The sequence below is a fragment of the Cinclus cinclus genome, chromosome 8, assembly GCF_963662255.1.
Source record: "Cinclus cinclus chromosome 8, bCinCin1.1, whole genome shotgun sequence".
Taxonomy (NCBI): Eukaryota; Metazoa; Chordata; class Aves; order Passeriformes; family Cinclidae; genus Cinclus; species Cinclus cinclus.
This window is the reverse complement of record NC_085053.1, coordinates 22,193,488-22,261,260: the sequence shown is the minus strand read 5'-3', so window position 1 is coordinate 22,261,260 and position 67,773 is coordinate 22,193,488. Positions and strand designations below refer to the sequence as shown.

General features: G+C 48.2%; 6 protein-coding genes across 6 annotated transcripts; 3 read left to right on the top strand and 3 right to left on the bottom strand.

Annotated features, from left to right (window-relative positions):
• Positions 1–2,397: 2,397 nt before the first annotated feature.
• On the top strand, positions 2,398–13,070 carry LOC134046655 (vitamin D3 hydroxylase-associated protein). Its single transcript, XM_062497327.1, has 15 exons — positions 2,398–2,607; positions 3,553–3,666; positions 3,994–4,137; positions 4,481–4,614; positions 4,889–5,095; positions 5,601–5,641; positions 6,232–6,356; positions 6,729–6,854; positions 7,606–7,703; positions 8,178–8,277; positions 8,832–8,875; positions 9,489–9,528; positions 11,631–11,739; positions 12,559–12,704; positions 12,942–13,070. Exons 1-15 carry the CDS (start codon positions 2,398–2,400, stop codon positions 13,068–13,070), a joined length of 1,767 nt encoding a protein of 588 aa, XP_062353311.1.
• Positions 13,071–18,954: 5,884 nt separating this feature from the next.
• Positions 18,955–29,185, top strand: LOC134047016 (vitamin D3 hydroxylase-associated protein-like). Its single transcript, XM_062497941.1, has 16 exons — positions 18,955–19,188; positions 20,492–20,605; positions 20,908–21,051; positions 22,274–22,407; positions 22,773–22,979; positions 23,431–23,471; positions 23,698–23,822; positions 24,923–25,048; positions 25,428–25,525; positions 25,690–25,789; positions 25,891–25,934; positions 26,381–26,420; positions 26,850–26,958; positions 27,216–27,361; positions 28,033–28,149; positions 29,102–29,185. Exons 1-16 carry the CDS (start codon positions 18,979–18,981, stop codon positions 29,183–29,185), a joined length of 1,839 nt encoding a protein of 612 aa, XP_062353925.1. The 5' UTR covers positions 18,955–18,978.
• NSUN4 (NOP2/Sun RNA methyltransferase 4) lies at positions 29,123–32,863 on the bottom strand. Its single transcript, XM_062497939.1, has 6 exons — positions 32,762–32,863; positions 31,731–32,149; positions 31,437–31,591; positions 31,116–31,270; positions 30,331–30,455; positions 29,123–29,571 (listed from the first exon to the last, which is right to left on the bottom strand). Exons 1-6 carry the CDS (start codon positions 32,861–32,863, stop codon positions 29,298–29,300), a joined length of 1,230 nt encoding a protein of 409 aa, XP_062353923.1. The 3' UTR covers positions 29,123–29,297.
• A 973-nt stretch (positions 32,864–33,836) lies between these two features.
• On the bottom strand, positions 33,837–35,104 carry LOC134046751 (cytochrome b-c1 complex subunit 6, mitochondrial). Its single transcript, XM_062497484.1, has 4 exons — positions 35,032–35,104; positions 34,926–34,946; positions 34,528–34,689; positions 33,837–34,089 (listed from the first exon to the last, which is right to left on the bottom strand). The coding sequence occupies exons 1-4, from the start codon at positions 35,053–35,055 to the stop codon at positions 34,057–34,059; spliced, it is 240 nt and encodes a 79-aa protein (XP_062353468.1). The 5' UTR covers positions 35,056–35,104; the 3' UTR covers positions 33,837–34,056.
• A 266-nt stretch (positions 35,105–35,370) lies between these two features.
• Positions 35,371–42,901, top strand: LRRC41 (leucine rich repeat containing 41). The gene is made up of 10 exons (XM_062497434.1): positions 35,371–35,497; positions 35,583–35,669; positions 35,952–36,022; positions 36,792–37,917; positions 38,326–38,571; positions 39,413–39,577; positions 39,891–39,989; positions 40,461–40,583; positions 41,436–41,511; positions 42,667–42,901. Exons 1-10 carry the CDS (start codon positions 35,371–35,373, stop codon positions 42,899–42,901), a joined length of 2,355 nt encoding a protein of 784 aa, XP_062353418.1.
• Positions 42,902–44,090: 1,189 nt separating this feature from the next.
• RAD54L (RAD54 like) lies at positions 44,091–61,667 on the bottom strand. The gene is made up of 19 exons (XM_062497938.1): positions 61,612–61,667; positions 61,194–61,371; positions 61,010–61,096; positions 59,937–60,056; positions 59,141–59,201; positions 57,425–57,560; positions 56,611–56,680; positions 54,257–54,545; positions 53,698–53,822; positions 52,199–52,349; positions 50,932–51,058; positions 48,710–48,784; positions 48,172–48,302; positions 47,968–48,078; positions 47,699–47,822; positions 47,317–47,395; positions 47,032–47,211; positions 45,474–45,637; positions 44,091–44,334 (listed from the first exon to the last, which is right to left on the bottom strand). Exons 1-19 carry the CDS (start codon positions 61,665–61,667, stop codon positions 44,133–44,135), a joined length of 2,466 nt encoding a protein of 821 aa, XP_062353922.1. The 3' UTR covers positions 44,091–44,132.
• Positions 61,668–67,773: the final 6,106 nt, after the last annotated feature.

Here is a 67,773-nt window from a genome sequence, read left to right as displayed (position 1 = left end):
AGACCAGGTTGTTCAGAATCCCACCCCACCAGGTCTTGAGCACTGCCAGGAATGAGGCATCCACAGCTCCTCTGGGCACCCTGTGCCAGGGCCTCACCACCCACAAGGAAAGAATTTCTTGCCTCTTATCTAAATCCACCCCCTCTTTCAGTTTGAAGCCTGTATTGAGCAGCATGCCAGGGTCAGATGGACAGCAGACAGCCTGCCCTACACATCTCCCATTTGGCCCATACCAGGTTTTCCAGCAGGATTTTCTAGCCACTGGCACTGGGACTGGAAGCACTGGCTGCTCCTGGCAGATTTCCAGGGATGTTTCAGAAAGGAGTACCACAATGCAAAAGTGTTTTCGTAATGTGGGAATGTAAAAAGCAGATTTTGACAAAAAAAAAAAAAAAGAAAAAAAAAAAAGGTCTGGCAGAAATAATGTTTGAGTTTGTTTGGGTTTTTGATTCATTACTGTAGTTTAAGCCATGCAAAAGCATGGAGTGTTTTCACTCCATGGGCTTGAGATAGTGTTTATCACAGCCAAGGAGTAAAGCAGCCCCCAAGGACCCCCATTTTTTTATCAGCAGGCTTTGAAAACAGGAGGGAGGGAGCTCCAGGCATCCTATGACTGAATGCTATGTAGAGCCAAGCCCTGAAGAGCCTGGGTGTGGTTACAGGTGTTTTCTTCCCACACAGAAAATGCTGGATGGAGTTATATGTTTATTTTAGAATTCAAGCCTGGAGGACTTGTCCCAGGAAAAGCAGTGCCACGTGCAGCCCTGCTCCCAGACCCAAGCACATATCACTGTTAGTTTAACCACTCTCTCCCTGGCACAGAGGTGTGCAGGGTGTAGGAGTCCAAGCCATGGAGCCACCAGTGAACCTGAACCTCTAATTATTCCTCACTGGAAGCTCTGAGCAAAGACCACCAGCAAGCCATGTCCATGGGACAGTGCACCAGGCAGAGCTGGAGCTGCTGGGTGGCTCTGGGGACTTGAGGCTGCCACGAGGGCCAGCTGCAGGCTGCTCCCAGCCCAGCCTGGGCAGCAAGAGACTGCTGTGAGTGGCAGCACTGAAGCACTAAAGGTTGGGAACCGGCAATGAAGACCAGCCAGAGGGTAGAGGCTGGTGACATCCACACTGAGTTGTTTGGCTCATTTTGTTGATGTCCAAATAGGGAGGATCCTCCTCAGTTTTACAGTCAGCAGATTCGCTGCAAGGTCTCACATCTTCCTCAAGCTTCCTCCTTCCTGCTGCCACAGGAATAATCCCATGGACATGTCTGTAACAGGCAAGAAGGTAACATGATATAGCAGCACGATCGCTGGCTTCAGTCCCCAAACAAGACCACTCCACCAGAGAGCAATGGTTACTCTGGACCATTGCTCTCCCCTTACAAGCTGTGCTATCCTGCTGCCTGCAGCACAGCCACCATCTCTCCAGATGTAGGGGGGTTGCTTTGCCTCTTGGTAATAAGCTCTCAGAGGCATTCCCTGTCCCTTCCCTGTCAGCTTGCAGGTGCTTGAGAACTGAGAGAAGCTTAATATTTTCAGCCTCTCCTTTTCACACTAAGCCACAGAGCAGTCCTGGTCAGTGGGAGCACTTGTGGCAAGGGGCAGCTGGTAAGACGACATGGTTCAGTTCCTTTGCATTCTGCTGGCTGGAGGATGGGTTAGAAACAGGAGAGCGGACTCTGGATCTATCAGAGGGGATTTCCCAAAAGCGCTCGCCCTCTGGCTCAGGTTGCCAAAATGCTTTTCAGAGGGGCTTTTCTTGAAAAGGATACAGAGCAGTCACTCCTTGAAGGCACTTTCAGAGAGTTCCTTCCACCCTGCATTTCCAGAGTCACTGTTGCACCTTCCTGCTCTTGGCTCTCCTGAGCTCCCATCTCTCCACAGGCACATTTCTACTCCCTACACGAGGTTCCCCAGGACAAGCAGAACCACAAGCAAGCCCTGTTTTCCCAGGCCCACAGGGCTGCAGGTGATGCTGTCTGAGGGACAGGGATGATGGCTGAGCACTTCTTGTTACTGGGTTGAAGTAATTAATTATTACACGTGGGTCTAGCAGGGCCAGACCAGAGCTGGGCTTTGCTGGCATCCAGCTCTGTGTGTAGCCAGGTACAACCACAGCCACTGGCTTGGGGAGACAGCCCTGGGGACGCCCCTGCCTTGGGGAAACTCCCCAAGGCTGAGTAAGCTGAGCTCACTGCTTTGCAGCCTGACCCACAGTGCTGCTCCAGCAGCCAGACCCTTTCAAAGTCCACGGTCTGCAAAGTCCATTCCTGAACTCTGTTAAAGCAACTCTGCTTCAGAGCTGATCCTGCACAGCAGGTGAGTGCAGAGTCTGCATTCATCAGCCCTCCAAGGAGTAGTTGGGAGAGCCAGCAGCTGGACTTAAAAGACAGAAATCATGACCCAAGAGCGACTGTGGCAGGTCCTGGATCCATCCTGGGGAGATCTTCGTGTCCTCTCAGCTCTGCTCTGCAGCTCAGCTGCAGCTGTGGTGCTTCTGAAATGGCTGGGAAGGAGGCAGCTCCAGCAGAAGATGGATGAGGCAAGGAGGTCTCGGCATCTGGCCCTGGAGAGAATGGAGAAGGCAGCTCGCAGGCTTAAGCAAAAGGTAAATTTGGGGTATATGCAAGGAAGGGATTATAATTTGGATAACCAAAGAAATGGGGGAGTTTTGATCAATCCCTCTGTGAATGGTGGCTGGGGCACAGGCATGTTTAGTGAGGGTTATCACTCTCCATTGCCTCAAAAAGGCCCTTCCGCAAAAGACAGTGCAAATTAAGTATTTCTCAATACAGACCCATTCAGGAAATCCTAAGGATTAAAGAAAAATTTGAGTTTGGGACCTTCTCAATCAGGTCACCCCCCAGATGTCCCATGCCCATTCTCCTCATCCATCCCTGCTGCCAAGCCTTTCTTCTCCCATCCTGTGTCCTCTGCCTCTCCATAAGGATCTGTCTGCCCCATCATCCTCAAAGTACAAGGTGGTTCCACATCCTTCCAACATCTGCACATCAGTAACCAAAAGCCATTTCCTCGTGGCTATGCCCAGGTAAAGAAGCACATAGATTTTGGGAGGTCAGGCCTTTGGAATTGTCTTAAACCCAGAAGAAATACCTCCTGCTATCCTTTTCTTGGAAAGGAGATTGCAAACAGCCCACACATTTTTTTTTTCCCCTTGTTAATGATAAATTTTAGCTGGTTGGACTGGTATTCAGTGAGTTAGAGTTAGAAAGGGAACGAAGGCCTGTAAGAGAGTAAACACATACGGGTCAAACCACTTACAGGCTCATGCAGCTCTCCAGTCAAGGTGCAGTTTTCTGCCTGTTTTAGTTTTGGTTTTATGAACAAAGACTCAGCAAATTCCCCATCCGTAAATTCCCCACTCCAGCACACACCATGCTCTGTGGGAGGTCTGCATGTCTACAGGGCATATATCCTAAAATTTTCCACTCAAGGTGATTGCCGGGCAGATGTTAGAATAGGGTGTTTGCAGCCTTAAGGAACCTTTTCTGTCTTTTTCTTCCCTCTGTACCCAATTCTCCACCCTTTGCAGAACCCAGGCACCCAGACCTCACAGATCCTCTCACTGACAATGGTGGAGCTGGCAGAGAAGATGAAGGAGGGGTCCCTGTCCCCAGAAAGTGTCCTCTACTCCTACATGGACAAAGTGAGTGATACTTCCAGCATGCCAGAGATGCTACAGGGCTCTCCTACAGTGGGACTTTCAAATTAAAAATCACCTCATTTGCTGAGAGAACCAGCAATGCTGGGGATTACAGTTTTTGGTACTGTGATATCTGAAGGGTGGCTTACAGGCAAATAAGCAGAACAGAATCCAGGGCAGAAAAATATCTCAGAAAGAAACATATAAAGTTTATAGGCAAGATCTCAATAATGCTGAAGTTTTGAGAAGGTGGAAAATTCAGCTTGAAAACTCAACATGTAACATTTCCGCCCATTCATCTGTCTTGCTTCTCTTCTCTGTTCTGGAGAGGCTTTGGAGGTGAATCAGGAGCTGAACTGTGTGACAGATTTCATTCATGGGTGTGAGGATCAGCTCCAGAAACTGAAGAAGCAAAAGGCTAAAGGGCTTCTCTATGGCATTCCCATCAGCATCAAGGACCACATTAACTGCAAGGTACATCCCCAGTTCCTCTGCCTTTTGCCTTGGGCCTGGGAACAGGCCAGGATGTCACATCCTCATCAGGACTGGCTAAGAATTCTCTTAGAGAAGGATGTTCTGGATCCAATATTTTGGGATCAGCAAAACTGCCTTTCTTATTATAAAAATTTTGGTTTCTGCAGAAACTTCTAACCTGTTCTGATCTGGTTTTCCCTGGGATAGTCAGGTCCTGTTCTGCCTCTGAGAAAATTTAGGTGGGAACTTTGGCACAAGAGGCATCACAAATTAGGTCTGTTTTTGTCACAGCTCCAAACAGCATCTCTCCTGCACCTAAAGAGCTTTATTTCCCACCCCCAAGGGCCACATCTCCTCTGCAGGGATGGTGAAATTTCTGGGCCAAGTGAAGGAAGAAGACAGCGTCATTGTCCAGGTGCTAAAGCACCAGGGGGGGATCCCCTTTGTTAAAACCAACATCCCACAGACCATGATAAAGTAATGCCATCCTTGCCTTAATGGAAACACTCTGACACTTGCCTCTTACTATCCAAGCTAATCACGCATGTTAATTGCCTCTTTACTTCAATCTAAAATTATTTCTCTTGCATTTGATGCCTCTTTCTTCTTAAATTCAGCTGTCCCAACAAATCTATTTCATGCCAACTCTACCTTAATTCCACACCCATCCCTGTACAGCGCTCTATGCCCTGTATTTATGGTTTGCAGAGGCAGAAGCACCTCACTCACCTGCTGATCTTCCTCTCCCCAGCTACGACTGCAGCAACCCCATCTTTGGCCAGACACTGAACCCTCTGAATCCCCAGAAGAGCCCCGGGGGCTCCTCGGGAGGGGAGGGGGCTCTGATTGCAGGGGGAGGCTCTATCCTGGGCATTGGCTCGGATGTGGCTGGCAGCATCCGCCTACCCTCCAGCTTCTGCGGGCTCTGCGGCCTCAAACCCACGGGGAACAGGCTCAGGTACATCCCAACCTCTGTCCTCTTCTTCCACCCCCCTTGGAGGCTGCCACGTGTCCCCCACACTTGTAGTGCCCATAGTTTCCTCCAGGGTTAAGTTGGCATTGAACTTGCTTCGTTAATGATGCAAGATGACTTCAATCTGTATCACAACAAAGACTTACTCAGTTTTTAATAGCTCTGGCCAGGAAGCTGGAAGCAAATACTACAGGATTATCTTCTTTTCAGATGTTTTCCTTACAAGCTTTGCTTTTAAGAGTTTTCTGTTTTTCAGAGGTGGTTTGCCCATAAATAAAAAATTTGTTGTAGCAGGGAAAAGAGATGATAAATACTGTCCCTAGCAGTTTCCAGACCATGTAAGTCTTCTTCATAGTCTAGGAAGTGTAGAGTCTTTGCAGGAAATTTTGCCTTCCTAGATTTGGTTGGGGGCAAATGGGAAGTTTGCACCTCAGCATGGTGACCTGCCCTACAGCCTGCTGCTAATCTGCTTCTCCCTTTATGTTCCCAGCAAACAAGGAGTTGTTTCTCCTCTCATAGGAATGCAATCAGGTAAGTCCATGATCACGTGTTATTACATCAAACCTCTGCCTCTTACATCTCCTGCTACTAAAATGCCAGCTAGTGTGCTTGCTCTGCTCTGTACCTCATGGCCAGCCAAAGTAGTGACCTATTAAAATAGCCTCAAGTTATGACATTTTTCACCATTGTTCTGTTCTGTGTGGTGGCCGGTGTTGGCTGAACCTCAACAGGGTGAAATCAGTGCCATGATGGAATGGAATCAGGCAGTGCAATGCATAGCAGGAGAGGTGTGAGATGTGCATGTCAAAGGCTTGTGATGTCTCGCTGGAGATGGTGCCAGGAGACTCTGACAGCTTCAGCTGCTGCTGGGCAGCGTTGGCAGGAAGGCTGCAGCCCTCTGTCCTCAACTGCAGGAGCCTGGCCCAGGAGGTCATTAGGCTCCTTCGGCTGCCTCTGCTCTGAGGCTGACAGATCACTCCTGCTGGACCTCCTTGCTCATTACACTCATTCCCCACTTCTTTCCCCTGACCTGAAACTCCCCCGTGCTGGAGCCCCACCACTAATTCTGTGACAGCACCAGCCCACTTGGCTGCAGTGACAGAGGCCCTTTGTGCTCACAGTAACAGGGATGCTGGGGCCCATGGCCAGGGACGTGGACAGCCTGGCCCTGTGCATGAAGGCGCTGCTCTGCCAGGAGATGTTCCAGCTGGACCCCACCGTGCCCCCCATCCCCTTTGATGAGCAGGTAAGGCTCCGAGGCACTCCCATGTCTCCATCTGCCCAGCACCGAGCACAGTCTCTGGAGATTCTGATCCAGTTTCATGTCCGAGATAGCGAAGGACCCAGGGAAACACACATCCTTGTGGACAGAGGACACCCAGCATGAGTGACCCCAAGAAGCAGCCACACAGCAGGGCTGGCAGGCAGGAGGTGCTGTCATAAAGATCATACCAAGGACCACTGCTGCAGACCTGTGTTCTGGACAGCACTGCTTTCCACCAGCCCTGTTCCATCATTCCCCCAAGCCAGCAGACATCAGCTGGTGCCTCCCTGAGCCCTGGGAACCATCCAGCCTTGCTCTTCTCCTGGATACAAGTCGTGGCTCCTCTTCCCACAGGTTTACACCAGCTCCAAGCCTCTTCGCATCGGGTATTACGAAGGAGATGGTTACTTCCAGCCCTCACCTAGCATGAAACGGGCTGTCCAGCACACAAGGAAGCTCCTCCAGGATGCAGGGCATACAGTGAGTTCCCCTGCCTGAGGTTGCCTGGAGCTGTTACCCTGCTCCTACTGAAGTCTGGATAAATCACTTTCCATGCCCACCTTTGCTCCCCATTTAAAAAAAAAAAAAAAAAAAAAAAAAAAAGGAGGCAAATGCAACAGCTTGTTTTCTAAACTGGAGTGATCTTTCTAATATTTCTGGCCTAGCAGATGTGCTAATTATGTTCAGATATCTCCAAGTCACCCCAAGCACTGTTTTTTTCCATCATACTTGGTGTTCATATAAATATCAAACTCAAAACAGCTTCCATGATCCCTCAGCTGTTAAACACAGCTTATAGATCTCTTAGTGGGTAAGCAGAAAGGAGGCTGGAGCAGTTGACCCTCCAGAGACTTCTTCTAGCCTACATTTTTCTGTGGTTCCACCAGTGCAGATTTCTATATGGTAGCTGCTCCAATGATGCAAAATAATTCTAAAAAAAAAAAATAAAATTGGTGGTTAGAAGTTTTTAAGAATTGTTCTCTAAAAATGTGGAGGAGTAGAGCCTGTGCCAGGTCCCAGTATGTATTAGTGCTTGGGATAGGACTAATAGGAAAGGCCAGCAGGCAGATGAAAATGAGGCCTTGCTGTCCTAGAGCAGCATAGGTGGGTGTGAGTTTCCCACCACTTCCCACTGACCTCTGGTGACCACTGGTGGGGCAGGGAGGCTCACAGAGGGCTCTGGGAGTCATTCACCTTTGCCACCTCTTGGACAGGGATGGTTTTCTTGCAGCTTGTTCCCTTTGCCCCGCCGAAGATTGACTATGTGGTGGACGAGCTGTTCACCAGAGGGATTTTCTCAGATGGGGCTGCCCACCTGCTGGACTGCTTGTGAGTAAAACCCCATTGCTGTGTGGGCTGTGAAACCTGCAGTGGTGAGGCCAGGGCCTGCATCCAGGGCGTTTATGTTGTGCGTGTAAACTGAATGATGAGCTGCAGAGGAGCAGTTTCTGGCAGGGTGACTTCAGCACATACACACAGGTAACATAGGTGGTGCCCTCTCAGCCACTCTATCACATCAGCATGCCCAAGGCTGTGAGTGACCCACCACTGCAAAGCCCCCCAGAATTCTTATGGCCCTGATGACACAGGCAGTAAAGTACTGATTTATCTGTCACTTTTGCAATGAACATTTATACCTCAGCATCTATTGCTCAGTGTTTTCTATTGAAACAGGTAGATTTTGTCTTCTAGCAACTCCCCTCCAGGACAAACCCTGCCTTGGGAGCAGCACTGTTGCTACTATTGCTCTGTGACTTGTCTACAGGTGACTTGTCCTGACTGTTTCACTCTCTGCCCTTCCAGTAAAGGAGACATCGTGGATCCCAACCTGAAATCCCAGTACAATACTTACAGGCTTCCTGCTCTGGTGAAAAGAATTTTGGCTACAATTTTGAAACCCATAGTAAGTATGTGGATGTGTCTCACCTGTGTTATAGGAGATCTGCAGGGTGGGGAGGTTTCCTTTTGCAGGGAAGTAAATTTTACCACCCAGGAATGCTTGGCTGCTTCATGTTAAGTGCCTGATGGGCTTCATAATGAAATACATCTACTTTTCAAACCCAGGCTGAACTTATCAAGCGAGTCTGACAGCAATTTGTGGGAGTTTTGCGTAGTTTGAAATATGATCCTTTCTCAGGAAACTTGTGAGCATATAGCTCTTCCAGCAATGAGCTCCAGGAGAATGGATATCACTATCGAGGATCTAAACAGCAGTCCCACATCCAGAAGATGTTCTCCAGGAGTAGTGGTGTGGTCTAGAGCCTTGTTTGTATGAGTTGTAGTAATTAAATGTGCAAATTACTGTGAGAGTAAACCCACTTCACTGGAACTGGCCTGTCCTTCAGAGCCACTTCTGCTAGGACAAGACAGATTCCCAAATTGCAGTCACAGGGTAGCCAGCTATTCCAGCTGCATTTTTGTTGACTAATCCCAAGCTTTTTCTCTTTCCTCTGAAAGTACCCACGAATTGCTCGGGATCTCACCGCTCTCTGTGGAGTGGGGTAAGACACACTGAGATAGCTCTGGAGAAGGGGGATGTGCCTGGCTGTGCCTACCCCTTCATGCAGGTGGATGCCAGCTGGCTGTGCAAAGCCACGGGGCTGTGTGGCACAGGCTGAGCCAGATGAGTGTGTGCTGCTTCTGCACCACCTGGGCTCATCCAGAGCCTCTCAGCCACAGGTTGTTTTAAGAGCTTAAGGATGTTCAGAGTCACAGGGCTATGGTGACTCCACGGAGATCAGCACAGGGAGATAAGGGCTGCTTTCCCCATCAGGTGGTACCCAGAGCATCAGGGGCCAAGTTAATGCAGAGGTCTCTGCCTGCACGTGCAGTGTGGTGTGAGGTACCTGCGCATCCACAAGAGGCACAGGCACACCAAACTGGTAGCAAATGAATTCAGAAGATTGATTTTTATCTAAGTCTTCTGGCATGCTTTAACAAAATCTCTTTTGATGTACCTGTAAGCATGTGTGCTCCAGGAGTTCAGCTGGGTGGTACCATTGCTTGTTCCCAGAAGGGTCATGCAGTTACCTTAAAAATGGGCTGTCTGTGCATTTTCTTAATTGTTTTCTGTTACCACAGTCACAAAGCTCATTAATTCTGCCACTTTTCCAGATCTGCCAAAAACCTCTGGGACCAGCATGGAGCAGTGGCGGTAATGTTACTTTTACTTTATTTTTCTTACTATAGTGAGAGGTCTCCAAAGTTTCTAAGCAACTGCTTTGCACTCTGTGATGGACTTAGGGTTGGAAATTATTCACCATACTTTGCCCTGCATTGTCTAAGCAAAATCAGCTTAGGAGCAGCCACTAAAGATGAGGCTTCACTTTGTCTTTTCTGTCTCTTGCTGCAAATTTTTCATTTCAGGTATTAGGTGTTATTGTTCTGAGCTAAGGCCATGCTCAAGCTATCAAGCAGCGACAATAGAAGTAAAAAATTTTGTATATGAACCCTGTGACTTAGGTAGCTTCCTTATGAACTCATTTGAGACCAGGAACCTCAGACAGGAAGCTTTTTCCTGGACAGCTGCATCTAGTGCTGCCACAAGCTGTCCAGGTTCCTCTTTTAAACCAGCTGAGTTTTATGCTTCAATTTAGTTTTATTGACAGCCTCCTCTTGTCTCTCCTGGTGGTTGGAAACCTTCATGTTTCCTCTGTTCTTTACTCCCTTCTAGTTTATCCTTATTTTATTTTTGTCCTTGGATTTAAATAACACCTCTCCTCTCTGGTATTTTCCGCTCCCTCTATTTATAGAGAGTATCCTCTTTCAGCTGGTGTTTTGCAACGCTGAAGAGGCTGTTTTGGTGTCCTCCCACAAGGCAGGATCTGTGCTCCCTGGGACACCCTCACAATCCTCCTAGAGGAGAAACATCCCCCCAGCCTGCACCACCATCCTCTATCAGTGCCACTCACCCCATAGATGTGCACTGTGGTCTGACAAATTATAAGGCAGAGGAAAAACTCCTAAAAAGTTTCCTGGTCACTGGTGGGAGTGTTTGAAATGAAATGGGCATGGGGTTTTGTTGTTGTTGTTTTTTTTTTTTTTTAGGTGAAAGCAGATTCCTCTCCCACTCCTGAAAATACCCCACAGAAACCCAAACCAAACAAATAAACTTAAAAAAAAACAAGACAGACAAACCAGCAAAACACAAAAACAGAGCCACCACACACACACACACACACAAAAAAAAAGGCAGAAGGAAAACACTTGAGAAGATTTGAAGGCTTCAAAGATATTTTGAATTGTTGCAATTCAGTGAAACTGTATTCACATGTTTTTATCTACTGCAAACAAGAGCTGATTCAAAACTTTTGGCTAGTGACCAGCTTTTCTCTCAGAAAAAAAAAAAAAATCAGGTTAGCTGCAGTGACTGCATTTCCTGGAAACAGATCTCATTTGTTGAATTTTCAGCAGGAAGGATCTCAGACTGCAGGTGGAAATTGTGGTCTGACTTAAAAATAGGCCCAAGGCCAGGTCTTTTGTGAGAGAGCTGGAAGACACTTGAACAGAAAACTTGCTGTGAAAGGGTTGTACAGGACAGGGACTGAGCCATGGGACAGATGTGTCCCTGTATGCAGAAAATAGCTGCAGAAACAACTGTGCTGTGGTTCCATCTGTGTCCATCTACTGAGACAAAGTGGGACATCTCTTTGGGGATGGATTCATTCATTGCCTGATGTTCAGCAAAGCTGTGGCAAACCAGACTGCAAATCTGGATCTCTTTTGGAGCTGCAGTACAATCCTGAAGCTGTGCCTACTGTGGGGGATGTCCTGGGGCTTGCCCATATGTCTCTTGCTGCTTCCTTTCCTTACCAGTATTCTCAAGGAAAATGAAAGAAGGTTTTGTGGGAGTATTTTGGGTTCATGTTTTTCAATACTTCTACCAGAATAGCCTAAGCTTTTAGGAAATGTGACTTTTTAGTCATCCATTCAACTGCTGTTGATCTCCATTCAATATAATTCTAAAGCAAAGCTGTTTGTGGAAAGGATTGGGTTAATACTCAGATAAATCAGTTCTGAAACACACACCTAGCATTAATGTCTAGGTCTGGGCAGCACATGGTATTCTGACAAGAAACCTAAAAGTGGAAGCACAAACTCCCTTGACCTTTTCAAAGCACAGCCCAGATTTTATCTTATTTTTTTTGTTGTTGTTGTATCCAGGAAGGCTTTCTCCCTCCTTTTCCTCTGTGTCAGCATTGATCTGTCACTGCTGTCCAACAGACACATCTGTCATCTTCTCTGCATTTTTTCCAGGCTTACCGCACTGAATTCATCACCAAATGGAGGGAGCTGAGGCTGGATGTGATCCTTTGTCCTGCCCTGGGGCCAGCCTTCAATCATGGCTATGCTGGGAAGCTCTTTGGTAATGTTCCCTGAGGAGTCTCTGCACACACCCATCACGTCTGTGGGCAGAGCTGCAGCAGGATACTTGGGTCCCCTGCACATTCCCCAAACCATGCACGGTGCTTGCTCTTCCCCCTGGAAGAAAACAAAGGAGAGGCCTCTGGGTGGGTCTTCTCACACCGCTGCTTCATTTGAGCTGAAGATGTTTGGATAATTATGAGGCAGCAATTAGTGGTCCCTCTGTCCCAGGTGTTCATTGGTGAGTTTTCCCCGTTTTTCTGCTGCAGAAAGCCCCAGTTACTCATGCAGCAGAGTGGCAGTGAGGACAGCTGTGGTAGACTTTGGTACAGGACCAGGCTCTTTTGGATGCAGCTGTCTCACATTTCCCAAGACTCTGCAAACAGCAGGAAGGCTCACTGGGTGGGACTTGCAGAAAAAGGCCCTTTTTTATAGCTTCCAGCAAACAGTCAGGGTCTTCCATCCCTCTAACAATGACCTTTTGGGATCCAAAAAACCATGGTGACGTTACATAACTGGACGTCAGGAATATCTTGAAAAAATAGCTGGGATTTTTCCCCAGGGATACATGCAGACTCTGAACTGATCCCTCCCAGAGCACATCTAATCTCCACACAAATGACAGGTAAAGGCACAGGTCCCTCTCTGCTCTCTGGCACTCAAACCTCTCCATCAAAAGTCCCTTTGAGGCAGCACATTTTCAGGGTCTCCTCTGGACCAGCAACTCCAGTCTGCAATTCCTGCAGCTTGGGTTATCATCTGAAGATCATTGCTGGCCCAGCACATTAAATTTTGCTGTTCCGCATGCTCTGTGTTCCAGCTGCAACCTCCTACACCAATTTGTACAACGTGTTAAACTTCCCTGCCGGGGTGGTGCCGGTCAGCACGGTCACGAGAGCTGATGAAGAAGAACTGAAGCACTACCAAGGGCACTACAGGGACCCCTGGGACAAGAGGCTGAAAGAGGTCAGCAGGAGAAGTGCTCAAGTCTTAGCAAGCAGCAGTGACACCTCTGGGACATTGTCTTGTGCACATCTCCTAGTGGGAGCCGTTTTAGCAGCGCAGTTTGCATTCCCTGCTCCAGCAGGGCTGGTGTTTGTCAGCCTGGCAGCTGTGCCCTGGCTTGGCTTCCTCTGCCCTCCCTTCCTGCAGTGTCCCGTGCCTGCCCCGGTGCCCTGACTCAGCACTGTCCTTACTTCACAGGCTGTGGCAGGAGCCCTGGGGATGCCCGTGGCCGTGCAGTGCGTGGCTCTGCCGTGGCAGGAGGAGCTGTGCCTGCGCTTCATGAAGGAGGTGGAGGCTCTTGCCCGTGGCACGAAGAGAAATGTGTGATTTCTGGGATTTCCAATGTGATGGCTTTTCACTCCCTGCCCTTCACTCCAGCCACCTTCTGCCTGATATGAAGCAAAGTAGATACTGAGTGGAAAACTCTGAACTAATGTTTTAATAAAGTGGCATTAAATTTAGTTTAGAAATAGTCAGCAAGAATCTCTTCTCCGCCTAAACTGTCCTTCATTGTTAGAGTTAAACTGAGTAAAAAAAAAACAAAAGAAAGGAGTTAATGCTGGACCAAAGCGATTATTTGTTGTGTGGTGTGAGACCAAAGAGCTGTTTATTGCAATATTTTACTTCCAACAGTGGGCAGGAGCAGATGTTTGGGGGAAAGTATAACCTGGTAAGTGCAGAATTCCCTCTCTGGCTGTGCCAGTGTTTGGCCAAGAGACTTTTTGGCAAAGACTTGCAGTCAGCCCATGGGTTTAAATAGCTGCCAAGAGAGCTCTCCTCCACAAACTTGTCCCCTTCCTGAACTCATTTGCTGTCTAGATCTCCACACCATCCAGCAGTTTAGCTGTGCAGGGAGTACTGCAAAGCTTAATGTTCTCTGTTTAACCATAAACTGAGACAAATGTTAACTGGTCTGTCATCACTCCTATTCCTCATTGTTTCTTCCAGTTAAGCAATGGGAAAAGATGGGTGTTTATTGCCTACAACCACTTCAGGGAAAACTGAGAAAGCATTTCTATGGCTACACTTAGGCATTCCACTGCTTGGTGCTTCCAACTACACTGTGACAATCTTGGTGTGCTGTTTCTTGACTCTTCACTCTCGAAGTGGAAGAAGAGGCTGGAGGCCAAAGGGGGAGGGATGAAGGAGATGCTTTGAATAAGCGAGTGTGTGTTGAAATAAGGTACGTTCATTAGCAATGACGATTATGGTGATTCCTTCCCCAGGCGTGCCAGGACAGAGAGGGGGTGACACTGCCCTGGGTATTCATCTGCATCCCTCGGGCTGTGCAGGAATGCTGCAGTCATCCAGCTGCCTGCGGTGGCCACCAGCAGGTCTGAGTCACACAGGGAGCATGACAGTCACACAGCCTGACTCACCACCCTCTGACCCGTGTGTTCGGAGCAGGGAGAAGCTCCTGGCACACCCTGCTCAGAGGAGATGCCCTGCCTGTGCAGGATTACTGCTGGGGGCACCAGCCATGGAACCTCAGCCTGGGAGAAGCCTGTGGAGTGACCATGACCCTCTCAGGCCAGGAGCAAAAGGTCTTGAGCTGTCCTCTCAAAGGGAAGATGGGAGCTCCCGATTAAACGAGTAATCTGCCCAGGTAGCATTGCTGGCTAGACCTGAGTATGCACAGACCTTGTTTTGCAAGGAAAAGTCTGTGTCCTTCACTCCTGTATCCCTCCATATCTTTGCAAGGCTGAACCAAGTGAAAAAGTCCTGTTTCTGAAAGGAATTTCTCCAGGTATTCTTGTGCTCTGCTTTCCAACTGCTCCTTGTTGATGGCTCTAGAAGGGATTTGCTCATCCTCCTGCTCTCCTCTCTCCTGTCTCCAGCCAGTCACTGGATCTCAGGATCCTGCAGCACTTGCTCCCACACCCAGCAGCCAAAGGGAATTTCTCCCTGTGATCCAGCAGATGCTGAAGTAGAGAACAGGGATGCTTGGATAAAACTGGCACTGAAGTGGATGAGGTAGAGAAGATATCCAGAAGAACGATGAAAAGGTGTGAGGGAAATAAGATACATGTTTGGACCTCATTTAGGGGTTTGTTCAGGAATTTACAGATCAGGTAAATGCCTCAGCTGGGCAGACAGCAAAGCACCTTCCTGGGTAAAATTTAGGGCCCTTCTCCAGCCAGGTTGTCCATGACATCAGTTGCCATTGCTGCATAAACATAAGGAAATTGGGGAGGGTGATGCTGAGAGCATTCTGGTGAGGTCAGGTGCTGAAACACTAGCAGAGAAAAGCCCTTAGCAGGGCATAACATCAAGTTTTCAGGGGAGTTCTTCCTCCAGGCCTCCTCCAAGCTGGAGAAAGAGTGTCAGCCCCTTCCACAGCCACTTGCAGCCCTGCTGCAGCTCCTCCTCCAGGAGCTGCTGGCTCAGGCTGTGCAGCCCTTGCAGACCTGCATTGTGTGTTTGCACTGACCAAAGTCCAGGCTTTGCTCTCTCTCAGAGGATTATGTACAAATGCTGCTTGGGCCAAAAGGGCTCAGTTTTTACTGGTTTCTTTCATCCTCAGCACAATATCCTGGCTGTGGTCTTTGATCATTTTTCCTCCTCCCTCTTGATTTTGGTAATTTAAATCTGTCCTCCTTAATTCGCATTTCGCTCTGTGGCCAGATAAATAAACAACAAAGCTGAGAGATTGAGGCATCACAAAATCCAGGTTTTTAATTTGGTATTCCTTTATTTTGCACGAGTTTTCTTCAGTTTGCAGTTCACATTGTTGCATAATCACAAGACCAGGAGCAAATAAAACTCCCTAGAAGGACTAACACCGACAGAACATGCGTAGTTAAAATGGGTCAGGTGTCTCCTTGCAGTATCCAAAACACACAGAGCTCTCTAAGTAGCAGGCAGTGGCAGAAAAAATTAGGGACACAAACATTCCCAGGATCCCAGACATTCACTTCAAACAAGTTTCAAGGAAGGTGGTAGTCAAAGAAGCTTGAAGCAAATGTTAAAAAAAATGGGTGAAATGAAACACCTGAACATAACAAAGCTCACCCTTGAAACACAAAAAAAACCCAAGAATTAGGGTTGGTACATCTTTCACTCTGCAACAGCCAAGCTTGGTCTCAGTCTGTTCTTTATTTTTTTTTTCTTTCCTGTTACTGTTCTCCAGCTTCCTACATTCCCTGCTTGCCCACGGGAGACCAGTGAAAGCCCAGCTTCCTGCTCTAAGATTTGTGCCCAGTCATGGAGCAGCTGGGAACATCCCAGTCCCTCACCATCAGGGCACTGAAGTCACAGCTGTCACTCGGTGGGGACAGACCTGTGCAAGACACCAGACATGATGGGAGATATAGGAATGAATGCTCCTGGACTTCTGGTGAAGGACTAACAGCTCTCTGCAGCACCCTTTCTGATCATGCCTCTGCCTTGCTGGACAAGTTCTAAGTAGGATTCATAAGACTTGGCTATGGAAAATCTGAAGGAAAATAGTGCAATACCCATAAAAGTGGGAAAAATGAAGGGATGGTCAGGAGAAAAAGCAGCCCCTGCTGTCAGAGGTCTGAGGGCTGCTATGGGAGTTCTCTCTCCCATCCTATCACAGTTTATTCAGGAAAAGCCAACAGGGATGAGCAACATGAAAAAGGGTTGTTAGAGACAGGCCCTCACCTCTCAACTGATGTCCTTGGTGTTTGGAAAGTTGCAGCTTAGGTAGGGGAAAGTTTCTTAGCAGCTGTTATGTTCTGTGAGTACTGGTGGAGTTGGACTGGAACTGAGGAAAGAGTTATCCTTCCAATGGATATTCCAAGCTGAAATGAGTCAGAAACTGGATAATTCCCAGAAAACATTTATTCTGAGCCAAGTTGAACAAGTTCCCCAGAGCGGTCCAGCCCATTTCACTATGATTTTGGTATTTTGTAAAACATCTTTAAAATTCTTTCAGAGCAGCATAGTTAACATGCCTCATTTTGTAAATAGTTTTAAAAAGAGCATCAGAATGTTTGGTTACAAATACATGAACACAAGACACATCTGTCAGGATTTATTCTTTGTCATTTTAATCAAAATGGGGTCAAGGCTGACAAAAATGTTTCTTACCATTTTAGAGAGAAAACAGTTCAGTTATTAGAATTTCAGAAAAGACCCAGCCTGCTTGAGAGCTGAACCTGCTGAGAGTGAACCAGTGCAGTTTTGCTCTTGCAAACAAAGATGGTGCAGGTCTTGCTGGGGACAGGAGGGGACCCTTTGACTTGGTTTAACTTCCTTTTTCTGGGATGGTCAAACTGAAGGGCATGTTGTGGATGCCACAACAAAATCCCAAAACAGCTGTTACAGGATGACTCTCCTTGTGAAAAGGGTCATGGCTTTCATCTGAACTCCACTAGTGGGTTTGATCTTGGTCTTGGATCAATTCAGGTGACAAAATTGACATGGAGAAGTGAATATTGACCTGCGAGTCAGGCAGGTCTGTCTCCTCTGCTGTGGACTTGAGATTTGACTTGGGACATCCCTCTACATCCTTCCTTTATGTTCCCTTGGATTTGTGGCCTTGTGGTGGCAGGAGGAGCTATACCTCAGATTCACAAAGCATGTGGAGATGCTGGAACATTGATAGGAGAAGAGTTTTCCCCAGCAGCATCCGGGCATCTGGAAATGCAGCTGTGCCTGCTGAAAAACTTGCCCTTTGAAATGCCAAGTCAGTGCAGACACAGCTGTGTCTGTCTGTGTTAAATATTTACCAAATGTCTAAAGGGCAGGATCAGGGCACAGATCCCAGTGCACAGGCAGATGTAGGAGGCCAATATCCTGACATTTCCCAGCACAGGCAGAAAACTCTCCCACATCTTCTCTGCCCATCACAGAGGCTGTGGTGCTGTCATGCAGGCAAAGAACCCAACTCTGCCTCAGGAAGTGCTTGCATGGATTCCTGGAGGCTGGACGAGGATTGGGAGAGGGCTGGGCAGTGCTACATGCTGACTCTGCTCACGCGCATCACTCTGCACTTTCTGGAAGCTCCTGCTGCAGCCAGCACCATGGAGCAGGAGCAGGATGAGCTGCAGGCATGTCCCCAACCTGCAGCTCTTTCCACACCAGCAGTGCCATAGCTGAGGGGACATCCCACAAGGAAGGGTGTCATTGGAATGGACATGGGAAAAGGCCAGCTCAATTTGTTACCACATTGCTGCCAGCTCCAGAATGCTTCAAGGACACCAAAGCCAGATTTGTTCAGAGTCCATAAATTTCTCTTGTTAAGAACTAAGATAAGAACATTCCCAGCTGACACAAACTATGACACAAAACAGCAGTAAACTGTTACAACTGCTAAGAATGGATGTGACAATGGAAAACTGAGCACTAGAGGACCACTTAGCCCTGAAAGGAGAGGGCTCTTCAGCCTCCATTACATATCCAGTTCCACACTTGGCTGGAAGCTTGCAAATTTTTGTAATGCACAATCCATAGCTGTCCAAACACTTTTCCCAAGGACGGGACCCATGGGGAGGATCCACAATCCAAAAGCAACAGAGGAGACTGCAGACAGACCATGGCGGATGCTGGCTGGGCTGTTGCCTTCAGCTCAGTGTGCGGCTCTTGGTACTTGTAGTGTGAGGCCTCTGTGCTGGAAAAACGTCAGACACCAGTCATTCCAATATCTGGTGGAAATAGTTTGCTTTCTGGACTGCAAGCCTGTGGGATTTTCCACTCCTAAGGCCAAAGTGCTTTGTCACAGGGTGGAACAGCCTCTCCTTGCGGTGCATGAGGACACCACAGCACTGCCAAAACATCCTCTGGCCACCATGGCAGCAGCAGAAGGGACTTGGTGAGCCCAGGGTACCCCACAGCTACGCATTCCCTCAGCATACCACACCCCAGCCCTGTGCAGGGAAGCCTTGTTATTTCAAGCTGTTTTTCCTCTTCTCCCATTGTCCTCTCAGGCTACACAGGAAATAGGAAAGCAGCAATTTCCTTGCTTCATTTGTTCCTACAGTCCTCCCCAGCAAAGAAATTCCCACAGTCCAATAAACCCAATACCCCAGTGAACACAAAGTTCATTGGCCAAACTTTACATTCTCCATTTGGTGGTTAATCATTTTCACTGCACACTCCACCTACAGTAGCTTTTCAGGGGTCAGCTTTGGAATGGACTCTCTGAACTATTTGCTGACCCAGGATAGTGGTGCTGGGGGGTGGGAGGGCCTGGGGAGTTAGGGAAGGTCTCCTGCACCTGCCTGGCTTTTCTTTCTCACTGCATCTTTGGAGACCACAAATACACACAATGATCCAGCAGCAGCTGAGACAGCTCCTGCCAGAGGGTAAGGTGGACACTTCTGCTGTCCTCGCCCTGCTCGGTGGCTCTGTGGCAGTCCTGGGGGTCTGGAAATGGCTGGGCAAAAAGATGGTCCAGAAGAAAATGGAAGAGGCTCGGAGGACTCGGGACGAAGGGATGAAGAAAATGGCAAAGGCTGTCCAGCAGTTCAGGGAGCAGGTAACCCGTCCTCCTTGGGGGTCTGAGTCCCACTGGGGTGCCTGCTGATGCTGTCCTTCAGCTCTTCCTTCCAGCTCATGGCCCCATAGCTTTTATAAGGAGATGTGCCAGCAGCCCTCAACAAGAGGAAAAGCTGCCTTGGGAGCAAGGGAGATCACTGCCCTCCTCCAGCTGGATGAGATGTGGTGGGAGTCTACAACTTGGGGAATGTGAATTACTCACTGAGAAGAGGTTTTTGAACATCACAGGTGATGATGCCCTGGATCTTCATTGATCCGAACCCCAATTCTTTCATGATCTGGAAATGTCTCTTGCCAATAATGGGTAGAAGCAAGAAAGCTTTTCCCTCTATTTAACTCTAAGTTTGCACATCTCTTCACACCTTTGTCTCTAAAACTTGGCTTCTGGACAGCTTTGGGGGTGTCTCCAAAAGCAGCATTCTCCGTCAGTGGTACTTCCCATCAGGCTGCCCAGATTCCTGGTCCAACTTTGCATTAATGAAGTACAGGGTTTTCAGAGGCCCCTGGGAGCAGCCAGGACATGACCTGGGGGTGAATGAGCCAGGCACTCAGCCAGCATAGCCCTGAATTCCTACTGCAACATCATTTCTAACCACCTTTCCTTTCTGCTCCATCCACTTCTGAATACATACTGGGTAAACCAGCTCATGTTTATACAGGTAACACACCTGGAGACAAAGCATACCAGCTACAAGTGATACATATAGCTACAACCTTTTTTCCTTAAATATAGACCTATATAAATATAAATATATTATATAAAACCTCTAAAAACCTGGTGGCACTGAGAACTGTCACTTCTTTACCTGGTTAGACCACCTGTGAGTTCCTGCTGATTTCCTTGCAGTTTGATGGGCTTGAGCTGTTAAATGTTTGTTCTCAGACCAGGCTGTCCTGCACTGCCTGTATCTGTTCTGAGATAAGCCTGAGACTTGTGTGCAAGGACTTCGGTACCTTCTGCCCCAGGGAGTGTTTGTTCAGCTGAGGTTACGTCTTGGTCAGTGGGTAAGTCCCACCATGCCAGGAGGAAGGCATTGCCACCTCCTCTCCTGCAGTGGATGGATGAAGCCCTTCTACACCTGGGCTCCTATGTTTACATCCTGTTTGTGATATCCAAACTCAGGATAAAACACTTGGCTGGTCAAGGTCTGAACCCCCACATGCAGGATCTGCCTTTCCAGCAAGCTCTGTTGATAATGTTGACAAAACTTAACATCCTTATCCCCTGATCCAAAGGGTAACTGGAGCTGCTGCCCTGGATCCCCCTCACCTTCCCTTTGCAGGTCCCCAGTGTCCAGAGAGATGCCATTCTGTCCCTGCCCCTTCTGGAACTCGCTGGAAGGCTCCAGGAAGGGTCTCTGTCCCCCAGGACTGTCCTCTACACCTACTTAGAGAAGGTCAGTGCCCATCCACAGTGAATGGACAAGGCAAATTTTTACATTCTCCATGCCATGGTGTGTGGGCCATGATGAAAAGACTTGTTGGAGCTGGATTACAACCAGCCTTTAATATAGCAGATATTAAGAGAAAAACATGCTCTGTCTCCTGGGTCAGATCCACCACTGGACAGTCCTTTGAGATGGCTTGAGCTGGGATGTTCTGGGGAGGGGGTTATTTTGTAGATCAAGGTAGCTGCTGAATACAGCTGTGTAATGATGCTGCTCTTATCTAACACCTGCCCCTCCACAATCCAACAAAGGCCCTGGAAGTGACCCAGCAGACAAACTGCTTGAGACACTTTATCCCAGAGTGTGAGGAGCAGCTCCAGGAAATAGAACAGCGCAAGGAGAAAGGGCTGCTCTATGGCATCCCCGTCAGCATCAAGGATCACATCGGCCACAAGGTTCTTCCCTCTGTGTTTGTGAAGTGTCCTGTCGTGGGCTGGGCTGGGTGGAGAAGTGGTGAGAGTGGAGAATGGGGAGGGGGCCAAATCCCTCCCTGCTTGCACCACAGGAAACCTGGCTGGGTCTGAAGCAGCTGCAACCCTCACTCACTCCCCCCACACAGGGATGTGGGAGAGAGAATAGAAAGGGTAAAAGTGGGGAAAATTGTGGGTTGAGATAAAGACAATTTATAAGGTAAACTCTGCACACAAGCAAAGCAAAGCAAAACAAAACAAGTAACTTGTTCACCACATCCTGTGGGCAGGCAGGTGTTCAGCCACCCCCAGGAGAGCAGGGCTCCATCATGTGTGATGGTAACTGGGAAAGGCAAACACCATCACCCCAAACATCTCCCCTTCTTTCCTCTTCCCCCAGCTTTATATGCTGAGCAAGACTCATGAGCATGGGACATGAGAATGTCCCTCTGGTCACTTGGGGTCAGCTGTCCTGACTGTCCCCTCCCAACTTCTCATGCACCCCCAGGCTGCTCACTGCTGAGGCAGTATAAGAAGCTCTGTGCAAGCCCTCAGTGGTAATAATAACATCCCTATGTTTTATTATTATTAATTATTATTATTATCCCCACTGTTTACAGCACAAAATCCAAAACACAGCCCTGTAGGAGCTACTGTGAAGAAAATAAACTCTACCCCAGCCAAAAGCAGCACAAACCTCCATCAGCAGAGAAAAACCAGGGATGAATAGTTACAGACACAAATGATTTCTCCTCTGATACATGACACAGTACAGGCTGCACTAAAGTTGAGGGCTTGAAGCCCAAAGCAAGCCCCAAATACCGAGGCTAACTGAAAAAGGCTCAAACATTTTGTTTAAATGGGATTATTCCTTCCCTGAACATCAACTGGTGAATTTACTTGGGCAGCTGGGTTTGATCCTGAGCTAGTGCACCTGTGGAGTATGGAGTTGCATTTAGGTCAGGGGAGAAAAGAAGCCAGAAAAAGAGCAAGGAGAGCTTCAGGAGAAGATTTAACCCGATGAGTGCTTGGCAAGCACTCTTGGCAGCCCTCTGCCAGGGATGGAAGGAAAGGGAGTCCTCTGAGCAAGGGCTTGCAGGGGAGTGGGCTGGTGCCAAACACAAAACCCCTGAAGGAACACCAGATGATCCTTCCAAAAGAGCAAGAGAACTGCACTGACCATGTCCCTTGCCACTTCTCTCTGCAGGGCCACTTGGCAACCTGTGGGCTCGTGCAGTGCCTGGGCACTCTGATGGAGGAGGACAGTGTCCTGGTCAAGGTCCTGAAGAGACAAGGGGCCATCCCTTTTGCAATGACCAATGTGCCACAATCCCTCTTCAGGTGACACATCATTGAAAATCTTCCCTCTACTTGTGCTTCTGAAGGAAAATCCCAGCCTGTAGGTCCTTGGCTCCTAAGACATGGCCTGGAGAGTCCTTCTTCCATTACCTGGCAACTATCTCAACTGAAGGAGCTGTCAGATGAGATAAAGGGGGGGAAAACCTACCATAAATTAAGAGAAATGCAGTGCACTTGTGCATGGGTGGGAGAGCAGAGGTTTGTGGGAATGAGCTGTGTCCTAAGGGATTTACAGGATGAAAGGACGGGGTTGGCTATGCCACACAGGCTCTCTGCAAGGGACAGCAAACAAACCCAAGGCATTTGGCTGATCCTCACAGCCTATTTCCTGGCTTTCATCTCCCCAGCTATGACTGCAGCAACCCCATCTTTGGCAAAACCTTGAACCCCTTCAATGCCCAGAGGAGTCCGGGGGGCTCCTCAGGAGGGGAGGGGGCTCTAATTGCAGGGGGAGGCTCCATCCTGGGCATCGGCTCCGACATGGGTGGCAGCATCCGCCTGCCCTCCAGCTTCTGCGGGCTCTGCGGCCTCAAACCCACTGGGAACAGGCTCAGGTGGGTGCTGGCTCTGCCCTTCCAGCCCTGCCCATGGGTGAGCATGGCTGAAGGGGAAATGCACTGGGTGAGTGCTTGGAGGGAGGAGAGAGGGTGGCTCTTAAAGGGAGGCTTGCTTTGCTCAAAACCTCTCCCAGGAGATGGCATGGTTAGATTTTGTGGGAAATGGGTATATTTTCATTGTAAATTTAGCCTGGAGTTAAAGTGTTTAAATAATGCCAAAATGGAACAGTTTTGGTTAAACCAAAACTAAGATTTGTTAGGGTTTAGATTTGGGGGGTTTTTTTATTATTTTGGCCAAAATTTCCTGTTTTGCACTACTCAATTCAAATTTTTGAAATAATTTCCTTCTGTTTATGATCCTGAGCTGGAGACCCCACTATGCTTTTCAAACACATTGTGAATATTTCCCCATTAGTGAAATGACAATATACTCCTTCTTTTCCTGTAGCCTATCTGGAGTGACTGGCCCTGTCAATGGCATCCTGGCAGGTACATGTATTTTAAATTCCTTTTCTCTATATCCTGTGAAGACCCTGGTGTTCTTCTGCAGGCCAGAAGAAAACCTGAGACAACAAAGGCCTGTCTGGAGTCCATCTGAAACTTCCCTCATTGCCTGCTTACCCCAGTGTGGCTGTTCAGAGGGGTGGGCAGTGTTTGGCCCATCCATCCATCCATCCATCTGCTCAGTGTAGGTGTTTGTTCTTGTCCCATCCAGTCCCCTGTGCCCTGGGGCCCATGGCCAGGGACGTGGACAGCCTGGCCCTGTGCATGAAGGCGCTGCTCTGCCAGGAGATGTTCCAGCTGGACCCCACCGTGCCCCCCATCCCCTTCAATGAGGAGGTGAGGTCTTCATTCAGCAAGCCCTGGTTCCTTCCAGGGTGCCACACACCCTCTTGAAGGGTCCAGTTATCTTTACAGTAGTGGTTTACAGTAAAATAGCTCCCTTGAGGGCACAATTCACAATTCTAATTTAAAAAAAAAAATAAATAGGCAGATCAGTAATTATCCTGTCTTCTCAGCTGGAATGCAGCTTTTTGAATTGAGAAGATCCAGGAAAGAGCAGGGAAGATGACACTGGAAACAAATAACTGGAGATCTTCAGGGGAAGATGAGACAGGATTAGAGACTGCTGCAGCAAATCTCTTAACTGAGGGTGTTCTCTTTCTCTCTGCAGCAGACCAGCATCAGGAGGTTTCTCCACCTCCACACATTTTAGCAGTGGTTGAATCCACTTGTCTAGAGTGGCTTTGCTCCTGAAGGAGAGCCTGGAGAAAAAGGCAGGAGTAGACATTTGAAAAGGGGAATTATAGACAGCAAACCAGAATATTAGTCACTCCTTAGCATTTTGAAGTCTTGCCCCCTTCTTCAGTGAGTGTCAGCATGGGAGCAGACCTACCCCCAGCAGGATGGGTGTTATGAATGAGTGATTTAGATCACTTAAAGAATCACTGCCAAAGGCATTGGGAAAAGCAGGTTTTAATATAAATTTGCAAAAGGGTGACACAGTTCAATGGGAAGGTTTACTGTGTTACTTATTATGAAGATGGAGGATACAAAGAAAAATCATCTTAGTGTCACTTTGGAATGATTTGCATGGAGACTGGGGAAGAAAAGGACAAAGATGCAAAGGGCAAGGAAAATCCTCCCTGAGTCACAAGGTTCAGAAATTACCCCCTTGCTTTCCAAACTCCTGACAGAGCCTAGTCCCAGACTGGCCAACAGTCCATATATAAGAATTTAATAGGGAAATACAAGGAGTAGGGGAGACCCTTCCACTGCATCACAAGGCTCAGAGAGGACCCCCCTTGCTTTCTTGATGTAGTGTGGGTGTGGCTGGATCCAGTCTTAGTTCCAGAGCGGGTCAATGGTGTATGTCTAAAGGATTTTCACAGCAATCCCATTAGGAATAGGAATGCTAAACTGGTGTCTGTTTGCTCCAGGTGTACTCCAGCTCCACTCCCCTGCGGGTTGGCTACTATGACACTGATGGCTACTTCCCACTGCCCCCCTGCATGAGGAGGGCAGTGAAGGAAACCAGGAATGCTCTGCAGGCAGCTGGGCACCAGGTGAGCACCACCACCCCCTGCTCTTCTCCCCAGGGTGTCCCCAGCCTAGCTGCTTGCTGAGGAAATCACCTTTCAGAAACCAGACATAGTTCCCAAACACATCTGTGGGAAAAATTACCTGGCTGAAGTATGGGATTATGTTCATCACATAACACTAAGCAGAGATCCCTGTGCCTAAGAGGGCAGTGCATCTCTGGGCAAACAGCAGGAATAATCTCATGGGGAGATGCCTGGATGGAAAATGGCTGAACCAGGGCTTCCCTTGGCACATGGAGCCCAGGGAGGTGCTTCTCTGCCTGTGAGGAAGATCAATCCACATTTGGGTCTTGGAAACTATTCACATCCCCAGACTGCCACATAATCTTGTGTTTTGGTGCAGCTGGTGCTCTTCTCTCCTCCTCGGATCCCCTATGTCATGACTGAACTGTTTCTGAAGACGTTTTTTGCTGATGGAGGCCGTACCTGGCTGGATGTGTTGTAAGTAGGAGCCCCTCTGGCAGCAGTGCTGCCAACACCTCCATCCCCACACCGCGAGCACGGCACAGGCACAATGAGGCCAGCTCTCCCACCCCAAACACGCAACACTCAGGTCTCTGAGAAAGGGCAAACAGCTTCTCTGGCATCCTCTTGTCATCTCTCAGCACAGGAAATATTGTAGATCCAGGCTTGAAACCACAGGTGAATTCGTGCAAGATGCCGAGGCTGGTGAAGAAGCTGCTGGCTCTGCTTCTTAAACCTCTGGTGAGACCCTTGTCCCTCAGGACATGAACAAGGGCTTCCCAGGGTGACTCAAGTTTCTGCAGCCCCATGTCATGTCCCTAAGGAGCCTTGTGCCTTTCCAGTTTCCCCGCCTGGCTGACTACCTGAGTGCCTTGGCTGGAATGAGGTAAGATGGCATTGTCCCCAGGGATGTCCATGGAAATGGGTGATACCTTCTCCTCTAGGTGTCCATGGCTGGAGGGGACTAGATTCACAACAAGCTGTGATCTGCTGTCTGCAGGGGCTGCCCTTCATTCCTGAACATGGCTTCACTGCCCCCAGTGATATCCTGACAGGAATGAGGCACTTGAATGGATAAGGTCATTACAGAAAGCCTGTGGAAGAGATGAGTATTAAATCCAGGTCCATCAGGGAAACCTTCTCTCCAGCACTTCCAGACATTTGCTGCTTAATTGCTTGGCCAGATGCCAAATGAAACTGTAGGAGGACTGTGAAAGCTGTATTGTTTTAAGCAATTGCTAAAATCAGCAGGTCTTATCAACCCAGAGGACTATTTAAGCAATTCCTCCTCCTCTTAAAGCTTTAAGATGTTGCTATGATTTCCACTTGCAGGTCAGTGAAAGAGATGTGGAATCATCACCATCGAATACAGGTGTGTTTCCAGGATTTTTGTCTCGGCGTCATGTTACAAGTTCAGACTTTGTGGCAGGCACCATGTCAGAGTCATCGGTTTGGAAAGGAATTGGGCAGGGGAGAGGTTGCTGGAGAGGAGACAGGATGGAAGGAAAGGCACAAAGAAGGATAGGAATGGGGTGGATGGGCTTTTGAGTCAGCCCAGACAGAACTTCATTGGTTGCCTGCAGTGCTCGTGCCCAGGTACAGCAAAAGGCTGTCCTGGGAGTGAGGATGGCCAAAGTGAGACCTTTCGAATTCCTGGCCACGGTCTGGCCAAATGCTGTGGAGGCAAACACATGCTCCTCTGCCTCATCCTTTGAGCACCACTGCCTGCTGCTGCCTCCTCAGCTGTGCCTGGAGAGGCTGAGAGGCTCCAGGCATGGATGTGGACCCTCTCCTCCCCCAGGAGTACCGCTCCCAGTTCATCACCCAGTGGAAGGAACTCCAGCTGGACGTTGTGCTGTGCCCTGTCCTGGGCCCTGCCTTCACCACGGGATACCCTGGAAAACTCCTCAGTAAGTGAGTCTGGGGTCTTCCCAGGAGAGCAGAGAAGCACAGTGGCTGAGACTGGAGGGAAACAAACATCCACTACCCTGGAACTTCACTGCCCACCCAAACATTTCATGGGAATTGGGAAGGAAAAGTAACTACAGAGAGCTCTCTAAGCAGGTGGAGACAGGCACATAGTTCCTAGGGGTTTCAGTGAATATGGAACGTGTAAGTTTGAAGACAGGAAGCTGTGACTGCCTGCATCCTCTCCTGCTTCTCTCAGCTGCCATCTCCTCCACAATGCTGTACAATGTCTTGAACTTCCCCGCTGGGGTTGTTCCCGTCTGCACCGTGACAGAGGCTGATGAGGAAGAGCTAAAGCTTTACAAAGGATCCTGTGATGACCCCTGGGACCGGGCACTGAAACAGGTATGGGAAATGGTGGAGCAGAGGCTGCTGACGGGAGTTCAGGTAACAGTTTCAATCATGTCAGGGGCTCCTAAATATCTCAATTATATCAGGGGCTCCTAAATATCTCCATCACTATGGGCACAGTGCAAAAAAAAAAAAAAAAATTATCTTCTTTATACACCCCTTGCTAATCCCCAAATCCACCTTGAAGACACCCCTTGCTTTTCTCCCAAGCCCCAAAGGTAAGTCACTAATCTTTGGGGGGACTGAAGGATCTATGGCAGGCTGGGTAGACTGAAGCCAGCAAGGAGCCATGCAGCAAAGCTTCTGGGAGCAGGTCCTTTCAACAGCCACAGCCACACTGCACTTTCCTCCCGCCTACAGCCAGGCCCAGGCTGCCAGGGGAGCATGGATCATGAATGAGGATGCTGAAGGAAAAGGGATCTGCCTACAACACAGCTCAAAGCAGAGCTGTAGGGGGGAGAAGGTTTCTCAAACGTTACCCAATATTTGGGAGCCATTTCTATCAGAGAACAGCAAGAGCCTTCCCTCTGCTCAGCACACTAACAGGGCTCAAACTCCAACCTCCCCACTCTCTGAGATGAGCCACAGGCCTAAACCAAGTTCCCAAAATCTGGTGGAGGTCCGAGCCCCCGGGTGGCCCCTCAGTGCTTGTGCACCCGCTGCAGGCTGTGGCAGGAGCCCTGGGGATGCCCGTGGCCGTGCAGTGCGTGGCTCTGCCGTGGCAGGAGGAGCTGTGCCTGCGCTTCATGAAGGAGGTGGAGACCCTCAGCCGTGACAAGAGGGTGCCATAGTCACCGTGGTCCCCAAGGAGAAGAGACAGTGCTGCACGACTGCCACCAGCAAGTGCAGACTACACTGAGGAGGGGAGGAGGAAGGAAACGCCACCTCCTGACCCTTTCTTCTTGCCAATAAACACAGATCCTGTAAGGAACCAAGATGCCCTGCAGGACTGGCTTAAGATAGGTTCAAACAGTGCTAAATCGAGGAACTGCACTTCTGGCAAGGATGGCCATGGATGTGGGTTCACCCCCTTCACCCCTATTTCCACCAGTGCTGCCTCCTGCAAAAGCAGGGTGGTGCTGAGAGGAAAGGATTACAGAAGTTCAATAGTATTTTCTTGCTGGCACTGGAGTAACTTCATATGGATGTAACTGGGGGCTGCCCTGTGAGGAATACAGCTGTGTCCATTGCTTCCCACCACTGTATTTTGCTCACAAAAATGAAAATATAATTATTAGGCAACTCTTATCATAAATTCCAGTAATCCTTCACTGATTATGATGATTTTATAAATGAAGTTACTACTCAGAATCATACAAATACCCCCCACTGGACATTAAATGACATCTAGCATGGGAACATTCACACTTATCCACAGCCTTCCTAGCTATGAGGGATGGCAACAACCACTGGCCTCTCCACAGTACCAGATCTCCAGCATCCCAAACACATTTCCCATCCCACAGGAGGGACACTCTTATGAACCTCTGGTTTCAGGACCTCAGGCTGGTCTCTCTGAAGGCACAAGATAAGCATAGGCAGATGCAACTCATTTATGCAGAGGGTGAGATCTGGAACAGAAAGGCTGAGATTCCCCAGATGGTGTTTGTTAACCCAAACCTGCTCATGTAGGATCAAAGCAGTCAGACAGGAGGAAGAGAGCAGGGCCATTTATCCTGCCCCACACAGATGGATAGATCACTCCCTCTGATAAGACCTCTCTCTCTTTCCCAGATTAAACACCTCAGTCTCAAACAGATAAATATTCAGAAAACACCACAGCAGGTCTTTCTCATTTACTTCCTATGTCTGCAGTAAAAAAGCAGGCTTCTTTTGGGACATTTTAGAAAGAAAAATAAATATAAAGCAGTTCTGCCTCCCCTTAAATATTGGGCTATTTCCTGACAGCAAACAGGGTCTGTGGCCCCTTCTACATCCGACGTAATTTGCAGAAATACATTGGCCCAAAGTTGGCTGTGAGGTGAGGCAGGACAAGCTCCCCGAGCCGGCAGTCCGAGAAGAAGGAAAACGTGTCCTGGAAGAGTGTCCGGAAGTGGCTCAAATCCTCAACGTGGACAGTGATGTTGAACTGGGCTTCTGCAATGTTCAGAGCCCTCTCCACCACACACTCATTCTGTAGCGGGGACAGGGAGCACGTGGAATAAACCACATCCCCTCCTGGCTTGGCTGCCAGGATCCCAGCCCTGCAAGCGAGTGGAATACACACACACGTCACAGGAGGACTCCAGGGGAGGGACACGGCCATTCCCACCCACCAAAACTGGGAAGCCAACAGGAGCTCATAGAAGTGACAGACAAACCCCACTGAACCCCACAGGCTCGGAAGTCTGTGTCACTGCAACATGAGGAGTGTTTGGGCCAGGGCAAAGAATCAAGCAGATACTTATATGGATAAAGAATTTAACATGGGAGATGCTACTGGAGAGCAGCTGGAAGGTGTAATCCTGTAGTCGCATCCAAAGGAATGGGATATACGTACAGGGGAAGAGATTCTTGCAGTTCAAGTGCTGCCGTGGGACTCTCTAATCTGCTTCCTTCATGCCACAGCACACAGTGACAAGATGTGGCATTTTCCAGTGCCATATATCCTCCCTGGTGGGAGGACACCACCTGTCCTGTGCTGGGATAGGTGAGCACTCAGGAATACTCCAGGGCTGACTGCCAGGACCCAGGAAACCACCACCTGAAACAACTCAGACCCTTCTCCCTATATCCTACATCCTATATCCTACCTCCTGCTGGAGACAGAAGGACAGTGATCTGACCAAGAACATTTGCACTTTCTTACACTTACTGTGATTTGATTTGTGTTCCAACTACTGCCAGAAAACTACACATGTCCCAAATTTCCCAGCTGGGGACAGAGTAAGAAGAGGTTTCAGTGCTGGAGAGCTGCTCCCAGCACCTGGGGAACACAACACAACACAACTGAGCTCACTCACATCAGCAGCTGTAGCTGCAGCATGGGCAGCATCTGACGCTCTTTGGTTCGCCTCTTGTGGAAGATGTTGTTGTCCTCCTCCATGGCAGAGTGTCTGTCTGTCGTGCAGGGAACATCCACCAGCACCTGTAGCAGCAGAAGTCCCACCTCAGCCCCCTGCAAAGGTCAAGCTCAACGAGTCCCCTCCTGCAGCAGCCCCATGCTCACCTCCTCCACCCCTGTCAACAGTTCTCAGTGCCTAAACACAGGGTACACCACACTGTAATCATCTGGCTGCTTTGGCATTTGGGGAACATGCAAAAATGGTGGAAAACATCCTGCACTAACTGATGTCCTCATTTAATATCCCTGCTCTGTGTGTGTCCCTGGCAATATCCCTGCAGCACACACGGGCATTGCTGCTGCAGCGATGCTTCCCAGAGTACCCAACCCAGCCCCTGGAACACCAAACCCAGCCCTTGTGGCTGGACATGGCTGAGAAGCCAGAATTATCTAACCTTCACATTTAACCCCTTCCAGGTGATGGACCAGAACAGGATTTCTAAGGGGTATTACACAGGCAAATAAAGGTAAAACACTAGATGCACATATACACCAGATCCTGCAGGAATGGACAGGAGGAAATATTACTCCTTATGTGGCTTGGTCTTCTCTCTTTCTCTGCATTTATGAAATGCATTTACAGAAAACTACACAGTTATATGGAAGGATAAGCTGCTGTTCTCCTCAAAAAGAGGAGGGAAGTGAATTTGCTGGGTTTATCTTCACTGGTTCCCAAACACATACCTTATGGAAAGTGCCACCTTCCACCTGGTTCCAGTCCCTCCCATCGTAGGACGTGACACTCACATTATCCCTGACTTCTTTGGGGACATAGCTATGGAGAATTTGGTACAGCCTCTTTGTCCGGGAAACGGAGATGTCGTTGGCTGCCAGATGCCCTGACAAGACAGAACAGACTCACTGGGAATGTCACTTTTGCAAAAACACACCTGATTCCCAGCTCTTGCACACAGAAATTACTAATGGTCAGACACAAATAGGTGCAGTACACTCCTCCTGCCCTGTTCTACACATGGGAACAAGGCAACACCCATCCCCACTCACCACAAAACCCAGTCTGCAGCAGAGCCAGAGTCTTCCCACCCGGAGCAGCACAGAGGTCGAGGACAAAGTCATCTGGCCGCACGTTGAGTGCCAGGACAGGCAGGAGAGAGGCTGCATCCATCAGGTAATAGTCGAGGAGCCCCAGAGCATCCAGCCTGGAAATCATCAGTTTGCATAACAAAAGCAAATGTTGGAGGGGAAAAGAAAACAAAAGAGCAGTTGGAAGTGAGGACACATGGAAGCAGCCCCTGAGGCTGGTGAAGACTGAGCAGCAGTCTGTCAGGGATGTCTCACCGTGCAGGGCGGAAGCGCGTGATGTCACCCCTGGGGAAGGTGTAACACTTGATTTTGGAGCTGATGGAGGTGCAAAGTGGTGGGGACATCTTTGCCTGCGTCATCATTTGTGCCTGCATCACAGTCCTGCCCTCACCAGAGCCCTCCTGGCACCCTCTGGCTTCCCCCACAGCTGCACCCTGCTGCCAGTGCTGCGCCTTTTGGGGGGCCTCAGAAATGAAATCGGTGGCGTTGAGCAGCTCCAGCTCTTGGGGAACATGGTCAACAGCAGCAAAGTTGTTGAGGAGGGCCCCATACTTTTGCTCACAGAGCAGGCCAGCACGGACTGAGGGCCACAGGGCCCCCAGGTGCAAGCTGTAGCTGGTGTCGAAGTGATGCAGTGCCAGCCGTGTGGATGGGATGCGTGGGGCCGTGGCAGCCTTGTGGGGAAAAATAACACAAGTGTTAAAAGACAGAATACCTCAATATGCCCAAACCCAGCCCTCACACACACCCAGCCTTCAAGTTCTTCTGGGAGAATCCAGCACTAGGTTCTGTGCTGCCAGAAGTCCACGAGGCCTTTCTGGAGTGTGAGTGTGACAGGACCCCAGGGAATGGCGTGAAGCTGTGACAGGGGGCTTATGCTGGGTAACAGGAAAAGGCTTTTCACCCATGGGGTGGTTGGGCACCGAAGGAGCTCCCCAGGGAAGCGGTTACAGCACCAAGCCTGTCTGAGTTCAAGACAATGCTCTCAGGCACAGGATGGGATTGTTGGAAGCGTCCTGTGCTGAGCCTGGAGCTGCATCCTGATGCATCCCTTCGAACTCAGCATACTCAGTGATTCCACGATTCTGTGAATGGCCGAACGTGGCTGGGGTCCCGGGTGGGCACGGCCGCACACAGAGCGGCGGCAGGAGGGTGCAGCGAGAGCTGAAAGTGGGGGATGAGAAGGGGACGTGCAGCGGGGTGCAGAAGGGTTAGCGCGCACAAAAGCGGGGTGCAAGGAGAGCCCTGGGGTGAGAGTGCTCTGGTCCCACCCCGGCTCAGCTCACCCACTTCTCCTTGTGCCGGTGCCGGCGCGGTCCCGCTCCCGGTCCCGCTCCCCGGAGCAGCAGCGCCGCCGCCGCCCGCCCCCTCCCTCCCAGCGCCGCCATCGCCGCTCGCCTTCCGGGGCGGGACCGGGACGTGCTCGGGGCACGGCTGGGAAGGGCTGCGAGCTACCGGGGCTCGGGGAACCCGGCCGTGTCCAATGATCTTTAAAGGTCCCTTCCAACCTAAACGTCCGGTAATTACTGAGCTGGGTTTGGGCATCAGCCGCGGAACCTGCGAAGAAGGATCCGGCAACAAACGCACAGGCACAGCTGGACCCTGCCCTGTGCCACAGGGGGAAAAAAAAAAACCACACCGAAACCTACCGGAACTTACGTGGTACGCTTACCCTAGCAAAGGGACCATGAACATGGATACATTGATAAATAACAGCCAAATTTATAAGGTGGTGGCTTTCACTCCACTTTGAAGAATAGCCGAGGAATTTTCTATCCTGTGAGATACGCTAGCTTTCCTCCTACCAAACGTTCTGTCTCGCGAAAGCAGGCAGAGCACGGACAGGACAGTTCCAGGGTGGGCAGAACAGGCTGGTAACTCACTGAGAAAGGTTTTAGCTCCCCCCGGGTGACCCTGACCGGGGCTTGAGCAGGTGAACCACCCCATGCGCCTCCACAGCCACGTGGCTGATTTCGTGGGCAAGAAGGCAGAGCTGGCTGCTGCCAGGAAACTCTTCCGGCCGCTGGCAGAAGCAGACCAGTGAGGGACAGGTGACAGCTTTCCCCGAGAGTGGGGAGGAACTTCTCTCCTAGAAAAGGGTCACTGCCTTCAGTCTAACTTAGAAGATACTGTGTGAACAACACTGGTCTTGTGGGGCTTAGGAATAATCTTTGTGGCGCCAACAGACAAATTCTTCCCCATGGAATCAGGCTGCAGCAGCTGTCCATCCTGCCAGCACAAAAACGACATTCCCTTAAGTGAGGAAAACTCTTGCCCTTAACTGGGCTCTGACACCCACTGATCTCATCTTAACCCAGTACAAGTCAAAAGCAAGAGAACTAGGAAATAAACACAGGGCACTTCCACAGGAACTCTTAATGTTTAATATGGAAAATTACAGAACATCAACATATTTATTTTTTTTTGCACAGCTGCACATCTTCCAGGAGCACCAGTGACAGGCTGCCAGGAAGCTGCTTCATTCATGCTCAGCATGGAGGATGGACTGCAGGAAACAGAACTGTGATCCAGGAACTGCTGGCACGGGCTGTTGAAGCAGATGGACAACCATGCCCCCCCTTCACTTCAGCTTACTGAAAAGTTTGTGAGCAACCTGGAAAGAAAGAGAGCCCTCGGTAACTCATGGTCTAGGGATAGAAATCAGCAAGGTGTCACCACCCACCCTCACTGAGCCACCAATGCACACAGCTACACAGCCCTGGCTTTTGCTCTGCAACAAGTCAATCAAAAAAGCTTTTGAGATGCCTTACAAAGCTTTAGGTCAGATTCAAAAGGTTTAACTTTAAAATGGCAAATACAAGACAGAAATAGCCAAGTGCCATTTGCAGGGTACAAATAGGGAGTTTGAGTTATTTAATTGTTTAATAGCGTACCGAATCCCAGCTAGATCTGCTGTCAAAAGGAGGAAACAAACATTAAAAAGAAAACGGGACTGAACAGCCACCACAGCTCACACTCAACCTGGCAGCACTGTCAGCAGCGTGGCTAAAGGCAGCTCGGCTCAGAGTCGCAGCAGGGGCGCTGCACTTACACAGTGGTCCCTGGCGTGCAGGAAGTCAAAGAGCTCCTCTGTGCACTGCTCCTCCGTCTCGGAGCGGGAGGACACCCGCGCGTCACACAGCTCCAGCCGCTCCCGCGCCTTCACACACTTCTCCGTCTGCTCGCAGTGCTCCCGCACCGTGGTCAGGGGGTCCTGCGGACACGGGGCTGCGCTGAGCACGGGGACACCCCGCACGCCTCTTCCCCCCGAGCCCCAGCGCTTTAAGAAGGAGCCCCGTATCCACAGCGCAGCCCGGCCTCCCCACGGAGCTCTGCATCGCCGGCACAGCGCGGCCCCGCCCGAGCCCCCCGGGCCTGCTCGTCGGCGCTGACGGCCTCGGGCAGCCGCCCTTAGCAGCTGCGAGTCCCCATCGCGGCTCCCCGTCTTACCACGAGCTCTTCCTCTTCCTCCTGCGGAAAGAAAAGAGAGCACAGCGTTACCGCCCGCCTGCCCGTCCACGGGTGCCGTGCGGGCCCGGCACAGCCCCGCTCTCACCTCCGGCTCCCCGCGCTGCCCCATGGCGCTCCCGCCGCACAGAAGGACTCCACAGGGTCACCCGCCGGAAGCGCCGCCGCCCGCTCCGGAAGCGGAAGCGCTCCCTCCGCAGGGCGGTGCTTAGCCCCGGGGTGCAGACCTTCCAAACATGGCAGTCGGCAGGGGCAGCGCGTGTGGCGGCTCCAAGACGACTATTGCTGTGCTTCTGCCTTTCCTTTCCTTTCTTCCTCTGTGTCTCGGCCTATGAGACGACTCGGCCAGGTGCTACTGCCGGCCTGTTCGCCGTGCCGCTCGACACGACCTCCCCAACATGGCCGCCCGCTCTGGCCGCTTCCTAAGATGGCGGCGCGGTGCGGGCGGTCCGTGCCCGAGGCGGCGATGGCGGCCGAGCGGCCGCGCAGTCTGTTTGAGCTGAGCGCGGTGGCCGTGAGCCGCAGCATGGCCGCCCTGGAGCGGGACGTCTGGGGTAAGGCGCGGGCGGCGCGGGGCGGCGGGGCCCGCGGTCCGGGCCTGCCCGCACCCTGCCGCCCTCTCCCTCTGGCTCTCCGCAGCGCTGCCCGGGCACCTCCTGCGGGGCCTCCTGCCGCTCCTCACCGTCTTCCATCTCGAGCGGGCCGAGGACGCCGCGCGGAGAGCAGGTGACACCGGCGGGGACGGCGACGAACCCGTGGGGACACCCCGCGGGAGGGACGGGCCTCTCAAACTGATGGGGTGAGAGAGTGGATGTCCCCTAGCCTGGCGGGAGGAGCCCACACCGGGAGAGAGGAGCCCCGACCCAGAGGGGTCCCAGGGACGCCGCCCTGTATCCCACACCCGGACAGGCTCGGGCTGTGCCCCCGGTATCCCCATCAAGCTCCAGAGCAGCGTACTGGGAGAGGGAGAAGGGTGAAAGCGCGTGGTTGATGATTCTTTTCCCCCAGGCCTCTCAACACAGCCCATCTGGCGCAAGCTGTGGGACGATGTGATGAAAACCAGGCCACCCAACTCAGAGGTGAGGAAACGCTTTGGTGGGAGAAGGGGCTCAACACAGGTGCCCCGTTTCTGCGGTTTTCCATGAGGTTTTCTTTCTGGCTGCCTCCAGTCAATTCCTGACACCTGTTTATAGCATTTGTAGAGCTCTGGACCAAGTAATGGTAACAACCCTGGTAATACAAACATTTTGGGAAATGTGATTTATAAAGGAAGCATAGTGCACAGCCACACCCTTCATCTCCCAACAGTGAGTTTGCCAAAAGAGCAAAATGTTTGTCTTCAAAGAGTCTCACATAAACAGGATAAAAACAGTATCTTATATCATGTTTATACTTACACTGGCAAAAAAATATGCTGATGTGTTAGAAAGCATGAGAAAAATAGAGAAGACAGTGATTTTGAAGAATGGTTTCATGTAGAAAAACTGAAGCAGCTTCATTGCTTCATCATCATAAAAGAATAATTAACAGACAACTTAATGATAGCCAATAAATAGATGCTCTGGAAGAAAATTGCTGGTAACATGGTATTTATTAGGCAAAAAAAGGGGCCCATCTTCAAACCACCGAGTGTTTAAATTAGGCCAGAAGGAGGATGAAGAGAGCAATGGGATTCACTCAGGTTTTCAAGGAATCCACTGAGGAAGGATGCTGAGAACTAGAGAGGTAGTCTCAGTGGAGCTAGCTTTTTGGACACCAGGTTAGCAGACAGCAAAAATCTAACTTAGAAAAACCAAGAAAAATGGATGCTTGATTTTTTTGTTCCTACACCCTGTTGTTCAATTGCAGAGCATAACATGCTGGAGGAAGAAGTTCCTTGAAACATTCTTCTCCAACGTCCTCCATGGTGTCTTGGATGTTTCCTCTGACTGGCGCCTCAACGACCGTCACTTTTCGCCGCTGCTCCACAGCTCCCCGCACGTTTCCCAGCTCACCCTCTGCAACATGCTCCAGGGGGCCGTGGAACTCACTGCCGAGCACAACCACAAAGTGCTGGAAAACCTGGCTGGCTCCCTGCGGATCCTGAAGTTCCAGCACCTCCTCTCCTGTGACCAGTCCGTCAAGCGCTCGCTGATTTTGCTCCTTCACCGGCTGATCCACCACGGCTCTGTCAGCCAGGTGTCCATGTATTCCTGGCCTGTTCCTGACACGGTTCTTCTTGTTCTCATCCTGACCATGAGTGCTGGGTTTTGGCGCTCGGGAAATGCCCTTGCCTGTCACAGCAGCCTGTGCGGCCTTTGCAGAGAGGAGGACAAAGCCCAAAGCCAGGAATCAGTGCAGGAGGGAGCAGGGAGGGGCTGTAATGCTGAGCGGGAGGGGAGTGGTGGTGAGAGCCAGAAGAGATCCCCAGAAGAGGCTGATGCTCCCATGAACTCTGTCCTGTCTGGCCACAGAAGTCCTCCCCTGCAAAACCCAGTGTGTGAGGAGACAAGCAGTGAGGTGCCCTTTGGCCACACCAGCATTCAGGGGGGTTCTTCCCCTCATACCAGCTCAGAGCAGCTGTCCTGTCACCCCATTCCTCTAAAGACACGCAGACGGCTGAAACCTGCGGTGGGGAGGAAACGTCGCTGCCTCAGACGGAGCAGGGGACACTATGCTGACCCAGAAGATCTGTATGATTTTGTTTTTACTGTTGCTAGAGAGAATAATTCAGGGTTACTGGACAAAACCACAGAGGGAGAGAACACTGAGAACTGTATTAGTTCCTCCCCAGGATCTCCATGCACTGGCCATGCTGGCTGTAAGAAAAGAGGAGGACCTGCTGGAATCCTTTCTCTGAAAGCTGCTCACCATTTCCGAAGTGTCTCCACGCTGGAATTGTTCTCCATTCCTTTGACTGGGGAGACATGTCGGACTCTGAGTAACCTGCTGAGTTCCTGGGTGTCTTTAGAAAACCTGATTCTGTCCTACAATGGTCAGTGCTGTGAATAAGGCACTTCCTTCCAGCCCTGCTCTTATGGTCTGCGCTTACTGCTCGGGTTTACCCTGGGTTAATTTTCACTGGAAGGGTCATTTTAGGAGTATTGGTGCCCCATCTTGAGAAAGGTGTTCAGTTAGATGTTTGAGTTTGGGGACTTGAGGGAGTGAATGAGATTTCTCTGTCCCAAAACAGCTCCTGGCTTTGTGCTTAAACACCCTTCAGAGAGGGCAAAGGGAAGAGCCAGATCTCCATATCCCACGCACAGAGCGTAGCTTAAGGATGTGTGGGTAAAGTGGTCTGTGAGTTTAGCCCTTGAATTGGGCTGCCATTGCTGCAGCTCCTGCTTTGCATGTCAGTGCCAACACACATGGCTGACACTTCTCTGTACAAATGCTCTTCCAGGCCTGAATGCCAACATCTCCTGCATCCTCTCTGGGCTCCGGGCCCTGGCCCACCACCCAGAGTGCCGTTTCCGTGTGCTCCGCGTGAGCGACGTGTTCTCCCACGTGCCCTGCATGGAGCTCGTTCGCTGCATCCTGAGCGCCCTTCCCCAGCTCCACACGCTCTCGCTCAGCTTCGACCTCAAAAACCAGCTGGAGGGCAGCAGGCCAGAGGTGAATCCAAATTGCAGCAAAGCAGAAATTCCAGGTAGGAATCATCATTCTGAGTGATGGCCAGGACTTGGCAGGCTTGGTACAGGCTTCACTCAGTGCTGTTATGGTGGTTTGTTGTTAGGCACTTACAGCCTTTCCTTCCTGATTTAGTTGTTGCAGTTTGTCCCTTCCAGTTTCTGTGGAGCCAGAATCATGGAGAAAATCTTTTATTGCTGTATCCCAGCCTGCTGCAACATCAGCTTTGTACAGGGCAAGTCATAACCTCCTACCTGTGACTGTCCATGGGGAACCTATGCCTCCAGATGTGTAAATTGACTGGGGGCTTCTGTTTTGTCTATCCCATTAACTGTGAGGCTGTCAGCCTTAGACACACCCTTAAGCAGAGGGAAAGCATCCTTTGATGATCACAGTAGCACAGGAGATGGCAAAGCACTGCCCAAGCCTTTGGATTACTGCCTGGGAGCTACAGCAGTGTGTGCTCAGCTCACAGGTCTCCCATTACCCTTACCAGGCCTTGAACTGCCAAAAAAGCAGTGAGCAAAGCCTGAGTGAGTTTGGAGTGGGGTCAGGAAGGGCCTGTGCTCTGGGTGGACAGTGACTGGCTTGTCCATTAAAGGGTGACCTTTTCTCAAGCATTGGTGAGCACAGAAGTTGATTGCCCTGTGGTCTGGCAGGAATCCTGGAGTGAGCTGTAAATGATTGACATTACCCCAGGTCTGAGTTGCCAGAGCTCCTCAGGGCAGGGCACAGTGCATAGGCAATTTCTACCAACCTAAAGGATGGTGGTGGTGGATATGCAGGCTTCCTTCTTGCTGTAGCTACACTGAACACAGGCACAGCAGAGCAAACTCTTTCACTGTTTTTTCTTCCCTCAGAAAGCTGCCTGGAGGTGCTGGAGATCCGATTCCCCAGGGAACCTCTGCACACTGCGTTCCTGCTGCCAGTGCTCAAGGCATCCAAGTCCCTCCAGCAGCTGTCCTTTGACAGTGCCACACTGCCCTGCCCCCAGGAGCTTGGGCTCCTTCTGGAGGTGCTCAGAGGTACTCTGCTAACCCATAGACAGCATCACTGGAGCACACACAGTGTAGCTTCCATACTGTGGTCTTCCATTCTCCAGCATAAAGCCAGCTTAGGTGTGTCCCATCTCTTCAGTGTGGACATCCTTGCAGTCTCCTGAGAACAGGAAATGGGTGTCAGCCATCCCACATGCCATGCTGTGTGGATGATCCTGCACAACATAAGGGTTCCTTTTTGCGTATCCACAAACTACCCACAGTCTAAGCCAGTTCTGTGTGTTAGCTGGTAGCTGGGTCAAGCTCCAGTGCTTTACCTGAGAACTTGTTTTGCTTTCAGAGTGTACTCCAGATTTGAAGAAGCTGAGCTTTCATGATGTGAACCTGGCTGAGCACCAGAAAGAAGTTCTGCTTCTGCTTCAGGATCCTGGCCTACAGGGTACAGCCAGCTCCTGGGTGCTGTTGCTTGGAAAGGTGCTGTGGGTGGCTGCTTTTTGGCTGGCTGGCATTTAAGAGGGGATCTTTGGATGTGGAAGGTTTAGCCAAATGTCACAGACATTTGGAGCAGATCTGCAGGTACTGTCAGAGGGGACACATGCTCATGTTCCTTGTGCCAGTGGAGCAGAGGAGCTGCTGGCAAATCCTGCAGGGAAGTGTCTGCAGTCTCATCTATAAAACAAAGATTTTTAATCTGTAGAGCACATCAGCCTGGATGAGCTGACAGAGGCACTTGCTGGGTGTGATCTCTGCTCTCTTCCTGACACAGCAGAAGTGCTGTTATACACAACCTAATGCTGGGGGAGCTTTGTTCTTGCATGTGGATTAGGGGCTGGCTTGTCTGCAGAATGTAATTATGGAATAATGAAGCACAGGGAGTACTCATACATACTGTAAATCCATTTCTTCATAGAAATTACATTTTCCTTCTGCCGGCTGTTTGAAAGCTCTACTGCTGAGTTTTTGTCAGAAATAATCAATACAGTGAAAAGAAATTCATCACTGAAGAGCCTCAAACTACCTGGGAACCGCCTTGGTGTGTACTCTGGGGGAGGGGGGGGCCTTAGAGCAGCTCTCTGCAGGAAACTTTGGGGCTGGAGTCAGGACCATCGAGAGCTGCTGAGCACACTACATAGATGCAGGAACAGGGGGGGGATTTAGTTCACAAAATAAGGAGCACTGGATCCATTTTTAAAGGTAGAATTTCAGTTGCATTCAGCAGTGTACCAAGGTGCTATGTGGAAATTACGGCTGCTTTTCTCTGCAGCAAATGCAAATTCTACCAGATCACCAGATTTGACCGAACACTGATCTGCTTCAGACTTTAACAGGAACAGATCCAGCATCAGATGCACTGCCTCTGATTCAGAGGCACAGATTTTTCCCAAGTTTGGGCAGTTTGTGTCTTGACAACTGTTGGCAGCCACTGGAGGGATGAGAACAAGTAAAGGAGGAATTTATGGAGGAAAAGAAGTGGAACTGAATTTACAGAAGTGATAGGCTTTTTGAATGACAGGCCAAGTAGAAATGTTTGAGAAATTAATTGTTTTCTGTTCTTTTAATGAAATAAAACAGAAAGCTTGGGATAACTTGAGTATACATGATTTCTAAAACAAAGCTGCATCTAGACTTCTCAACCAAAACCATTATTTTTCTAGGGAAACAAACTACCCCATCAGCAAATGTTTTCATTGCCTCAAACACTGCTCAGGGGGATAAGTCACTTGATGTCACTGAGGGGGATACACTGAGGGTGCAGAGGTGGGCATATTGTGTTGCATTCATATGCTTGCAGACTCCTTTTCTGCACTACTATCCCAGCCCTAGGGCAGTTTAAATTTTAAGACAGTTTCCAATTTGCATCTAATACTGCCTTTTCCCCTTTTAGGGAATCACAGGCTGGTTGCCCTTGCAGACATTTTCTCTGAAGATTCCTCCTCTTCTCTCTGCCATCTGGATGTCAGGTATTCTGCTGCTCTAAACACTGAATTCCTGGTTTTGGGACGGAGAGAGCTGAACTGGGCACTGACAGCAGAAGCGGAGCATGGCTTTGTTCTTGAGAGAATGTGTGCCCAAGAAAAGCTCAGAGAATGCTGCAGTGGGTACATACACCCTCAGGGACCTCCAGGATCTCTCAGACATTTTACCTTTAGAAGGAGTCAAACTTCATCTTTAAAGCAGCTTTGGTTTACTGCTTTCTTGGGAGCCTCCTGCAGGCCCTCCCTGAGCTGTAGGTTAGGACCAAGATCTCTACCTACTTTTGATTCTTGGGCATCAGCATGAACAGCTCTGTTCCCACTGCTCCTTCATAGCAAGGGAATGCTGTTACTGTTCCTGGCACATGCTGAGAATGTATCTGCATTCCTTTCCTCAGCACTGGTCTTCAGTCAGAACTGCTACTCTCTTCTTGACCCCGAATGCCCTTACAGATAGGCAGTAACCTTCACGAAGCACACAGGAGTGACATTTCTGCAATACTAACAACTGCTTTGCTTGATTCTGCCCCCTTCTTTACATCCTTGTTGTTCAGGTTGCTCAGAGTACATAGGCTTGACAATTTATTTAACCATGGCCAAACTCCTGCAGCAGGCTTGAAGCCTGAGTACTGTGCTGCTGACAAGATTTAAATCTGGCATGCAACTTGATATTTATTTATACATCTCTGTATAGGGAATTGACCTTTTAATCTCCTAGAAATACCAGACTCTGACACATGCCCTTCAGATTTTCTCAGCAGGAAGAGATAAATGATCACTTACTGCTGAGTCTTGCACTGGGACCTGTAGGTTGGGCCAGGCATCTTGGTCCAGAGAGTTGACAGCTGCAACATTTTAAGGCCACAGCTAGGTGGCCTTAAAATGGCATAAGTCAGTTGTAAGAGGTCTGGATAATGAGTTTAACTTGGCAGTTGTTACCACCTTGGTTTAAAAAGGTTTCCAGCCCTTCATACTCAGTTTTGTTTTTCATGAGAAACAGATTTTGTACTGCTTAAAAAGGTGCACCTAGCCTTGAAACATGCTCAGGTACCTGCACAGGCAGTTACTATAAGGAACAGGAATTTAAAATGCTCTAATTATAGCTTAGACTCTTAATGTTTTTTTTCTTCTTTCCCTGGGAAGCTCAAATTGCATCAAACCTGATGGGCTCCTGGAGTTCACAAAGAAGCTGGAAGGCCACATCCAGCAGAGAGGGGGACAGCTTCCATTCACACACCTCCGCCTCTTCCAAAATTGGCTGGACCAGGATGCAGAAACTGCGCAAGAGGCGCTGCGGCGTCTCAAAGCCATGTGCAGCGTGGTCAATGATGCTTGGGACTCCTCCCAGGCCTTTGCTGACTACATCAGTGTCATGTGAGGGACACAGGAGCAGGGCCAACAGCTGTATTTCCAGGTGATCTGCCATCTTTTTGAGTATTATAAATGGGACATACATCAAATGAGCTTCTGAACAAACAGTTGTTTGCGTCAGTGGGTGTTGTGACAAACTTGGTCTTGTTTCAGCTAACGTTTCACCAATAACCATCTCCAGCATGGGAGATTCAAAAGCCATTGGGTTGTGGTCCTTGGCAAGGCCTAGCTGATCTCGTTTTTGAGGAGGAATACTGGATAATATTACCTGAGATCCCTTCCAACTTCATCATTTTGTGGTCTATGAAGTAAGAATTCCTTCCTCCACTAAAGGGAGTAGAAAACAAGCTAATGAAGCCCTCAGGCTTGACTTTTTCCATTTGGAAAGCTGTACTTTATACCACAGCATTCTTTGTGTAGCAAGTTAGGTGGGTGTTTATTTGCAATCACACTGCCCTTTTCCAGTGTCTGCAGTCATTTAACAGAGGTTTTGAATAATTTATTTTGTAATATTTTTATAATAAAATTATAATTAAGACCCATAATGTACCAAAGTGAATTTTATTACTGTCATGTAATGTGATCTTATTAAAAGACTGCAGATCAGGGGATCCTGCCCATAACAAAGCAAGTGGTTTTAGAAATGGAGTTACTGGAATAGAGCCTGATTTCCCACTGCATGCATGATCTTTCAGGCCAGATGTTCAACATACGAGCTAAAATTTTTTTCCCCCTATACAAAATCCTTTTGTTCCCAAATAATCAGCAAGGTTCATATTTCACAACAAAAATGGATCCTGCAAATTTTGATCAGCAGCTGTAAGCCAGAGCTGTCAAAAAAAACCAAAACCTGACTGCACACCAAGTGCTATAAAACTCCTGGCTCAACTTAAACCTGAAGACAAAACCTGTCTGCGTAGAAGGCACAGATACCAAAGGCAAGAGAACTAGTGCTAAATCTGATCAAGCATGCAAGGTCCCATTATTCCCAGTTCCCAAGGGGCTGTTTTTCAGGCACGCAATACAACAGCAGAGAAAAAGCCATGGACTCCTTGCTGCTGCAGCAGACTGAACACTGCCACGGGCCTTCCAGCCACTCCAGAGCCACGCTGTTCTATCCCACAGCCACATCACAGTCCAGCATGCACAGCTGCTCACTGCCCCTTTCTCTGAAAGGGATCAAAGTGGGGCAGGCTGCCACAGAGCCTGCCCTTGCCCCCACAGGGGACAGTAACCTGTTAGGGAATCCCTCGCTGCTCCTCGTGGGAGTGATGATGGAAAGTGAAGGTGACAGCAGCGTCCCAAGCAGCCTTGAGCACAGAGTCCTGCAGGCCCCGCTTGTCCGCGCAGTGGTGCCACTGGGACAGGTCCGAGGTGCAGTCGGAGCCGACGGGAGGGGGCCGCACCTGGTGCCCGTTCACACAGCGGCGACACTTGATCCTAGCACAAGGGCGGTGCAAGATCAGCACAAGGCTCTTCTGCTCTTTCTGCCTATGGGCCGCTTTAAAACTGCAGCCCAGTAACATCTGGATTAACTACCCTGGAGCTGAATTTTCAGTTTCTGAATTACTACTGCATTTCATTCAAACACACAACTACCTTCTGGTGTGTGTGACAGGTAAGGAGTGACCCACATTTCGAAAACTTGGGTTCTGTTTCCAATGGCAGTCCCTGTTCATGTATAACCATTTGGGAATGGTCCAGCAAGACCCAGAGGAAGGGCAGGAGGAGTTTCTCTTGAAAGGTGTGGGATGTTGATTAAGGCAGATCTCAAATGACTGCTGTTAACACCTTCTTAGTATTACATCAGGACTCCTAAATTCCATCGTAAACACTCCATCCTGGCTCCCACCACCGCAGGAGAGGTTATGCTCAGGCTGTTTTGGAGGTGCCCTACTGAGCTGTCACCTCAGGAGACAAAGAGCAGCAGCAGCCAGGCCAGCAAGGGCTGTTGCCATGCAGAATGGATACCTACACTGAGCTAAGCTTTGATACAGCTTAAAACTAATCCTCTTCACTTCCTGCCTGAATTAAGAGTCTTAATTTTCACAGCGAAGCATTTTTCCTGCACTCCCTGTCCTCCTGCTGGTGGCTTTAATACCACAGGTGTCTGGGCTGGGGGAGAAGAGCAGACAATGGAGAAGAGTATTCTTTTAGTTGCCAGAACAGCCCTTGGGCTGGCTTCATGAATTCTTAGCCAATGGAGAAGCCCTAGTATGGAAGGAGTTCAGCATTTCTTCACCAGTTCACCAGGAAGAGAGCAGTAAGGAAGGACCAAATTAGGGTCCACCAATCTGAACAGTTTTGATCCGTTTTTTTCTCTTTTCATTAGCTGCATTATTTCAGCCTCCAAAAAAGGCAGCTACAAGACAGTTTGCTCCCTTGTCCAGCCAGCATAGCTTTCTTAGACAACCAAAAGGCAGGATAGCAAGGAAGTGCTCATGTCTAATTGGTTAACAGCTTCAGAAGCAGAAACACTTGAGGCTCACTCTCTGGCTTTCCTCCTGCTGCCTGGGAGACCCCTGAATAACACAACCAAACCTTTGCTATCCCATCCATGAGTCATACAGAATACTTACTTGTCATGGGTGTCACTGGTGGTGGTCTCATTCAACGTGAAGAGCTCCTTCAGCTCCCCAAGTGAGAAATGCCTTTCTACATCCTGCTCTTCATCCACCACGCAGCTGCTCAGGGCTTTCTTGTGGGTCTGGCGCTGGAATATCTTCTCCTCTATGGTCCCTGTCTACAGGCAAGTCAGAGATGAAGCACAGTTGGAACACTGGTGTTAAAGGAGCTCTACACAGGGCAAGTGTCACAGATCAAATGGCACTAAGCTGTTGGGACCACTCAGTGCCTCACCAGTACAGGTGACAGGCAAGTTTTAGTACCTGCACTCCAACCACGTGTTTTGTTGCAGATCTAACCCAACTCTGCTTGTACTTTCCCTGTGGCTGCAGGAGTGGATCCAGTGGAGATATAGATGAGGAAGTGGAACTGTCATTCATGGCTAAAGCTCACACACTGCACCAGGTTGTGCTGACAGAAAGGAAGGGAAAGGAGCTGAGCAGCTACAGCTGCTCCCTGACAAAAAATCCCAGCAACAATCTCCCCAAGAAGCAGCAACAAGGTCTAGCCCTGGGTGACATGGGCACCAGCACTTTTTTCTGGTTCATCCACACACAGATCAATCACATCCTGCCTGAAGGGAGATGTCGGCTTTCAGATGTGCAGAAAGATCAGCATGGTGTATTTCTAAGGCAAAAATCTAAGAGCAAAATGTTTGTTTTACAAACAAATGTAATACCAAGGAGGGGGGTGATTAGTCATGATTTGCAGACTGATTTCCTATTTCTAAAAGCAAAGGAGCTCCCTGCTTCCAAGGGCAGCAAGGTCTGAGAAGTCCATTAAGAGAAGATGGGCAAAGAATGTCTGTTTCCTCAAAGTAAAAATAGTAATCGAGCAAGGAACATAAGCTTACACAAAAAAAACAAACAAAAAAAAAAACACACACAAAAAATCCTCCCAACAACTTCCCCCCACAACCAAAATAACCCCAAAGTCTAAACTAATGAGAGGTGAACAAGGGCAGAGGAGACACTGCTAAGCAGTAGTCACTACTGGCACTGCTGGACAAAGTGTTAGAGTAGGCTGAAAAGAGCAACCTCCTTCATGGTTTTCCTCTACAGAGCAGCTATCCCATCTGCTCACTGGCAGCTCCATCCCAAATGCTGCTGGTAATTCCAAGAACATACTTGCTGTTTTCTAAAGTACACATACACCCAACTAAAACAGACTGCAGCCTAACTGAAAAACAGCAACTTTTGCATCAGACACCCCATGAAATTAAAGAAGTCAGATGCCTAAATGACTTCAAAGGAACATCTTATCTGCAAAGCCACAGTTGTTTCTCAGAAGCCAGCCACTGCAGGAAACCAAGGGCTGCAGTAATGACCCTCCAGCAAGAACCTTCATGGTTTTCCATGGCAACGCATCTAAGGGTAGGAAGCAACTAAGTTCCAATCAATTCTGGTCACCAACACAGAAGAGTTCTTTCCCTTCTGGCCCCAATCAGAGCAGCCGCAGTCTGGGCTGGCACCCAGAGCTGCATGCTGAGGAGGGGAGAGGAGCTTGCCTCACCGAGAGCAGTCGGTAGATGTAGCACGTCTTCTTCTGGCCGTCACGCCACACACGAGCCATGGCCTGCTCATCGTTGGCTGGGTTCCAGTCGGGGTCAAACATCACCAGTCTGTTGGCCCCAATCAGGTTCAAACCACAGCCACCTGCTTTGCTGCTTAACATGAAGATGAACTCAGGGCTCTGGAAAAAGGCAGACTTGGATTAGATTACAGAGGCAGCCATGCTTTTACTCTCAGCACTCAGAGCTGGCAGGAGAGCTGCTCACGTCTGGCAGGTTCTACTCACCGAGGGGCTGTTGAATCGCTCCACGATCTTTGCTCTCTTTTTAATGGACATGGTGCCGTCCAGCCGGACATACAAATACCTGAAACATACAGCATTTACTGCAATCAAACTACTGCCATCTTTAGAGCATCCTACTTAAAAGAGAAAAATCTGTCACCATCAGCCTTGTAACAACAGAATAGGCTTTAGAAATGTTAGCAGAGGGCCAAAGATTTTCTACAGATAAAGCACAAGCTACATTAGTTCCAATTCAGGAACACCTGAGCTAAAAGACAGATCAGAAGTTCCTGCTGATAGAAAGTGTAGAAATAGCCAGTTCTTTTACAGCATAGGCAACAAGTACAGGCTAGCAGGATTAAACCAGTGAAACTCAAAAACAAACCTTCTGTTCCTGCAGAGCTTTTCAAATAGATCTAGTGTCTGAGTGTAGTTGGACACTAAAACCACCTTGTCATTACTGGTGCTTTTGGTAACAGCAAGGATGTAATCCAAAACCAGCATCTTTCCTGGGTAAAAAGTAAAGAAAGAAAAAGCTAGAGCAGAATTCCCAACTTCAGACCCTGGAGGGGCACTTGGTAAGATGCTAAATACAGTCTTGTGATTTCCTGTGTTAGTTAGGCAGCACATGTGTGCTGCTGAGTTCCACCATACCTGACAGCTGGGGTTCTACAGATTTGGTGCTGTAGCCAGAAGGGAACAAGCCCAGGGCTCCCATAAATCCTTCTTCCTCTTCCACACACTTATCATAAACAAGAGCAGGATCTGGAGAATAAACAGAGCTCAGAGACCATGGAGTGCACAAGGGAGACCCAAAGAAGCTCCACCAACAGTGCAAAACCCATGTGAGCAACTCACGATTACAGAGCTTCTTCAAGGATGTGATGGAAGAGAGAGATGACACACTGATTTTGCCCTCCTTCAGCTCCTCCACTGGCTTGGCTTGCTTCAGGAAGTTCTTGTACAGCTCAGTCTGCAGAGGTGTCAGTCTGAAACACAACAAGAGCTCTACAGTCCCAGCCTGCAGTCAAACAAAAGCCCTGCTCCATCTCCATCTACAGGATGTTCCTTTCAGTTCAGTTTTCCTAGCTACAGTACAGACAGCCTAGAACTGTCCCAGGGCTGACAGAGTATTGCCATCTTCCAGAGCTGGAAGAGAAGTTTGCAGAGACTGCACTGCCCAGGGCTCTGCTCTACACAGCTGCCAAGAGCTTACCAGCTGGCTGGCAGAACCACCAGTTGTGGTCTGTGGCTTCAGGAGGAAAAGCAACATATTGCCAATGGCTACAACATCATTCCTAGAGGGAAGCAGTCACAACAAGAATTGGAGGACTTATTGCAATTTTTCAGTCCTTGCTTCCACTATTTCCCAGACATAGCAGATGCTTTTTGGTACCTGCAGCAGACCACCTGTTCAATCTTCACTGGCAGGTATTTGGACAAGATGTCTGAAGTTCTCCGAATTAAACACCTGCAGGGAAAGAAATTAAGATCAGATGCTTGGATGACTCTTGGATCACTTCTATTGATAAAACTCTGTTTTATCACTATTATTCCTCATGTGGTCAACAGACAGTCCCTTTGATATTTTCTCTCCAAATGTCTGTGACAGTCCAACACATGGCTGAGGCCAGACACCCACAATCCACATGAAGCCATATTACAGAGCCTCATACAACCCATTGTTTTGCAAGGCTTCCATGTGGTTCATGAGATTTGGAGAGATCAGACATGATTCCACCTACACAGAGAGAGCTCAGTCACAAGAGAAACTCTGCTCTTCCTCAGACTACCAACAGCATTTGCAATTTGAGCTGCAACAGACCAGCAGCACGGACAGCAAACAAGTACAGGGATCAACCACCATAATCCAAAGTGCAGGCAGGCAACTCCCCATTTAATAACTCAGCAGCCATGCTCACCCAAGATGGGCTCATGGCCTGGCCCAAGATTCCAGTAAAGGACATATCCTTTGGCCTCTGGAAATGCCCCACTGAGCAGTTTTGCCACATTTCAGAAAAGGTGGAATAGACTAGAAAAAATGCTGAGCTGAGCAACCAGAGTAAGAGGTGCAGAAACCCAGTTCTGCCAGGAGGCATCAAAAGTATGTTACAAAACCTACAGAAGAAAGACAGCAGGGATATATGACAACTCCAAAATCAGTCAAAGGCTGGTAAATAAAGGAATAATCTGGTCTCCGAACCCATAAGCAGTAGGATGAAAAGTAATAGGCTTAAACTGCAGTAAGGAAGATTTATGTTACACATTAAGAGCATTTTCTAACTGCAAAGACAGCGGTGCCCTGGAAAAGGTGTCCTAGGAAAACTGCAAGATCTTCATTGCTGGGTGGGGGTTAAGAGATGGTTTAGGTCTAACACCTTCTACCTTAGGACAGCAAGACTGATTAGATGCCTTCTCCAGGGCCCTTCCAGCCTTACCTCTAGGATTCCATATGTCTGTGCATCATTGTCCCATTTGCAATTCCTACCAAATTCAACAGACTCATCTGTTACTACTTTTGTGCTTTGTATTCCCTATTTGTGTACCATGACTGCTGAACAATAAAGGAAAGGACACAGACCTCAACAGAGCCAGGCACAGGCACTCCTGAACACACTTTTACATCCATTTTTCATCAACTATAAACAGAAATAAATGCACCTCAAGAAGCAATAAGCTTTTCTCCTCACAACCTTTCCTTTTTCTTAGGCTTCTGCAAGCTGATCTGAGTCAAGGTCAGGACTGTCTCTATGGAGTGACTCTACTTAGTGTGCAATTTAATTCACCATGACTGAACTGCAGGATTGTATTTGTGACGGCTGCAAAAGATCAGACTAAAAAAAACAAAACAAACCAATCAACCAAAGCCACCAAAAAAACCCCACCGACAACAAACAGAAAATCAGAAAAAAAACCTGAAGACACCAGCAATGCTGAGAATTCAAGAGTCTTTTCTAGAAAGTTCTTAAAGAGAGCCAAGCAATTACCAGCAGATGTGGATAAATTGAATGTATTCACAAAGAAAAAAATGGTATAAACGAGTACCAAAAATCAGCCAAAGATAAATAAGATAGCACTTCACATCACAGAGGTGCTTCTTGGGGATCAGAAGTCCCATCTCTGACACTTATTGTCTATCCTACCTGCCCTACAGAGCCAACAAAACTGTGAAAGTGTGAGCTGGACTCTTCTGTGACTTGGGCAATCAACAGCAGAATTGAGTGGCATTCCTTATACTCCTGCTCCTCAACGCCTGGACCAGATGGATCTCAAGTCTGATCTAGCCCACATTTGTAGCTAACATAAATAAAAGGATGCTGCCTGATTATTCAGGTCCCAGGAGAAAACAGAAACATAAGAGTAAAATAATAATTCAGTACCTGAGAATACTGCTTGGGAGTGACTGCAGCTGACTATGCCATGTCAGTTCCATTTATCAGACTAAAGATCCATGCTATGTGGATCTCTTGGGCAATAAATACTCCCACAATCACTTGCTGAATAGATGTAACAGGCAAGAAAATTCATTACAGCTACAACTGTAATTCAGAAAGATAGCAGAGCTTATGCAAAGGGCTTATGAAAAAGCTCTGCAAAGAGAAGAGGGATGAAGTTCACCTGTTCACAATACTGATCAGCTCTTTAAGCCTCTCTTCTCCCTTGTGTCGCTCAGCTTCACTTGCATCTGCATCTCTTCCTTTCAAGATGGGCATTTCAAAATGCCTTTTAAATTCCTGTGCAGTTCCTGTATAAAAAAGAAGTGAAAAGGTGACAACTACTACCAAAGAACCTTTGATCAAGTTCCCACAGCCCCAGTTACCACACCCCAAACACTGAGCCCAGCAGATATAAGATCCATAAGACTGGTATTTTTTTCTAGCCAAGAAAGACTCACACAAGGCAGACAAATCAGTACAACAGATAATCATTTTGTATTCCAACAACAGCGCAAAGCCAAAGGTCATAGAATTTTACTTGAACAGTCATGCACATACTGCTTTTGCTCACATTCCAGTTATACTTTTATTCCCAGATTTTTTCCCTGCAAACAACAGCATGGGCATTATCTGTGCCTACTCCAAAATTATCTGTAATCAGTTGCTTATTACTGGCTACAGGCTGAAAGTGGGAAAAATGCCTACTGAGTGCATGCAGCTTTGCTGCAGTAGTTAGACCATTAACCTCATCTCAGTGAGAACGAACTGCAAGTACAGAGAGAGTAATCTTGCCCAAAGTACAGGTCAAGGGGGGCAGGTGAAATCCCATCAGCTCCCTGTAATAACTACCCAAAATTGAAGCACACAGAAAAAATAGATGTAGAACATCTACCATCCCATTCCATCTTCTCCTTGGGAACTCCTGGGGGCAAAACAGCAGAACAGAAAAAGACACAGCCCAAATTCTGCTTGTAAGATTAAGAACCTGATGAACTGTGTTTAACTAGAGTTGTGTGTGCACTAGAATTAATGAGAAGTCTCTTGGACTGGATGCCCAGCAACCGAGACTATCACGGGTGATGAAAAAAAATCATTTACAGTAGCACTCGGTTTCACAGATTCATTTTACCCGAATTGATTCCCCTTCCAAAATACCTGTCAGAATGGTGTACTTTGTATTAGAATCTTATTTAACTAGAGCTCAGATGATACACAGCCTCTAGAACAGGGCAACCTGACCTAGGCTTTCTGGATACAAACTGAAAGAGACTAAAGTCTCATAGAATCACAGACTGGTTTGGCATGAAAAATACTTTAAGGGATCATCTAGTTAAAAGCCCCTGGCATGATTTTGCACCAACTTCTCAGTTGTTGCCTTTTGCTGGCATTGAGGGAAGCCTGGCCAGCACCTTCCCCTCCCTCCCATCTCCCACACATTCATCTCTTACCCAGAATGCCTGAATTGACAAAGTGTACCAGGCTGAAATACTCCAGCAGGTCATTCTGAATAGGGGTGCCCGAGATAAGGACTCGTCGAGGTGTGTTTAAGCTGTTGAGAGCCTGATAAGTTTGGTTTTCAGAGTTCTTCAATCTATGGCCCTGTAAAAAAAAAAAAACCAGAGAAAAGGAATAAGGCTGATAAATCCAGTGGCCCTGTTAAGAAGCAACTTGGAGATCATCATATCAGCACTGATAAAAGGCATCTCACCACTCTTCCCATTCCTGGTAGTGGAATAAGTGTTGCAACAGATTTGTTTCAAAGACAAGGATCCAGTAAAAAACCTGAAGCCATTATGTGAGGAAACAACACATTACAAACTTCCCAGACCACAAATATCTGAACTCCACCCAGGCAAGAAACTCTACCATGAAAATAACAACCACCACACAATATAACTCTTAAGAACTGCTTCCTGTTCTAAGATGGCAATGTTTTCAGCTATCGACACAAGTGCTGAACTCTGGACCAGTAAATATGCTTCACCCAAGGTCAAGAACACAAGCTACTCGGACCACATATACAGAGGATTGCTTTGTACCCTAATAAAAAGTGAATCTTCACCCCTTACAGGGGTAATCTGAATACAGGCCCTATTTCTCATGCCTGGAAGAAGCAACTTTATTACCATCTGAGTGCTGGGTAGAACAAAGCACAAGATAAGATGCTTTTCACAAGTGCCAGACTGCAGCAGAGGTGAATATTTATTTGGAACATATAGAAGCCACAAGGCCAAGGATGTGGGTTCCCAGACTCCCTAGGTGCTAGTCCCCTTCAAGGGGTACAGAGAGGTGTGGACTCAAAGATAAAAAGTTTATGGGAGCTAGACACCTGAGGACACTCACTCTCTTTAAGCCACTCTCAGCACTGTTCTGGCAAATACAAAGCCACACCACTGGGTGGCACCCCTATTTAATAAATTCCTTCTACCCAGAAACAGAGGACACCTCAACCCCTGCCAGGCCCCAGCCTGACCCTCTCAAGGAGGCTGAGGAAGGACACTTGTTTTAGCATCTCTGGCTCTCACTACCTATAACCACAAATAGGGAATGACAAGTGAAAAAACAACTCCATTTCAACCATGTGAAAGCAGAGCTTGACTCACACCAATGCATGAAAACCAGTAAGCCACCTGACACTACCCACAGAGACAGGCATGCACCTCCCCTCTGGTACATATTTCACATGGAAAGAGCCTTAGAAGGGACAGATCAGGGACCTATAAGTGGATGCAGTTACCACCAACTGGATTTTCTTCATATCTTGGCTCACGAACACACCTCTCCCACTCAAGCTCACACTTAGAGCCTCTGAAACACCAGAATGGGTGATGTCCACAGCTAAGTCTTGTATCCCATTGTCCACTCTCCTTTTAAGAAAGCAGACCCAGTTTCACCCACATGTTGAGGAAACAACAGGAATAAATTCCCTTTAAAGGTGCCCCCGTACCTCATCACATATGACCAGCCCAACACTGCCCTTCTGCAGCACCTCAGCATGCAGTCGGAAGGTCTCATAGGAGATAATCAGAATGGGTGAAGGCACTCGCAGGCCACGCTGGTTCATAAAGCCAACTGCAGATGGGAAGAGGGAAAAGGAAAAGAAAGGAAAAAGGCATGAGGTAATCTAATAGAAAACAGGTCAAATAGTCAAAACATTTTCCTTAAAAAAATTATGAAAACCCTTCCACCCATATATACCCATTCTTCTTTCCCCACAACTGTTCCCATTTCCATGTCCCTTCTGCCTCCCTTCCTGCCTTCTGGCTGGAGCAAAACAAGAGCATTGGGACTACCCTAACACCTGACTAGACTTGGATTATGGCAAAAGATCAACTATTACCAAACATGCAAGGGTCAGAGCTAAACACGTTAGTGGAGAGACAGCCACCAGTCTGCAGAGATCCAGTGACTGCTCAGAGATGTTCACATGAGCTGCTGCAGCCTTCTCCCCATGCAAGACTTTGACCCCAACCAGCAGAATGCCAAGACTGCAAACATTTCTGTACCTAGTTTACGGTCAATGTCTTCCTTGGAGCCTCCATCAATGGCCAGTGGCTGGATCCTTCCCCCCAGCCATTTCTCTACTTCATTGTACCAGTTTCTCACTAGGCTGGAGGGAGACACCACCACGGCTTTCTCGATTTCAGGCTTGCAGTCTGGGCTTTGCCGGAGAAGCGTCCACATGAGGGTGATGCACTGGAGAGTTTTGCCCAGCCCCATTTCATCTGCCATGATACAGCCATGGCTCCCAGGGATCCGCCGGCTCGTCACACAGTCCCAGAGGAATTTCACCCCCTGTCAAAAAATTGTTCTCTCAGAGCATGATGAGGACATCAGCAGAGTGACAACTTCATTACCACAATGCGCAGGAATGATAGCACAACAAACAGCAGATCTGTGTAGCACACACATCCCTGGGGACATGCAGTGTTCTAATGAGACAGAGGGAAATCATCTGAGGCACAGCTAAAACGCTGTCACATCTGGAGTGAAACAGCACTACTGATGCCAACATGCACCTCACAACATGCACAAAATCTTGCTACATTTCACTTGTACAATTCTAACCAGCTTCCTAATATGAATTCCCAGAAATTTCTACCCTCGGGTGCATTAGGATCTGGCCATGAACTAACATGCATCAACCGTTTCAAAGAGGTTTATCATCTTAACACCACCAAATCAGGTAATTTTAAAGAATCAGACTGAGTAGAGGAGTTTCTGCTGCTCGAATAATTCCCAGAACACCATCATCAGCCCTCATAATTTCTGCCTAGAAGCAGTGACTCACCTGGGAGCTCAAGGTCCAAAGCAGATTTAGCTTTAGAGAAGACACAGGGCTGAGGTTATAACCCACGTCACATGGTGGAAGAAGAGCTCAGCCCTGCATTAGGCTCTGACACATCAGTGAGACAGATAAAAAAAAGGTGGGGGGGGAGGGGGAAAGTAAAGAAACAAACTTCAAAAATGTTCCTGTACCATGTGATGATAAGAGAGTGAAAGAAAACCATGGCACTGTGCTGGGAACGTACAGGCTAAACATACCTGCAAGGATTCATCCTCCCTACTCCACTACTTAGGACTTGAAGACTGAGCACCTTGACCTGTACTTTCAAGTCCTTTTCTTTGTTTCTTAGGCTTTTAAGTAACAGGCTAATGGAATTTATTTAAGCCAATTGTACAATTATGAAGTACATTACTGGCTATAAGACTGCATTTTGCTGCAGAACCAGCACCTAGACAAAAGTCACAACAAAGCTGGAGCAGAGCTGCACAACTATGTAGGAGCATCAGCTGAATAAAGCAGCATAGGAATCTTAGCAGGTAGACTCATTAGTCAGCCTAGAGCAGAAAATGCTTTATCATCAACATTTACCTGCCAAAAGACAGTGTGCCTAGGATACCAACATAACTTTGATTACTTGACAAAAGCACCAGCAGGCAGCACCCTACCCAAAACCAGAGTGCCTCCAGCTATGTAGGCACTATGTAGCCAGAGATGCACACTACACTGGGTCACAGGTTCATTACCAGATCTGAGATAAAACTATGAGCCATGAGCAGCCTACAATGCTTCCAGAGCTATCTGAACATCTCCCATGCAGGGACACATCTAGCTTGACCTGCTTAGCCTGCAAGATGAGCAATCACAGCTTCCATCTGTGCTCCCTCTGGGTTTAAATTATAATATACTGCATCTGGGATGAACTTCGAGCTGTCCAGAAACCTACATCAGGTATTTGGAGAGTTGTACCCACTGTTGCCATACTATGATGTTACACAAATTTACAATATAAAATGTTTTTGGCAGTCTCCACAGTCAAATTTCATGTTTGCATAGGTCAGGCACAGCTCACACCTACCAAGGCAGCCTCCAAAGAACATTGAAGCAGGAACCTACTCTACACTTCGATGGGGACCATGGTACCAGAAATTGGAGCCTTAGTGTTTCCTGGCTCAGGGACTGCAGATCCAATCAATTCTGCTGAGCAGTTAAACAGTGGTGGAGAGCCTGCCCTGCCTGACTCAAAACTGGGCTGCAATATAGATTATTGCAACTATATCCTATCATGTTCCACACTGAATTCCACCCAGCAGAGCCATATGTCCAGACTTCAAGGTAAGTAAAAGCAGGACTTTCAGCCCTGACTCTTTTCTTGAAAAGCGACAGGGAATATCACCAGCATTCAGGCCTCTGAGAGGATGCTTAAAACAAATGTGTCACTTGGTATTTGCATCAGACTAAAGTCTGTTAGACTATAAGTCTGTGAGGTCGATGTAGACCTGTAACAACTCCAGCAGCTTTTTGAAATGGAGCAAATTCTCCAGCCACACCCTCAGGTCCCAATGGAAAACTTACTTCTCTCTGATGGGGTCGTAAAACACGACTGAGGACAGGATCCACCACAACATGGACAGGTACCTTGTCCCTGCAGGAGACAGACAAAGAAGAGAGTGTGATAAGGAATTTGGCACATGTTTAGGTGTAAATCTCACTGCTATATTGAGGACTCCCCTGTAACACAGGGGAAGCAACTTCAAACAAGAAAGTGAAAAATTATTAATTCAGCTTTGAGAATGAAGTTAGAGACCTAGCCACAGCCTGACACATCAGTGAAACCATGTATGTGGGCTGTCCTTAAATAAAACAAGGGCAGAATGAGGTTCAGAGACAGTTAAAAAGTCAGTATTGTTTTTCTTGTTTCTGTAACAATATTGTAACTAAATTTCTGGAGAGAGAAACCCCTCCCTCTGTCCATGAAGATCCAATTGACAGCTGTTTAAAATTATAATAGCACAAAACAAACTACTACATCAGAATAAAAACCAGTAGGCACCCTTACATTTGAGAGTCATCTCCCTTTGCTTGTCCTTAGATCCTGGTGCTTCCTGACTAACAACTAAGCCATGAGATTTCTCTAAGCAATTTCTCCATGTGTATATGCTCACTCCCTGCAACAGGTTTAAATTTTTGATGCAGGAGAGATGGAAAAAGTCAGTGAAAGAACTCAAACAATCCGGCATGGTTACATGTGATTGTAACCATACCTGAACCAATCCACGCAGAATACTCGGAAGACCCCAGCTAAAACACATTTGGGAGAAAAGCGCATAAATCTACACCCAGAAAGAGGTCAGAGCTGCAGCATTCACACCAGGTGATGATGACTCACTTGTCTATTTTCAGCTGGTCATGAGCACTCAGCACCGGGGGCTCGTACAGAACCAGAGCTCCTTCCTCAAACGGGTCATGGAGAGGACCCCTCAGTCCTGCTCGTTTGACACCCAGCGAGCGCAAGCCCAGGGGCCCTGAAAGCAAACCAAGGAACAGCTCAAACAACAACATCTTCCTGGAAGCAAGCAGAGCCTTGCAGCCGAGTCTGATTACATCTAGGAACAGTGAATTAATTGGGTGCTGGAGTGGAGGTGCACGCACAGCTGGTGCAGACAGCAAACCAAGTGGGGCCGTTGTTTGGCAGTGCTCTGGCAGCACACAGTGGGAAGCTCTGTGGCAGGAAAAAACAGAACGAAGGAACAGAGACAAAGATGGAGCAATGGTACTGCTCACCCAAGGCAGTTGTTCCAGTTTTTTAAAAGCCAAAGAGGGCTCCAGAATTGTAGATCTCAACAGCTCAACAAATACGCACCTACATATAGAATATGCTGGGTGAAATTCTCTTTCGGGGTCACCTAACCCAGATTAAGCCAGAGTTGTATCTTTGATGCAAGGTCAGGAACTGATCTTTAACAGTGACAAAATTCTACAGCACCGCAGCCAGCATCATATTGTCACTACCTGCTCTGGGGTATTATTTTCTCTCTGCTGAGCAATAGTAGATGTTTGGCCTTGGAGCCAATTTCTGTGAAAAGCAGAAACCAAGCATGAGGCCCTTTTCCTAGTACTGGATTTTGATGTCACAGTTTTGAAATGGAGATGAACAGAAGAACACACATAAAAATCCCTTTTCCCATCAAAATTCAGGCAACTGTGCTCCCAGGATTGATTTTGCTTAAAAAACATGTATCAGTCCATTTCTCCACTGTTTACTAAAGCTCCTTGCAAAACAGGAGTGTATCACAAGCTGAGGAAGCAATGCACACACAACAAGAAAGAAAGAGCACAAAAAACAGCACTTTTCCCAATTAAGAGAGCAAGGTAACAGCCACAGAAAGCAGCTTTCCCAGTTACAGTTCTGTTTGAGTCTCCTGACAAATCCACTTCTCCAGAAGTGAGCTTTGCCAAACTCTTTTGGGGCTTGTCATTCCATATTCAGTGGCTGCTTACAGACATTTTTATAACTAAAATTTGAGTGAAACTGGTTATTCTGTATTCGAGTTTTGCAGCTGGAGGGTGAAGGGGAAGCAGGGGACATGAACAGGCCCATTTGTTTCTGAGATCTTATGTTTCACTGATTCAAACCAGCCGAGGCTTTGAACTTCAAAACAATCTCATTTTGAAGATCACCTTGAGGCTCAACACACCAAGCCAAGTAGAAATAAAACTGGCACATACAAATCTTTTTCACCTCAGCCTTCTGTCTGTTAGCATCATTATTTAAATGATAAACCTTAGTGGCTTGGAATTCATTTTGCTTTTGTATTTGTGATATGGTGTAAAATCTCCTGGCACTACATCAAATACATAGCAGTAAGACTATAAAATCCAATTCTGAAATGTAGGATTATCCAAACTAAACACTAGTAAGAAATATGAAGACTTTGCTAATATGCCAGTATTTTTCTTTCAAAATTAAGTCAGGATTTCTGGAACATATGCAACAGTGCAAAAAAATAACAATAATCCCTACTGATACATTTGACAGGCCTAAGCATCATCTGTTTTACCCGAGTCAGCCAACACAGACAATCCTTAAACCTCCTCATCTTACCTTTATAATTTGGAATGGGGACTTTGAAGGGTTTGGACAAAATACTGCGGATAAAAGCCTCCTAGGAATTCAGAAAGAAAACACATTTCAGAAGTCTGAAATCAGAGATTGCTCAAGAAAGCAAGTCCAGGACATTTTTTAAGAACTCAGTTTTGCCAAGAACTCAGAGTCCCTCTATTTAATCTACTCAAGCTTCAACTCCAACTACTTTCAAGACTATCCAAGAGGAAGAAAGTAACAATTCAGCACAATTTCCTCCACCACTTCTGCTTTTCTAAACTATTTTCCTTTGGGTTTTCTAATACATTAAATTGATTTTTCATAGCTCCCATCTTCCTAAATCCACTGGCTTTATTCACTTTAAAGGCTATTGCTTCCCCCTGCCTTGGTAATTCAGTCAGGAAACTAATTTCCTGTAAAGAAGCTTGGTTACCACTGCAGGAACATCCATGCTGGATCAGCAAGCACCCAGCTAGTCCAGCATCTGGTGTCCAGCAGTGGAAGCCCAGAGAGAACTGGGCAGGCAAGCAGCATTTGACCCACCTGGGTGGAAAGCAACTCACATCTCTGGGTACTGTCCTTCACCTGTGTCTCACAGAACTCCTTCATTCAGGATTTCCACTACAGCAAGTTCCCCCACCACAGCTCCTTCAACATTAAATGGCTGGAGCTGGCAAAAAGCCTCTCCAAAAGACTTTGTGTCTGCATGGAACTTCCGTAACACCTCAGTTTAAATGGAGGCACTGGGACTTCTTGCTGAGTGAGCTGTGTGTGTCCCAGCAGCAAGCCCACTCACGTGCTGACTGCTGTCCAGGCAGTGGGGTCTGTTGGTCAGCTGAGCCAAGGGTTTGCGGAAAGGTGACCTGTAGCATTCTCCACTCTCCGCCTCACCCGCTGCCTTCTGCCTCTTCCGGCTCTGGAAAACAGAAGAACCAGAACCAAACAACTCAGGGGCAGCTGGGGAGAGCAGGAGATGCCCTGCAGTCACACTCAGTAAGCACCAAAGCACACAGACCATTGCCCAAGCAGCTCTGAGCACACACAGCCATCACTCAACCCCCCTGCCAAAGGATTCACACAGCAAGGTCACTGCACACTAAAGTTTAATTTACATGAAGCTTAAAACCTTCTCCTAGTTAAGAAAGTAACTACCACTTTCTAGCCTACAAAAGCTAAGATTTTAGCCTGTAAGAGCTAAGCCAACCACTCAAAAAGAAAAGCAGAATTAAGAAAAGGAAGGGTCAGTAGCATGGAACAAACATCAAAGTCCCCAGAGGCTCCACGGCACCTGGTGTTATGCAGGTGAAAGGCCTCGCACTGAACCCTACATTTCAAACACTTAGAAAAGCATGAAAATAAAGAGGTTATTGATCTGTTTCCTGATTTAACACAGTCCTCTTCAGCGAGAGGCACGGTTTCAACCATCCACTGGCACAGAAAAATGGATTTGACACAGAAAACTTTACGTGTGACTCTTCAACCTGCATGACATAGAACATAACTGTAAATTAGAATTAGGGCTGGGACTCGTGTCATTATGAATGGCTAAAGGAGGTCTTTGCAGATAATCGGCGATACTGATCCTACGGGGTCCCGTTACAAAAATATGTAACATTCTGCCTTAAAGAGCCTATTCCTTTCACACACCACTCGAAGCTCTCACAGGGATCACTTTTTCCATAACCATCTGTGCACGGGAGGTCTCCCACCAGCCACATGCCGAGACACGAAGTTTTACGGCAGCACAAACCGGGGGCGCGGTGCCCAGAGGATGGAGAGGCTCAGGCACCGGCGAGTGACTCGGATGGGGGTCACACGAGGCCGAGAACACGCACACACGGGGGTCACGTCCCGGGGCCTCTCCCTCACCGTCGGGGGCTGCCAGTCCTCCTCCTCTTCCTCATCTTCATCGCCCGCCTTCCTCTTGGCCAGCTGGCTGGGGGCGAGGCTCCTCCTCTGGAAGAGAGGCACAACATACACAGTGAGAGGCCGGGAGGTTGCTGTTGCTGGCACAGACACAGACCCCGGCCCGGCGCCCCCACCCCGCACCCACCATCGCCTCACGGGAGCGCGCGGACGCGGTAACGGCCGCCGCGCGCGCCGCCGGGGCGGGAAAAGCGCCGGGCCCGGCCCCGCCCCGGGGCCGCAGGCCAGACCGAGAGAGCGCCGAGCGGCAGCGGGCCGCATCGACCCGATCGGGGCTCCGCGGGGGGAAAACCGAGAATGGGATTCTGTGTCAAGTACGGGTGTTCAAAGAGGGACTGGGAAAGAAAGATGGGAAATAAATAAATAAATAAATAAGGTGAATTTTCTTGCTGTCCAAACAAAGATCCTGCCCGGTCAGTTCCCTTCAAGGAAGAGTGATGCTGGCCTACAGAAGCTGCGCCGCAAAAGAGTCGAGGTGTAAGACTGTAGAAGGGAAATCGGTACAAGGGAATAAGCAGTGAAGCCATTTCTTTTGGCAATGAAGCCGTTCCCTTTGGCTCTTCAGCAGCTTGGGCGCTGGCAGTGAGGTGAAGGCCGCCATCTCCACACAAAGGTGTGATGGCGAGAGCGGGGACGTGGCTGCAGTGAATCCCGGCAGCAGCAGGCACAGCCACGGGTGTTGTGATGTGACCCTTGGCACCCAGGAAAGGGCAGTACCGAGGGGAAAGCTGTCCCTTCACAATTTTATCTCAGTTTGACGCAATCCTAGGTTCTTTTGTGAGCTTACCCGTTCTGACAGGTTTGATGTTGCCTATATTGTGTATGACATTGTGGCTGACCCAAAATCTCTCATTATGGGCCAGCATCACTTTCTGCACCCATGGAACAAAGAGAAAATCCCTTTGGAGCATCCTAAAGGGTATTTGTGAGGGTTCAGGACGAAAAAGCACACTCAGGGCAGCAGCAATTTTAGCATAGATTTGTTTTCCTTCCAAGAGAAGGGTGGGCTAGTCCTCGGAAAGAGCGAGGCTGTTGCTGTTCCATGGATCACAGCTGACATGATAAATGAGGGCTGGTGTTCACCAAGCAATTTAAAGGACAGACGTCTTGCAGGGTGTGAAACTGCAGCATTTTGAAGACACACAGCTGAATTATCCTTCTGGCTACACAGGGAAAGCCCCAAACAACTCGGTGAAATGAGCCAAGTCCTCTGACACCTGCAGTTAACCCTTCTATCGACAGATAGGAAAGGCATCCTCCTCTGGATGAGATTCCCACACAGCTTGTGGGGAAGAGGTGCTGCTCACAGGCCTTGGAGCACATCCCCCAGAGCCTGTGGGTTCTTGGAGGCTTTAGCAGCTGACTGCATTTAATAGATCTTGTGAAACCTGACAAATCTGCAGACATTGTCCACGGATCACCTTGGGGACAGGCAGGGAGTGAAACGTGGCCTTTAGTGCAGTCCAGCAGAGCAAATACATTCAACTCCCTGCAGCTCTTGAAAGGATTTTGTCTTTTCTTCCTCCTCCAATGAAGAAAGGAAGAAAGGGGAAGATGGATTTCCCCTTCGTTGTTGTTTCACTGGTAAATTTGGGAAATAAATGCAAGAATTTCCTTGTGTCACAGTTGCCCAGCTGACTTTCATAAACAACAAGAAAGCACCTTTGGCAGTGCCCCCACCTCAGTTACATCCTATTTCACTATTCAGTTTATTAAACATCTACATTAATACAGTTACATACCTGTAAAACATAAAATACAATGGATACAAGACAAAGCCAAATTCTTAGATCTTTAGGACTTGAGGTGTAAGTGGGCATAAATTCCCTGCAAGAATTTTACACCCCCTGAATATCTCATGCCTTAACTTTATTCCCCTGTCTTTTTCAAGTCCATCCATTTGCCAGTATTTTATTCCCAAAGCACTTTCAGAGCTCTGTGATGAATGTTAGATGTTGCAATTACTGGCTCACTGGGCAGAGAGTGCTTCTATAGGAAGGTAATTGGCTATTTTTCCTGGCACGAATAATATTAACAATAATAGCCTCCCTCTCCATGGCTCTGAGAGCAGTTCTGCTGTGTGATTTTTTTTCCCTGCAATGGGAACAGATACACTTTATGGCCCAGGCCAGGCTGGGTCAATAATAAAGGGAAGGGGAGGCAACATTCCTGCTCCATGTAGAGCAGCAGGAAAGATCTTAGTCATCTTACACCCAACACAGAACTGCTGTGGGTTCCATCCTGCAATGGCTTTTCTCTTCTAACCATTCATGACAAGTCCCAGAGGGAAATTTGGGGTGATGCCAATGTCTTGAGAGCAGCCAGTCCCCTTGTAAGGCAGCCTAAGGCAAGGTGGACATGCAAGAGGGACTTTCTTCACAAAGAAATTGGCAAGAGTTCCAGCAGAAAGAAATATTTTGTTCTTTCTCCAGAAGGGAAGATCAAAGGGCTTGCACAAAGCAACAGGAGCAGCCAGGGACCAGGTCAGCACTTTCCAGGGCTGTGGGTCCCAGAAGAGACACTACTCAGCGTTCTCTTTTCCACTCTCTTCTCTAAAACAGCACCTTCAGGCAGAGGTTAAGTACTGCCCTCTTCCCACCCCCTCTAATTACACAATTTACTCCTTTTCTACTGTAATCAGCTCCCATTTATACAGCCCTGAGAGATCACAGGATAATCACCATGGGGAATAATCCTGTCATTTCCCTTGCTGTCTCTGCAGGATACTGAGTCCCTCCATTACAAGCAAGGAGAGGGGAGGATGCCAAACATCTTCCTCAGGGACTCTAGGATTAGGCAAAAAAGCAGTCCAATTTTTTTTCTTGTTTTGTTTATATTGTTTGTCCACATCAAGCAGAGCCTGTCTTCCAGTCACCACCATGGTATGAGCTCGTGGCACACCCTGGGTATCAACCACCACCACATTTCCCTGGGACCAGTGTTGCACTCAGACCCTGTGGCACTCCTCTGACCTCCCTGACTCGTGGGATTGCCCTCTTTTACACCCTCCCCCTTTTTTTATTTTACTTTTAAGGCTCCTTCCTTTTCTGTGGAACACAGGCCTTCCCCAGTTCCCTGCAGAAACTTTTAAGAAATGTTGTGGAAGAACTGGGGCCTCTTACCCAGCTCTTCACAGGCAAGAGAACTTGTGACCTTTGTAGCAGGCAGAAAACAGCATGAGAGAGATAATGTAAGAAAATATCTCCTAATGGAAGGACACCTCAGACCTTGCCTAACAGCTCCAGCCATTCTGCAATGGAAAGGAGAGGCAAAAATCTGTAGTCATGACCAGAAGGACAGAGCTACAGATTTAACAAAATTCAGCAGTGCCACCTGGATCTTCTCAGGTGAAGGAAGCTATGAAGGGGCCAGGACTGCAAGATGCTCCAGCATAGCTTGACCATATTCACCTGAGAAAGTTATTAATATCCTTCCAGTTAATTCCTTTGCAAACCACGAGAGGGAAACTATGATCATACCAAGTTACAGCCAGCTGGAGTTGTGATCCCATCTCATCACCACCAGAGACAGCTCATCTGTCCTTGCAACAGAGCCACTTACTGAGACAGAAAACACTGAGTGCTTTGAAAATATTAACTTCAGGGAGAAAAAGTCCTTTTCCTTTCTGGAGGCCAGGTGCCATTCTACATGAAGCCAAGTCACAGGCTGGAAGGAGATGGGCAGCAAAGATCCCAGCTCTGCTGCTGCTCTTGGCACGTTTGCATGATTACCACCCAAAAGAACACAGTCACAAGCCCAGAGAGATGTGAATCAGGCTGCTGATCCACATCCCACCCCTGTTTGTCTGGATGCTGAGCTGGCACAGCCTCCAGATCTTTCAGCTGTGCTAGGCAGGGAAGGGCTGGGGGGTGACCCTCATCCCACCCCTCATCCCCTCTGTCACCCACTGCAGCCTGAGCACAGCCAGGGCACAGCTGTGTGTCCCTCAGCAGGGTGGCACAGCTGGGTGACCCTGTCTGAGTCACTCTGGGGGCCCTTCACATTCAAACATCATATACCAGATTCCACTGTTTCTTTTGGTTCATTTGATTGCTGTCCTTTTGGCTCCAGTGGTACCTAGTCCTTATCACTGTTAGAAGGGAAAATGGAAGGAAGGAAGGGAGGAAGGGAGGAAGGGAGGAAGGGAGGAAGGAAGGAAGGAAGGAAGGAAGGAAGGAAGGAAGGAAGGAAGGAAGGAAGGAAGGAAGGAAGGAAGGAAGGAAGGAAGGAAGGAAGGAAGGAAGGAAGGAAGGAAGGAAGGAAGGAAGGAAGGAAGGAAGGATCCTATTTACTTAAAGCAGCAAAGGCAAAAGGAACAGGGAAAAATCTCCCCAGCCACTGCTCCAGTGAGCTCTGAGCCCCAGAAATGCTACAATCTCACTTTCTTCCTCATGGGTTTGATACATCCCTCTCCAGATACCTCCTTGTCCCTGTGCTGGAAATCAAGGACAGAGACCTGCACACCATGCCGAGCCACAAGGCATGACTTGAGAGTCATGGGAAGGAGAAGGGACCAGTGGCACGGAGACAGGAGGAGAATGTGGGATCAGTGGGATAGCAGGAAGAGGGATGGCCTCCAGGAAATGCAACAACTGCCTCCAGAGACAAAGCCCTGGGCTTTCTCTTACATTGTTCCTGCATCCACCATTAATCACTGTCTCTGGCACTAATTCCACATTAATCAGCTGATTCCTGTTCAGGCTTGTGGCACTGGCTGAAAAGTACCTGTAAACAGAGGTTCACCCACCAAGTGATGTCCCCCCACTCTGAGAAAAGCCATCAGCCGCTTGACTGCTTCAGGCATTGTCCCACTAGTCGGGACTGCTTTCAGGAGCCAGCCCTTCATTCAGGAGGAGGGCAATCCCCACAGGGTATTTTCTCCTGCACCACTTTTGTGTCTAATTTAATTTTTTTGCCAGAATGTTTTTAAACATGCATAAGTCTGACTCAGCAACCCAAAATATTTCATTTGATGCAAAGCAAAATGTCCTATTTTGTTTACAAGCTAATTAGCCAGTCTTATCTCGCTCACCTTTATAAGCACACGCAAGCCAACAACACAGCCTGTGAATATGAAAAAGCCTGGATTTAGGAAACATCAGAGTCAAGCCATACTGGCACTTCCAAAAGCACATCTTTCATTTCTTATGGGGAGGAAGGGAGGCCGAAATGACTTCCCAAATTCAGCTTGATTTTGCAAATTGGTTTAGCCCTGCTGAAGGTCCATTTTTGCAAGAAATTTACAATCAGTTACAATTTTCCTTGCCAAGCTCAGACACTTAGAGAGCACTCAGAGAGCTGCAGAGCAAATCCAAGGGCAGCTCTCAGCCTTATGGACCGTGGACAGCCCCTGATGCTGCTGGGTCCTCACCAGGTTATAAGGGATGTGTCACCTCTAACCATGTGGGACTGCCCTCCCTAACCCCTTCGTCTTTGGACAGAGAGCCCTCCCTCTGGCAGGAGGCAACATATTATTCTCTCTGCCCCGATTAAATCTCAATATAAAAATTAAAAAAAAATAAATTCTGGCTTCTATAACTAACGACTTAGGACAGAGGAAACATCATTTCACTGGGGCAATTAGAGCAGTCTAATTAAACCCAAGTCTTCTGATCAGGCTCTGCTGGTTAACTGGGTTACAGGCACTCTGGATTATATTAACAAAATGAATCAGTTAATTATATGACAATCAATAAGAAGCAAAAAGTAGGACAAGCAATTTGCCTTTAAATGACCATCTAAATTCATCAACACGATACATGTTTGTAAGTGTTAAGGGGCAGACATCACAGATCTCCTAGGTACTACGACAATCATTTCTGATATCTGCAATTCCTGAAAAGCAAAGAACTGACAGCATTTCCTTGGAAAAAAAGTTGCTTTTTTATAGTAGCTGGCAAAACAAACAAGGCACCAGTGAACAAAGCTATTGGGGGAAAAAAAACCCAACCACAAATAAAAACAAAACACCATCAAACTTAGGGCTTTAATAAACTGAAAGTCTTTGGTTTAGAGTTGTGAGCTCAAATGGTCAGCACTGCTTTGAACCAGAGACATTGTGGTCTTAAATGATTATCTGACTTAAAGCTCCCATCCAAATTGAAAACCTTGGTGAAGTGGAAGCTGGAAAATGACATTGTTAAAGAGGCAATTTTTGCCCTGAAAAGCTCACAGCCTGAATGGAAAGACTTAAAAAAATACAAGGGAAGAACTATTTCATGAAAAATACAGAACTATCTGTTGTTCTCATTTTGCTGGGTTCAAAACAGGCAGACTGTGAGGGGTTTTTCAGCATTTGTAATGAGGGCTTTTAATCATTTGGGTTTTTTTAAAAAAACAACAGAAAGCATTATCAAGATGGCTATTGAGAAGTTCTTTCTGAAAGCAGGGTTTTTCAGTCAAGCTAAAAAGCAATAACATTTTCAGGAAAAAAAAATCAGTGAAAGTGTCATAAAAAATGAAATGTCTGACAAGCACAACAATCTTTCCAGCCTTGAAAAAAGGGATTGGGTATTTTATTTTTGACTTTCTGCTTTATGATTTCAGCTGGATGGGTAATGCAGAATCAGGAAGGTGACTTTCCCTCTACTGGAGATGGAGACCTCAGGACCAGAAGGATGAGTTTTACCCCAAACCATGCCTGCAATCACAGACTCATTTAGGTAAGGAGGGACCTCTAGCAGTCTCTGGTCCAACTTCATGTTCCA

What these genes read in the sequence shown, in the direction of transcription:
- LOC134046655 (XM_062497327.1), top strand. Translation starts at nt 2,398, where the DNA reads ATGACCCAAGAGCGACTGTGGCAGGTCCTGGATCCATCCTGGGGAGAT. An exon ending in CTCGCAGGCTTAAGCAAAAG is followed by an intron (nt 2,608 to 3,552) that starts GTAAATTTGGGG and finishes CACCCTTTGCAG; the next exon opens with AACCCAGGCACCCAGACCTC. An exon ending in AGGACCACATTAACTGCAAG is followed by an intron (nt 4,138 to 4,480) that starts GTACATCCCCAG and finishes CCCACCCCCAAG; the next exon opens with GGCCACATCTCCTCTGCAGG.
- LOC134047016 (XM_062497941.1), top strand. Translation starts at nt 18,979, where the DNA reads ATGATCCAGCAGCAGCTGAGACAGCTCCTGCCAGAGGGTAAGGTGGAC. An exon ending in TCTACACCTACTTAGAGAAG is followed by an intron (nt 20,606 to 20,907) that starts GTCAGTGCCCAT and finishes AATCCAACAAAG; the next exon opens with GCCCTGGAAGTGACCCAGCA. An exon ending in GTGCCACAATCCCTCTTCAG is followed by an intron (nt 22,408 to 22,772) that starts GTGACACATCAT and finishes TCATCTCCCCAG; the next exon opens with CTATGACTGCAGCAACCCCA.
- NSUN4 (XM_062497939.1), bottom strand. Translation starts at nt 32,863, where the DNA reads ATGGCGGCGCTGGGAGGGAGGGGGCGGGCGGCGGCGGCGCTGCTGCTC. An exon ending in ACCGGCACAAGGAGAAGTGG is followed by an intron (nt 32,150 to 32,761) that starts GTGAGCTGAGCC and finishes TTTCCCCACAAG; the next exon opens with GCTGCCACGGCCCCACGCAT. An exon ending in ACGCGCTTCCGCCCTGCACG is followed by an intron (nt 31,592 to 31,730) that starts GTGAGACATCCC and finishes GATGATTTCCAG; the next exon opens with GCTGGATGCTCTGGGGCTCC.
- LOC134046751 (XM_062497484.1), bottom strand. Translation starts at nt 35,055, where the DNA reads ATGGGGCAGCGCGGGGAGCCGGAG. An exon ending in GGCAGCGCGGGGAGCCGGAG is followed by an intron (nt 34,947 to 35,031) that starts GTGAGAGCGGGG and finishes TTCTTTCCGCAG; the next exon opens with GAGGAAGAGGAAGAGCTCGT. An exon ending in TGCACGCCAGGGACCACTGT is followed by an intron (nt 34,090 to 34,527) that starts GTAAGTGCAGCG and finishes CTTTCTTTCCAG; the next exon opens with GTTGCTCACAAACTTTTCAG.
- LRRC41 (XM_062497434.1), top strand. Translation starts at nt 35,371, where the DNA reads ATGGCGGCGCGGTGCGGGCGGTCCGTGCCCGAGGCGGCGATGGCGGCC. An exon ending in CCTGGAGCGGGACGTCTGGG is followed by an intron (nt 35,498 to 35,582) that starts GTAAGGCGCGGG and finishes GGCTCTCCGCAG; the next exon opens with CGCTGCCCGGGCACCTCCTG. An exon ending in CTCTGCCATCTGGATGTCAG is followed by an intron (nt 41,512 to 42,666) that starts GTATTCTGCTGC and finishes TTCCCTGGGAAG; the next exon opens with CTCAAATTGCATCAAACCTG.
- RAD54L (XM_062497938.1), bottom strand. Translation starts at nt 61,667, where the DNA reads ATGGCGGCCTTCACCTCACTGCCAGCGCCCAAGCTGCTGAAGAGCCAA. An exon ending in TACGACCCCATCAGAGAGAA is followed by an intron (nt 54,546 to 56,610) that starts GTAAGTTTTCCA and finishes ATTTTTTGACAG; the next exon opens with GGGGTGAAATTCCTCTGGGA. An exon ending in AGACATTGACCGTAAACTAG is followed by an intron (nt 53,823 to 54,256) that starts GTACAGAAATGT and finishes TCCCATCTGCAG; the next exon opens with TTGGCTTTATGAACCAGCGT.